Here is a 64,510-nt window from a genome sequence, read left to right on the forward strand (position 1 = left end):
ATAAAAAATCTTACTGATCAGAAACTTTTGAATGGTATAGAGAATATAATATAGTTACCTGTATGAAAAAATAACATGTTACATTCCATAACAAATAACAATGTAACATAGCTAATTTTTTTGAGTAATGCTATATTACAATATTATTTTTTAAAGCGGACCTATAATGGCCCTTTAACAAGATGTAATATAAGTCTCTGGTGTCACCAAAATGTGTCTGTGAAGTTTCAGCTCGAAATACCCCACAGATCATTTATTATTGCTTGTCAAATTTGCCCCTATTTGGGCGTGAGTAAAAATACAGCATTTTTGTGTGTCCCCCTTTAAATGCAAATGAGCTGCTGCTCCCAGCCTGCTTTCAATGAGAGGGCGGAGCTTTAACAGCTCGCACTTCGGTTACTCAACAACAACAAAGCTGAATAATCTCACGCAGCCAAAATGAGGATTGTCAGTAACGGTGTTTAGCCTTACATTGTTCAAACCGAGTCAGACACTGATGGAGAGACTCAAGAAGAAGTTAAAACTTTTAGAATGTATGGTTAGTGGATAAATTTATGTAGTTGCTGTGGAGTTGATTCAACTCATCGACTAGCATGTGCCATCATGTTAATCTTTTGTGCAAATCCAGTGTTAAATTGTCCCTTGTTTGTGAAGCAGTCCGGCGTAAAATGACAGCATGGTAAAAACACTCAACAACGACTTCCTCTTCTCTAAAGCAGCCCAACATGGCCTCACCCCCTTTGTTGCGTGTTCTCAGCGGCAGGGTTTATGTAAATTTTAGGGTTAGTGATGTCACTAACCCGCGAAGAAGCTTGTTGTAGTAGGGCTGGGCGATAAAACGATAACCATATGTATCGCGATAGACACGTGATCGATATCAATAAAAAATGTGTCCGATAAAACGTTACATATTTTTTATTCTTTGGAAGAAAACAGGTTGCGAAGCAAGTTTGGTTGCATTAACAAAGGCACTCGCTCTCTGGTAACCTAGCAACGTAGGGAGTGACACGCTAACAGCCAATCATGTAACAGTATCAAGTTTGGTTGTGCCATATCGTTGTCTCGTGCTGGTCTGTTGGTGCTGGATTCCTCTTCAGTAACCGGTACTGTAATCAGTAACCAAGACTGGTAATACCACTAAATTCTCAGGTTTCTCTATGTTTATATTTAACACTTTGCACTATTTTATTACACTTTATTAAGCATTTCTTACATTTTCTTTCATTTTGCACCTTAAATGTTAAGAGATAATTGTTAAGTGTTCATTGTGACTTTAGACTTGTTTACATTTTAATTATTTGAGTTTTCCATGGTTGTTGACATTTCTGTCTAAATAACTGAGGGGATTATGATCAGAGGAAGGTTAAGTTTAAAATAAAAATGTTTAAATGTAATCTATTTTTCTCCTGGTCCTTATTTTAAATGGGTCATAAAAAATATCAAAAATTATCGATATCGACCGATATGAAACACTGATATCGTGATACAGTTTTCAGCCATATCGCCCAGCCCTACGTTGTAGTCCCTACCAGCCATTTGTTCTAGCCCTTAAACATTGAATTCTTTAAAAGAAAATATCTCCGTTTGCTTTGAATTTTGAGCATCGTAACTTTGCAGATGTTTTTTATGCTCTAACAGCAACATTACACACTAACTAAAGTTTAAAATGTGAAATCATAGTCAACCACCCCTTTAAATATAACATTCCCCAACAACACTTATAATGGTGATTGTTTAGATACAGATGCTGTTACATTTGAATCAAAGACAAACATTACTTATAATACAAGAACAAACTACAATATTTATTTTAATATATCTTTATTACTAACTGGTGCAATTTGAAGATTTAACATAAAAAATCAAGTTCATCATAACATTTGCATATTATCTCATCAAATTAAACTATTAAAACTGGCCTTGGCCAGAATGTAAATAAAGATTATTATTCAAAAACTGGAATGAATATAAGAGCTTAGAAGGCCACTAGTGTGAAATCATTTCGTCTGAAACCAAAAAGAAGAGAGAACTAAAACATCTTTTGTTGGGTCTTTAAAAGGAAAATACACAACCGAATAGGTCCTAGTAAAATGAACAGATGCTTTACTGATACCACAGAGAGCAAAACGATTATGGATGGCCTAAAAAGCAAAATGATGGCAGGTTTGATTCATGATGGAGAGAACGTAATGAGCGGCAGAGAGGGACTGGTGCTCTAAAAGGCCAAGGCACAAACAATAAACAGCAGTGTCTCTGTGTATATCAGAATAGACAGCAGTCAATAGTCAGAAAGCAAAGAGATAGCAGTCATTGCAGTTGGGTAATAATAATAATAATGGGCAGCTGTATTTGGTTTGACATAATAGTTGACAGTTTTTAGTCTGAGATAAAATAAATAGAGATAAAAATGGGCCGTTTATTAGACTGATAAGTGAACTGAGAGGTTTAGTTTAGGATCCTAATGGGCAACAGTTTTGGACTGAGTTAACAGTGGACACCTGTACTTAGTGACTCGTTTAAAATATCGCAGTGTTTAGTTTTGAGATCACGAACATATGAGTTTATAGGTGCATTCACGAGAATTACGTGATTCTGACTTCTAAAAACCATTCACATCCCTGTAGAACTTGTAAACTCTGAATTTCTGAGAGCTCCTACTTGTACCACCTGACCTCTGCAGATTCACTTTGGCATTAATTGTGCTGCCATAGAAACGCATAATTCTGAGTCCAAGGACGTAAATAGCTCCGAGTAGAACGTCATGGTTGCAGAACCTGATTTTGCCAAGTACAACATGTTCCTGAATCAGCATCTTTGTTGATCCTGGAACAAAATTCCATTAAACCAATCAGATTTGAGGGACAAGTTTACAGTTTATGTCAAGTTTAGGCTTACAACCAGGGTTAGGTGCTTCAACAACATTTCCCTATGATTTTAGGGATAACTTATGGGTAGTGTTAGGTTTAGGGGTAGGGATATGGTTAGGACTAAATCATCAGACAGGTTGTTCCAGGATCAATAAAATATTTTGACAACAGAACTCAGCAGTCAAACTCAGCAAAATCAGGAAGTGTGTCACAGCACGTCATCTAATTACGGTAATTACGACATGATGTAAACACAGCATAATTTAAGTATTAATGCCAGTGTTTAGTCTGAGATGATTTAGTCACATGATCACAGGATTATAGGACAGTTAAAGGGATAGTTCACCCAAATATGAAAATTCTGTCATCATTTACCCAACCCTCATATCGATCAAAATTTGTACTTTCTTTCTTCTGCAGAGCACAAAAAAAGATATTTTGAAAAATGTCTGTGTTTTTTGTACAGAGCCCCACACATGACATGCAGGCAAAAATATATATTGCGGACATGAATTAAGAATTTGTTCTCTCATTTTAATTAAATTAAGAATTTGTTCCCACGACTTAAAAATTTGTTCCCTTGTTTCAGTTTACCTAAAACAAGGGAACAAATTATTACAACGTAGGCACGTAAAACAAGGGAAGAAGTTATATCGTGTGCACGATTTACTTAAAATGAGCGAACAAATTAGTAAAACATGCTGAAGTATTGAGGTTGTGAAGTCGTGGTAAAGAATCATTAATTCATGGCCATTATATACATATTTTTTTCCCCCTCATGTCATACAGTGCCCTCCGCAAATATTGGCACCCTTAGTAAATATGAGCAAAGGCGGCTGTTAAAATAAATCTGTATTGTTTATCCTTTTGATCTTTCATTCAAAAAATTCACAAAATTCTAACCTTTCATGGAAGTAAAACAATTGAAAGCGGGGGGAAACTCACATTATGAAATAAATGTTTTTCTCCAATACATGTTGGCCACAATTATTGGCACCCCTAGAAATTCTTATGAGTAAAATATCTCTGAAGTATATTCCCAGTCATATTGAAATTTTTTAGCACACACGGTGACTAGGAGCATGTGATTGTCCAGCCATGACAATCACAGGAGTATAAATATTTGTAAACACAAAGGCCAAATTCCCTTAATCATTCATCACAATGAGAAAAAACAAAGAATATAGTTCTGATGTGCAGCAAAAGATTGTTGAGCTTCACAAAACAGAAAGTGGCTGTAAGAAAATAGCTAAAGCATTGAAAATCCCCATTTCCACCATCAGGGCAGTAATTAAGAAGTTCCAATCAACTAAAGATGTTACAAATCTGCCTGGAAGAGGACGTGTGTCTAAATTATCCTAATGCGTGGTGAGGAGGAGAGTTTGAGTGGCCGAAGACTCTCCAAGGATCACAGCTGGAGAATTGCAGAAATTAGTTGAGTCTTGGGGTCAGAAAGCCTTAAAAAAATTACCAAACAGCACCTACATCCCCAAAATTTCTTTGGGAGGGTTTCAAGAAAAATCCTCTGCTCTCATCCAGAAACAATCTCCAACATATTCAGTTGTCAGACAAGACTGGAACTTCAAAAGGGACCGGCTTCTATGATCAGATGAAACTAAAAAAAGAGCTTTTTGGTAGCAAACCCACCAGATGGGTTTGGTGCACACATGGATAAAAAGTACCCCATGCCCACGGTTAAATATGCTGCTGGATCTTTAATGTTGTGGGCCTATTTGTTTTGCTAGAGGTCCTGGACATCTTGTTCAGATACATGGAATCATTGATTCTATCAAATACTAACAGATAAAAATCAAAACCTGACCGCTTCTGCTAGAAATCTTATAATGGGCCGTGGTGGTTGGATCTTCCATCAGGACAATGATCCAAAACAAACATCGAAATCAACACAAAAATGTGTAACTGAGCACAAAATGAAACTCCTGCCATGGCCGTCCCAGTCCCCTGACCTGAACCCTAAAGAAAATGAGTGGAGTGAACTGAAGAGAAGAAGCACCGACATGGAGCTGGGAATCTGAAGGATCTGGAGAGATTCTGTATGGAGAAATGGTCTCTGATCTCTTGGCAGGTGTTCTCCAAACTCATCAGGCATTATAGGTGAAGACTCAAAGCTGTTATCTTGGGAAAAGGACATTGCAATAACTGGGTGCCAATAATTGTGGCCAACGTGAACTAGAGAAAAACATTTATTTCATAATGAGCTTTTCCCCCATTTTCAATTGTTTTACTTAAATGAAAGGTTTGAATTTTGTGAATTTTTTTAAATGAAAGATCAAAAGGATAAACAATGCAGATTTATTTTCACAGCCACCTTTGCTCATAATTTTCAAGGGTGCCAATATTAGTGGAGGGCACTGTATATGGGGCTCCGTAGTTTCATTATATGGACAAAAACATTCTTCTTTTGGACAAAATATCTTCTTTTTTATCCACAGAAGAAAGAAAGTCACAGTTTCATTAGATGAACTATCCCTTTAAGCATCAAACATCATACTAAATCTCATATTACTGCCTTGACCTCATCATAACCCCAGGCTTTTAGCAGGCAGAAAAACACAGAGAAGGAAAGAATTGAGAAGACAAAGAACAAAGAGAAAATCCCATAAACAGTGGATAAATGAAAATAACATTAAGAGTAATTGTTAATTTCCATATTATGGCTTTTGTTCTCTGAATTCATAGTCTTGATTGTTACAGATTTACAGCTGCTACTTATATTTATGTACTAATTATATCTCAAATCCTAAATGCATGTGTTGCATTATTTCACATTTGTGCAATTCAAGGAGATTTACTGAGCATCAAGTCCCTTGAGTCAGAATTACTTGTTCAGGTGAATTAGATGGTGAATAAAACTATTCCAGACGATGCAGACAGAAATTATGACAACACTGACTGGAACAACACAACCAGCTGTTCGACTCTACACTTAATTCACACTGGACTTGACAAATGACCTGAACCTCAGATAAATCTGCTTTCAATTGATCTGAATCTAGATATACTGGAGTGATATTAAATTTAGACACTGTCAATTGTACAATAAATAAATTAAAAATAATTAGATATTAAAGGGAAGTAGATATGCATAACCCATAACCTGGGGCAGGGTTGTTATAGTTAAAACTAAAACCAAAAAATATTCATTTTACAAGAAAAACATTTGAACAGTGAATTTACGCAGGATCTGTTCAACGTGAAACATTTTGGAAGACCTAAGTATTTGTTTTGGAGTCAAACATTCAGTAAGTGTGACTATTAAAGGTACGGTAGGCAATTTCAGAGTGGCTAGCAATAGCAAGCTAGCTTTGAAAACATTAGATCCCACCCTCCCTTCAGAGCAACTCCAAAGCCACGCCTCATCCAAAACACATGAACGCACAGGTCGCACATAGCCAGAGCAGATTCAGCAAGTGTCCTAAGAGACGGTGTTAAATTACCTGTCTCAAAGCGCATAACATTACAATAATAATGAACGTAAAAGGCATTAATAGTGTCGCCATAGAAACACATAAATCCGCTCAGAGTAAAATGTCACGGGTTGCCGTCTCTAAATTACAGTTATGACATGGCATGAAAGCAGCATAAGCTTTTTTTTTTGGTTCAGGAGGAACTGTAAAGGGCGGCTGCTGTTTGTTTGTGGCGCTCAGCGACTGTCTGTCTACAGCTCAAATTTTTACAAATTTTTTGGTCCTTTGAGACTTCCACAGATGATATTTGTACATTTTTTTAAATATGTAGATCACTTCTATTATTGATTACTATCAGGATTTGAAGAATAACAAAAAGTTGTTTATGAAAAAAATTGCCTACCCTACCTTTAATTACTGTAATTTGATAGATAAGCTGATCAGTGTTAAAAAATAATTCTGCTGTCTAAGGGTAAAGTTTGCTAAGTTCCCACAGTCAACTGAGTGTCTATAAGCCCTGCCTTTCCCTGGAATGATTTGTGTAATGGATGTAGGTTTACCGTAAGAAAGCCGTGGTTACCATGGGAACATTGGTCCTGTGGTACAGTGCTGAAAATTCTTTGAGCTGGCAGTTTTATGTGCCGCTCACAGATGGGATGTGCTCATTGGTTGGATTAAGGCCAGACACTTGAGGAATTCCTAACTGAGGCTCTGCTTTTGGTCCTTAAACAGCTAGTGGCGACGTTCATTCTGCAGAAAATATGCAATATCCCAGAGTGCAGTTCATGCTGACCAGAGTAAAAAGGTTTGTACAATCTGCAAAGAGAACTAAAAACAAGCTCAAGATGTGCAGAGAAAGAAGCTTGCGTGATCTCTCCTCAAACCGAAGTATTCAAAATGAAAGCAAGTGCAAACCGGAGGAGACGTCGATACATTTAGCTGCTCCGTGGATGAATCATGCAGTCCATGCATATGAAAAGATGTGTAAATAGAAAAATAAATGTTTACAAAAATGGCATAGCATCTGTTGTGTTCTCCTCCCTTAAAGTTCCCAGTCAAATACAACCACACAGTCTCAATCTGCCAAGTGCAGTGTCTACCACTAGAGATAAAACGCATGCATTCCATGCAGTGCTCTTTGCTTTGCAGTAGGGCTGCACGATATTGGAAAAAAAAAACTGACATTGCAAAATGTACTTCTTCTGCTATATGCTGTTCACCAAATGACTTTAACACCCATATTTGGAAATAATTAATAATTCTAGAATAAGTGGGGTGATTTTGTTTCGGAGTGCAAAATAAAGGTTTAAAAAGCTGGAAAATGATTTTTTACTCCTGAAGATTTTTTTGTTTTTACTTTGACTTTTTCTTTTCTTTTTGCGAACCATCCATTTTTTAAACTTTGGGTGTTCACACTTTGGTTTACTCTATACAAGAACTAACACAAACCACTTTCAGTAAGTGAGGTTAAAAAAAATATCCCACTGTTTTGACCAGTATAATTCAGTATAAAATAATAATAATAGTGATTTTTGTTGTGATTAATATATTAAACAAAAAAGAAATCTATTTTAAAATTGTAACTGTACTGTAAAAGAAGAAATCGACTATTTAATAAAAATATTTTTTTTGTAACTGTAAAATTAAAGTCGGCATACAACGGAAAATGCGATAGACTTTTCTTCCCTATCGTGATGTATATCCCAGTGAAACAGCTTCTCAAACAAGAATAAATGTAGGGCGGGACTTGATTTTGTCCATCGGGAATTAATTGGATGGTTGTGGTTTGCTATTGCTGTGATGTCATGTGAGTGACAGGTTGTCCCACCCTCAGGCCAGTAAACACATCATCAGAGAAGAGATGTCGCTGCAAAAGGGAGGGGAACTTATTTTGACTAAAGATTATGAGTCACATGAAAAATGATGATGTGCACAGATAAATAACTTACAATAAATACTTCCAATATTCCACAATTTTGATATTATGGCGACTTTTTTTTTTGTCACTGTAAAATTACAATACTAATATTTATGTCTTGATTTCTTTATTTTTTAATGTAAACCATCAAGTTTTTATTTTTGATGGGCTGCTGGCAAACAGATGCACTACCAGTTTCAGAGTGGATCTCTGCAATTTGCACACAGGCAGCTCGTGGTCCCTTGAAGCACTGTATCATGGGCTGCACGCGTGTGGATGAGCGGTGCCACTCCAGAGCCGGTAGCACATTTATTTGTTTAATTAAATCGCAGTGTGTGTGATTTGACAATCACACTAAGCCATATTGCGATATCGATTTTATTTCAATATATCGTGCAGCCCTACTTTGCAGGGGTAAAGCGTGAAGTGGATACATATTTAGATATGACGAGTATTATGTGTTGTTTTGTGCTGTACAAAGTCTGTAGTCTTTATAAAGAGTGTGTGTGTGTGTCTTTAGGGTGGTGTTCCCCACGCTCCATCGGAGTGGAACCCGTCTCCAGTGGACGAGAGTGGAACAGGTCCGCTGGGGGTAAAGGGATCAGTGTCCGTATCCGTCTCGCCCTCCGCTAAATATCGGCGGTCGCGGCCCCAGCTCGACCCCGTCGTTAACCCCGAGGCCTTGCCCGTGACCTCCTCTCTCTCTGCGGAGATGCTGAATCCGCTGGGCGAACGTTCCAGCTCCTCGTGGGTGACCGACAACAGCGACAGCGGCGTGCCCACCCTGTGGCCTCCCGATTGGCTGACGTTGGAGGACGGGGAGTGGCTTGGCAGTGGGCTGATGGGCAGGACGGTTGGTCTCGGTGGGTGCGTGTTGGAGTGCGTGTAATATGGTGTATTGTGCAGCGGCGGGCCGTAGCTGCAGTACACGCGGTCGCCTGCGACGCTGACGGTCAACGTGGGGTCGCAGCGCTCCATGGTCATGTGGCCGGGGCCCGTGAAGTCATGTTGCATATGCATATCCACCAGAAAATCCAGTTTCTTCTCCATGTCTTCCACCTGTGAGGGTGATGCGACAAAGTTTAGCCAAACAATTAAGCCACACAACGAGCTGTCAGAGTGCATGAGTACCTGTCTCTCAACTCGCACAAATCTTCCCATCATGCTTTGGTCTTCAGGATCTGGCAGGCTTGCTTTGGCAAGATATGACTCATGTCTGAGAGAGAAAGACAGAGAGGGAAAGTAAATCTGAGTAAAAAGTTCAAATGAGAGTGGTTATATCTACTTAATTTGAATAAATCAAAATAAATAAATAAATTCTATTGGCAGAGTTCTTGACCTCAGAAATTCAGCATCAATATAGGCCATAATGCATAACATGGATTTATGTCACGTTTAACAACATGTGGCTGTAAGATTTACATGACTGGGGTTCATGAATCTTTAAATATCATGAATCTCAGAGAGAGAGAGAGAGAGAGAGTTTTAAATGTAATATTAATATCATTTAACTCTTATTTTCCTGCAATCCATGTTTTCACTTTTATATGGTAGGGGGCGCTATTACGCATCTTCTGAAAGAGTGCAGAATCTCCAGATCAAAACACAGGTGAAGAAGCAGGAACAAGCAAACGGTGCTCACTGCAGAGGCAAGTAATGTCCAGCTCCATCTCTATGGACCTAATGGGTGGAGTTGTATTTAGTAATAGGGTTATGGGTAGGGTAAGGGGCTGGTTGGACCATCTAGCTCCACCCATTGACTCTGCAGTGAGCACCCTAATGAAACAAGTGATAGAAGCATTGCTTACGCATATGTAAGCTACCGCGATCATCAAACATTAAACAGCATATAATCAAACCTGCCTAACGTTACTGAATGAAATGTCAAACCCACAAAGAGTTTTAGGAGGTGTTGATGGAAGCGATCTACTCGATCTATGTTTTGATCAGCGTTCCAAATCTGATCCTGATGTAGTCTTCGACAAAAACGTGATTTTCTCAGCTTTTTGCTCAAAATGTTGTTTTTAATGAAACTTACCCACATTTAAGTGTTGATAAAAAAGAATGCATGAAGCTAGAATAAAATGTTTTTTTTTGTTGTTGTTGTTTAAAAGCAGTGGCTCTGTTCTTTATTTTAATATATGGCATGTTCAGATATTCATACAACAAAATATTCTGGGGACCATGAAAGTTTTGTGAAAATGATCAAAAATGCTGGTGCTGGCTGCTAACTATTTTTTAAAAAACAAATATAAAAAAAATATACATGAAATATTCCTTGAAGGATGTTTTCAGGTGTGTTTTTACCTAGGTGACTGCTGAGAGGGGTACGGGAATGGTGCTTTCAGGGGTTTCTTGTGTTTTGGAGTAAGAGGCGGTCCAGGTGTCAGAATCAGATCTATTCTGAAGATTAAACAAAAAGAAAAAGTTTTTTTTTTTTTTTTTTTTTTTTTCACACAAAATAAAAATAATAATGACACAATAATAATGTGATAAATGACACAAGTGAACAATTTGAAATAAAAAAAACAACAATCATCATCATAAAGTAATGTAAATGTTTTACATAACATTTCTTTAAAAATATGAGTATGTTTTAATGTATGTGTGTGTGTGTGTGTGTGTGTGTGTGTGTGTGTGTGTGTGTGTGTGTTACCGTGTCTGTAGATATTTGATTCTGGTAAGCATGTCCAGATGTCCTGCAGAATACTGCTCAATCACGTCCTTTACATCATACGGTCTCAGAGTCTCCTTAAAACGCTTTTTACTCAACAGGAACATTATGATCCTTTAACACACACAAACACAAATGATTCCTCAGTTCAAATGAGAAAAAAAAAGTAAAATCCTAAAACCTTGAGTTTAGCAAGAGTAGTTGAAAGTTCTGTTAAAATAAGTTCTGAAATTCAAAGCTGAATTTCCAGCATCATTACTCCAGTCTTCAGTGTCACATGATCCTTCAGAAATCATTCTAATATGCTGATTTGGTGCTCAAGAAAAAAAACGTATTATCAATGTGGAAAAATATTTTTGTGAAAACAGTGATAGTTTTGTTTAAAAAAAAATGTGATATTTGTGTACCGCAGTGCTCTTATCACTAATTTGAGAGTTGGAATCATCTCCTCCAACAGTATGTCAGGTGGGAAGCCCTTCTCCTCAGGGGTGGGGTCAGGAAGACCACCTGTATCTACAACGAAACACCAAAATGAAGTCAGATTAATTGCACTGTGTGAGTTTCTACTATACTTACTCTATGTATTTAAGGGAGTATATCTATTAATATATTGTACATAATTTATGATTATATTGTGTATGCATATTAACTGTACATGTGTGTGTTTACATGCCCATTGGTACTGTTTTGTTTTCTAGATGTTTAGTACTTTAACCCAGTTGTTCCCAAACTTTTGTCCTCGATGCCCCACCTCCTTACTTACAAGACAATGGAGGATGCCCCCCCCCCAAAAAAAACAAACATACAAATTCACTCTCTGCCAGTAGGTGGCACTTATGGAACAGCAGAAATATAACGTTTCCTTGGTTACAGCTGTAAACAAAGCAGCGCTGTGCTGGTCGACCGGTATGTCCCTACTACTTGCAACCCTTCTCCAGGAACTCTAATGAGGAGAACACACTTTTAATGCATTTGTAGTGGTGGAGGCTGATGGGGCGTTCACACCAGACACGACTTGCGTGGATAAATCGCGCTATTCGCGCGTAAAAATTCACTTCACAACAGACGCGAATTCGCGTCATGAGAGGGGCTTCCAGTCTCGTTTCTGCACACTTCCTCTGAATAAACACATCAACTCGTCAGTGGGAAAGTAGTTGTCAAATACGGCGAATAAGCTCAATTTGCCGGCTTTAGCTAGCTTGTAGTCTCAATATGTATATATATAGCTCAAAATGAGTAAAGAGCGTTTTTTACAACTTACCAGATTGTCCAACCTCCTCACTCACTTTCTTCCAAGCATGATCCTTTTTATTCCTGTTTCTATAAAAGTATGAAGATGTATCGTACAGCTCCAGGTATCCATATACAGCGACGATGATTTTGACGATTCCATTGTTGTTTCGGATTTCTGCCTCCTCTAGCTACGTCGTAATCACGTCACTACTAAAGCAAGCTCCTGATTGGTTAATGCGTCGCAATTTTTCGCCAAAGTTCAGATTTTTCAACTCACGCGATTCGCGCGAATCATGTGTTACGCGCGTCAAACGTCCGAAACGTTCTATTCGCGCCGCGTCATTCGCGCAAATCGCGCCACAGGATGTCTATTTGCGTCTTTGCATTGACTTGACATGTAAATCACTCGCGCTTAACGCTTCATTCGCGTCTGGTGTGAACGCACCATGAGACGCCTCCACCGCTGATCTTTTCATATTTACTCAACTCTCACGACCGGTGTGAGCAAGATCGCATCTTTTGTGATGCAAAAATGTGATCAGTTTATGTGATCGGCAAGCTGAGAGACCACATATAGAATCAAAGGAAGTAATTATCAACTGGTTCCGATCAGTGGCCTACCATTTAGAGCATTCCTAGAAACTACCTATGTGGTTTGTGTGTGTGTCATACCTTCTGAGCTCTGTCTCAGGGCGTAGGCCTTCATTCTGAAAGCAGTTCTGAATCTTTCTCTGTTACTGAACCCTGCTGGTTTGCCCTCTTTTGAAGGACTCTCCTCAATCGCCTCCGCCGGGCCACAGTTCCCCGACACACTTTCAGGATTCGCAGCAGGCATCATCACACGGGCCCTTACCGTTGAGGGTCTCGGAGTCGACAGCCGCACGCGTTCCAACAAACTCAATTTCTGACTGATGAAGAGACAGAATAACAGATGAGTTGAATCTCAGAGCTCTGAACACGTTTTTTGATTATTCTTTATCATTTTGTAATTCTTATTGAATGTTCTCAAAAGACAAAACCGTCTCTTTCTCTGTTTGAAGTGGGAGAGGAATGGATGATAGCGTCATACAAAATAAAAAAAATATTTCCATTGACTTACAATTTTTAATGTAAAAATATTTCTAAAAACTTATTACAATATATCTACATATGGATACACTACCATTCACAAGTTTCACATCATTTTTTTAAAAGAAATAAGTACTTTTATTTTGTAAGGCTACATTAAATTAACAATAAAGATATTTATAATTTGACAAAAATTTCTATTTTAAATAAATACTGTTCTTTTGAACATTCTATTCATAAAAGAATCCTGAAATCTATCAATTTACTTAATATGATTTATAAGCTGTTTTCCACATAGGGACCAAAAATGGATCAAATGGACCAAAAGGATTTTGAATATTGCCATCTTTGTGGGGACGTAGGGTACACCTGAACCACACACACACATACACAAACTTTTCCTGCAGGAGAAACTAAACCCTTCCTAAGAAACAACGCAGGGCATTCTACTGTGAAGGGTCCCCAAGGATGGACACACAAACACACATACACACACACACACATACAGACTATGCACTGCGGCACACACAGCATCTCTTGAGTACAGTGAAAAGAAGAAGATTGAAGTGGTGAGAGGGACTGAAACATCTTGAAATGCTCCACAATTACAGCTGATTACCAACCAGTTACTGATACAACACTTTCCCACACACACACACAAAACACAATCTGGCTACAGTCGATTCAAACTGTCTGAGAGGGTTTTAATGATTGAAAAATGACTCTGTGTGTTTACAGTATGTGTGTGTGTTGTTGTAGACAGGAGCTCATCGGACATACAGGAAAGCAGTGAAAACTTGAGAACAGACAGGATGAGAATCAACGCATAGATTTCACGTGAACAAATGAATGGAGCAAAATATCATGAGCTACTTAACAGTGTGTACGATCCAGTTTCTCCATTTTGGACTTGTTTTAGTAGGTCATTGATAATGTCAGGCTGCAGGTTTCCCAGCTATTTGCTTTTGTGAGTGTGTGTGTGTGTGTGTGTGTGTGTGTGAGTATTTGTACCAGTGGGTCAGGTTTTGCTTACATTGCAGGGACAAAATGTCTGCTAAAGGATGTTAAGATCTAAAATCATCTACACACTAGATAAACTTGTAATGAAAATGCAAAACCGCAGAAAGGTTTGTGTGAAGGTTCAGTTTAACGGATATATAAAGAAGGGAATCATAAGAAATTCTGATTTCACTTAAAGGGTTAGTTCACCCAAAAATGAAAATTCTGTCATTAATTACTCACCCTCATGTCGTTCCACACCCATATGATGTTTGTTCGTCTTTGGAAAACAAATTAAGATATTTTTGATAAAATCCGATGGCTCCATGAGGTCTCCATTGCCAGCAAGATAATTAACACTTTCAGATGCCCAGAAAGCTGCTAAAGACATATTTCATGTGAGTACAGTGGTTCAACCATAACTTTATTCAACAACATCTAGTGATGGGCGATTTCAAAACACTGCATCATGAAGCTTCGAAGCTTTACAAACCTTTTGTTTCGAATCAGTGGTTCGTAGCGTGTATCAAACTGCCAAATTCACGTGAATTCAGTAAACGAGGCTTTGTTATGTCATAAGTGTTTCGAAATTTCAATGGTTCATCACTGGGGGTGTGACTTTGGCAGTTTGATACACAATCTGAACCACTGATTCGAAAAACAAAAGATTCGTAAAGCTTCAAAGTTTTATGAAGAAGTGTTTCGCCCATCACTAGATATTGTTGAATAAAGTTGTTATTTTGTTTTTTTGGCGCACAAAAAGTATTCTCGTCCCTTCATAACATTAAGGTTGAACCACTGTAGTCACATGAACTGTTTTTAAATATGTCTTTAGTAGCTTTCTGGGCATTTGAAAGTGTTAATTTGTTGTGGTTTTTAATTTTTGTAATTTTCTCTTCTTTTCTCCTCAGTGAGCCATCAGATTTTATCAAAAATATCTTAATTTGTTTTCCGAAGATGAACGAAGGTCTTACGGGTGTGGAACAACATGAGGGTGAATAATTAATGGCAGAATTTTCATTTTGGGGTGAACTAACCTTTTAACAAATCTATTATTGATTCTTGTACTGAATGCTTTCGAAAAAGCAGTGCTCCCAATCAATAATTAGTTTTAACTAAATAATACAATACTTTAGTACAGAGCCCCTAAAGGAACACTGTGATGGAAAAAAATGAGATGGGAGAAAAAATTATATTTCAATGATTTGGCATTTTTTCGCAGAACTTTTATGCATCCCCAATAAATTTTGCGTTCATCCGCAAAACTTTCTTTCTCTCAAAACTTTTGCAAAACTTTGTTTTCTCGCAAAGATTTTTATGATGGAAATGTTACGTGGTGAGAGGGTTTGCGAGACAGTGCTGAAGTTTTTTGGGGGAACGTAATACCTTAGCGAGACGACTTAAACCTTTGGTGAGCAAATGCAAAGTTTTTCTGAGCAACACAATACTTTTGCTAGAGAAGCTCTGAAATATAATTTTTCCTGCCATCTGATTTTTTCCCCATCGCCGTGTTTCTTTAGGGGCTCTTTATTTTAGTAGCATTTTAATGATTTTTTTTAAATACAAAAGTACCTTTTATTACAACAAAACTGTTTAGAATGTGTATATTTTAACTACATGTTGTCATATAAACAACCACTCAATAATTATGCTGATTTCAGTCTGATCTGTGAATCATTTTGACTGATTTGCTGAAAAGAATCAGTTCATAAGAGTCGTTTGTTCCCAAATTGGACTACTCTGCACTGTCGACAATGCAAAAGAAAGATGTGCTGTCTGTTTATTGTCTTTGTATTGTATTAAGACATTCAAGAACAATTGCCAAACCAAACATCAAGAAAAGGAGAAACCAGTTCTGAAGAAAAACCTTGATTCACAACCTTAGGTAGATAAAATATCTTTAGCTCAGTAATAATAGAAGTCCTTACCAAGGTAGCAAAGCAAATGTGTGGGTGGTCTGGTTTCTCCATTTGGACTTGTTTGGTAGGTCATTGGCAGTGATAATGTCAGGCTACAAGTTTCCCAGCCAACTTGTGTACGTGGATGTTTGCGTAGGTGTGTGTTTTGCACTTGTGTATTAGCAGTATTATTGTAATCTGATCTCTGATCTGGACTGAACATGGATTACAGGTCTCGGGTCAGACGACACAAACAAGCACAGCACTCAAAACCCTTCCTCTGTTTCTATCTGTAAATCTTCCGTCTTTTAATAAACAGACTGTCAGGACAGTGTCCAGGTCAAGGACAACTGATACTCATGATTATTATATACGCAGTCCATCTTTGTCACGCCTCGTCATGCTTAGACCGCTAATAACACTTCCCATCATTTTCCTTACAGTGACACGGACGTCACACATCCAGCCGTCCATTAAATTCTCCCACACACGCTCATAGTCCCTCTCCCTCGCTCTGCTTTGACACCATCATCTATCAGTGATCCATAATTCACTCTTTTCTAATGGACTCTGTAAGATCACATATAGAACTACTGTCCACATGTCCCCAAACTAAGAAACGAGCTCTCACAATCTCACACACACACAGAAACGCACTGCTGGTCATTACGCCTTTGGCACTGAATTAATGGAGGTGGTGGTTATTAGGAGTTATTTAAGGAAACACATTTCACAGATTCATTAATCTTACACTTCACAGAGATGCCGTAAATCTTTAAGACAGTGAGCGAGAGACAAAGGGAATGAGAAAGATTGAGAGAGAGACTTACCTAGCCATAACCTCAAGAGGGTCCTTCCTGCAGATGACGGGAACAACACAAACATTTAGTTTAACCAGATAACTCTTATGACAACAGCAACAAAACTCTTCTTTCACAACTAAACCAAATGACTGCTATAGTCCATTGAATATTCACCATATATATATATATATATATATATATATATGAAACTGTTATATATAACTGTGGTAATATTTGTGAATAATTATGAAATTATTTTAATGTTATAAAAATAACATGCAAAATAAAAAAATAACATGCAATAATAGTGCAAAATCTAATTTGGTTTGTTGCTAGTTATAAGTTACTAAAATTAAATCACAATGGCAAGTATCAATAAGGGAGCAGTTTAAATAATGCTAAATTAAGTTTAAATTTATTTATTTTTTAAAGATGAAGTGTGTAATTTTAGCATCAACGAATAGAAGTGTAAAAGTAATTACTAGTGATGCACCGAAATTTTGGCAACCAAAAACTATTTTGGTTGGAGTCGATTTCCAAGTCAATTACTTTATTTGAATTGATACCAAAAAAGATTTTTATAGTTCACCCAAAAAATGAAAATTTTACTCAAACTTACTCACCCTCAAGTTGTTCCAAACCTGTATGAGTTTGTTTCTTCTGGTTGAACACAAAAGAAGATATTTTTTAAAGAATATTTGGTAACCAGACAGTTGACTTCTATAGTATTTTTTTTTCTACTATGGTAGTCAATGGGTGCCGAAACCTGTCTGATTACCAACATTCTTTAAAAATCTTCATTTGTGTTCAACAGAAGAAACAAACTCATAAAGGTTTGGAACAACTTGAGGGTGAGTAAATGATGACAGAATTTTCATTTTTGTGTGAACTATCCCTTTAAATCTCAAGAAAGATCTTTTAGTCTATGCTGTTTTCTGTTGATGCTTGAACAAAACTTCACAAAACATTATTTGTAGCACATCCAATAATCACAGTGAGCTGAGTTCTTAATGAGAAAGAAAGTATCAGCTTTCAAATTCGGTCAACTTTATCATGAAATTCAAACAATAATTGTTTCTTTAATGTAGCTTGACAGGTCGCTGTATCCGCTTCAGTTCAAGCGGCACATGAACTGATCACCTTTTCTTTTTTACTACTCATTATAGCACAAAATAAACATGAATGAACATCAGAAGGTATGTTGAAAGAAATGGTACAACTTACTGAAATGGATCATGTCTCATGTATTCACTCAATCAGTGTTTCAACCGGGGGAAGACGTCAATAAAACAGCTTGCAAACAATATGTCACTTAATGTTACATTTACGTCAGGAAAGCCATTCAATGTCCATAGGTCATTAGATAGCTAGAAAAAATAATTTTGCTAAATATGTGCACTGTTACATATATTTATATTTTTACTTAATCTATTTAATGTATGTTTGAATAAATCTGTCACGAAAACAAGGTTTTTTTATATATTACAGCCACATTTAAATGTTTATATAACAACAAATTGGAGTAGACACATAAATCTGTTATTAAAAAACTGCCTTATGTGCAATTTAAATGTATTTAAATGTATTTTATTATTAAATACATTTCATGAATTAACTAATTACTAAATAAACTTACTTTTGGTTTTGGTTTTTGGCTAAAACTTTAATTTCTGTTTCAGGTAAAAAAATTAATTTCAGAGCATCACTAGTAATTATATAAAAATAATGACTTCCATTGGACGGACAAACAGACAGTCTTACCAGTGTTATTTTAGTATTATATTTATACTATTATATTTTTAATTAATATTTTTTCACTTTTTATTTTAGTATTTTCATTTTTCATTTAAAATTTAGTTTAATTTTTAGTAATTCAGTTTTTTTTTTTTTTTGTCATTTTATTAGCTTTTTTTTTTTATTTATTTATTTATTTTTTTTTATAAATATAACTATTTAGGTTTAATTTATTTTTATATCAGTTTTAACTCAGTTTTAGTTTTTCATTATTTCCAGTTATACCCAAGTTTTTAATCTAACATTTATATTTTATTCCAGCTTTACTTCAATGACCCCGTTAGCCCCTGCTGGTAGATATAGTAACTACAACATCTGGCTGCAAAAAGCATCTTTCCCCAGTGATGGCCATTTAAAAATATTCTGTCTGAAAACTTTTTTGTCTGTGTATTCTGACAGAATGTTTTTGCAAGCAACACATAAATTACAAATATTTTAATTAATTAAAGTAGATATTTTACTAGTATCCTCTTAAAAGAGTGAAATGGACATATATTTGTCCCTGTCTGGCTCCGGATAGTCGCTAGTAAATGATTTGAGACAATGTTAACTATCAAACAAGCACCAGATTTCACTGATTTATATTTTTTTTTACTGAAATTTAATTTCACATTATAAGAGATTTTAATATGCTCAAATAGGGCTTATTTATTACCAGTAATTTTTTTTTTTTATCACATCTGCTGTTCAGGAAAGTGGGTTTTTTTTTCGTTATGATGGAATAGTAAATTGTCCACACACAAGTGTGAGTACCTCACTGTAACCTCTAGTAGACCTCTAGATGATGCTGTCTCTGCATGCAGACAAACACACAAATGAATATAAACAAAATAAATGAACATTCAAGAGATGCACAGAAATCATGAGAATAACATAAGTGAAAATGACTATCACTGAAATCATAAAAACCCAGGCATAACATGAAACCATGATGATGACAAACATAAAGGTAATCAAACTAAAATAATACATAAATACTGAGAGATTCAAATTATTTTTTTTTTTTGTGAGACACATATTGTATGTGTATGATACCTGAAGCATGGCAAAGAGATCACAGTCTCATAGAATCTCCATGTGGCGATAAGATCGTCTCTGACGGGGTTGGTGGAGTAGTATCTCCATGCAGCCTGAAACCAATATTGAATAACGTCAAGCAAATGTGCTGAGGAATAAGCTTAAAAGCGGTAAATTTACTGCTGATGCAAGTTTATATTCAAGGGTGGTTGGCATGTTTCTGCTTACCTGTATTAGTGAAGCTGCAGGATGTCTGCGTTTCTCAAAGTGTTTCTGCCTGTGCTGTTCCTGAACTTTCAGAGCCAGTCCAGAACCAAGAATACCCTACAAACATAACCAGATATACTATCATACTGAACCAAGAAACTGTTTCAGTGTTTTACAAAAACACAAACCGAATGATGTTGGGTTCCTACAGCACAAAACATACAGTAAGAGAAGTGTAGTCCATTTAATTCCAAAACAAATGACTCTTATGAGTCGGTTCTTTTTAGTGAATCAAACACACACAGCTTACAACTTACAATTTTAGCTTGCATTTCTTGTGTGTTACCAATCAGTTACTGATTGGTTGTTCACTTGGCAATGCATAGTTAAAGATACACAATACCATGTCCTAGCCAGATAAAATGTATCTTTTCCATGTTAATCAGTGTTTTTGTACTCCAGCCGAGACGGCGATATGCGACGATTCTATTTTAGAAACGGTTTCTATTTTTCTGTGACGTCACGGCTGGAACAACAACACAAAGTATGACAATGATAATCTCAGGTACTGTTTACATGCTTTATTTAATTTTAAAAGCATCTAATGTGAGGCCATTTTGTGGGCCATTTATAGCTGTACTGAAAGCAACAATGGACAATTTACCTCAGATCTTAAAAATAAACAAAATGAAACAAGATTGCTTAAACTGTCAACTCAATGTAAACAATCAAGTGTATTCTATGGCAAAGATTGTTTCAGTAACTCAGTATGTATTTTAATAATGTTAAAATGGTGTAATATTTACGAATAACTTATCCATTTTGTTTTCTTATCCATTTCCATTCATGCTTGCAGAGAGAGCCCGCCCACACGCTCTTCTGATTGGCTGTTATTTTTGATTGATTTTGTTGCATCTCGTAGTCGCGTCTAGTGTGGTCAGACAAATTGCTTGTAGCTGGAATCGTATCGCTTCGTGTCTTGTTAGGACACAGTGTAATGAGTTTTGTCAGTAATTTTTTTTATAAAATGAAAGAATAAATTAAATATAACCACATTTTTTGTTCGTTTAATATTGCAGTATATAGGCCAATTCATAGATTACATTTATGCCATAATTAAACACACATTTTCCAAAAATGATGTTTTATTAACAAAGTTCGGAAGGAGCAGGTTCAGATAGTTAACCTAATTAGCACAAGTGGAGAGTATTCAGTTAATCAACTCAACCAATGACAAGAGGTATATATACAGCAGACTTACCTCTGTTCGTTTGACAGTTTATCAGCATCCCTCCTCCACCGCATCTCCTCACTTCTAGTTCTATCTATTCTTACCACAATCGGGGGGGAGTACTTTGGGTTTGGGCCAAAATTCCAAGCTCAGAGCCCATGCGAACAGCATGCCAAATACACAAAACTTTACTCTATTTAATTATATGTAAATGTGAACCCGTGAAATTGTTTCAAGTTGAATTACTCTCAAAATGAAAGGAATTGTTAAGGAACTGGGATCGTTAAGAGGAATGGGAACCAGAAAAGTATTATAGTCTAAAGATCTGGTCACATTTACCGTTACCGTTTTGTGTTGAGGGTAAGAAGTTTCCCATTCACGTGACCAACAGAAAGCTGCTAGCTTGGTTTAAAAGTGACTTCTGTGTGAGCAGCGCTTCATACATCTCTACGCTACTGCACGTGAAATTTCGAGATGAGATGCACCTTAACAGTTATATTGTAATAGTGTAAATGTTGAGCTGTACTCACGGCTGGAAGAGCAAAGAACGACACACCAATAAGAGCGAAGGTCCCGGCCAAAAGACGCCCTGCCCATGTCTTTGGGGTCTTGTCACCATATCCAATGGTTGTCAAGGTGATCTGACACAGGAGTGAAATCATATGTCATCAAGTGTGATTAAGGCTAGAACGACTAAGAGGCTATCAAAGTACTTGAGTTATAAAACCATTAAAAAGGTAGTATTAATGGAGCTGCTGTTAACGTCAGGAAAAGAGCTGCTATAAAACCATCACAAACAGTAATACTAATGGAACTGATGTAAAATCCTCACGAATGGTGGTGTTAATGGAGATGCTGTAAAAGGTATTGCCTTACATTTAAAAAATCACTTTTGACCTTGTTCCTATTAAATCGACTTTCGCTTCTCAATATGGAGGAAAGCTTTTACACATGTTTACCATAGCAGTTCAGATCACAGAATAGGTGCATAAAAATGTCAAGAGTGAGCATGTTTTTTTATACAAATTATATTTTTGCATATTTGTGGAGCTGTTCTTTTCAGCAGTTTTCATACATTCAACCGAGAAGTCATGCAGGTTTCGTACAAACTTTAAAGTGGCCATCATTGGCATTGTATGACTTTTAAAATTGACTTTTAGAGCTGCGTTATAAGAATTTCTTTGGATTTCAGTTCATTTTAATATTACTTACTACAGTGCTGGGTAGTAACTGATTACATGTAATTTAGATTACATGATCAGATTTCAAAAATTAAGTACTTGTAATTAGATTATATTACATTTTAAATACTCGTAATCAGACTACAGTTACTTTTCTATTGATTACATTTCTTTTTTTTTTTTTTTTTTTTTACATTTTCCTTCCTAAAAAAAAGCCTACTTCTTAAATATATTCAGAAGGTCTTCCAGGTTTGTGGAATTGCACTGGTCATGTGACCTTCATTGAAAACTGAGACACTTTCTTCGTAAGTTGAATACGGAAAGTGGTCTGGCGGAAGCTAGATATTTTACTTTATAACTTGTTAAATATTGATATTTTTTTTACACAAACGCATCACTTCACTTCAGAAGGACTTTATTAACCCCCTGGAGCCATGTGGAGTACGTTTATAATGGATGGATGCACTTTCTTTAGCTTCATACTCATTGGTCCCGTTCACTGCCATTATAAAGCTTGGATGCGTCAGGATATTTATTAATATATCTCCGATTGTGTTCATCAGAAAGAAGAAAGTCATATATACCTAGGATGGCTTGAGGGTGAGTAAATCTTGATGTAATTTTCATTTTAAAGTGAACTAATCCTTTAAGTCTACTTGTAACCCTTTATTGAGGAAAAACAAATTATTTGATACATTTTCATTGTGCCCCTCAATTTATTTATGCGCTTCTAAATTTTTTAAATTATTAGCACATGTGGAAAAAAAAGTAAGTGTCAAGCCCTGTTACAATTCATATTCTGCATTCTGTTTGTTACCAGAAATTGAAATTAATTTGAGAGGCATTCTCAATTCAATTCAAAGAAAGTTATGAATGCATGTGAGTGTCGTGTGTAATTCTCACCAGTCCCCACCAGAGGGCATCTGCATAGGTGTCAAAGTCCTGTGGGGCTGGTGTTGGGGAGGCACCATCAGTGTCTATTAGCTCCGCAGTGACGTCATCCTTCTCAACCAGGTACACCAGGAAGGAAGCCAGGATCAATGACAGGAAGCCGATGTACCACGCTGTGATCAGCTCCTGACCACACACACCAGCCAGGAAACACACACAGTTGTATTGTCTGCAGTACTGAGATCAAACTTCACCAGACACTAATATGTGATTGTTTGTGCTTACGTATATACTTTGTATGTGTGTGTGTATCGCAGACCATAGCAGTTTCGAGAGATGAGTGTGTGTGTGTACTTTGGATTGTGTGTATATTGCCGACCCCATTGGTTTACATGAACATGCTTGACATAATTTAAACAAGCAGGAAATGCTCTTAGACGTTGATTAAGGGGTACGTCCTGTTTGCGTACATCACATCAAGTGCGCGTATACCTTGCTGTGTGTGTATATTGCAGATCCCAGCAGTTTCCAGGTGCCTCCACGGCGGTCCATTCGTAGCATCCGAAGGATCTGCAGGAAGCGCAGACTGCGCAGCGACGTGGCCAACACATTTCCCTGGTTACGTACGGCAACCACCGGCACCGAAGCGATCAGCACAAAGATATCTGAGAACATAGAGAGTATCCATAGTGCACAGGGGGGATAAACAAGTCTCTTATGCTCACCAAGGCTGCATTTATTTGATTAAAAATACAGTAAAATCAGTAATACTGTCAAATATTATTACAATTTAAAATAAATGCTTTCTATTTTAATATATTTCAAAATGTAATTTATTTCTGTGATGGCGAAGCTGAATTTTCAGCATCATTACTCCAGTATTCAGTGTCACATGATCCTTTAGAAATCATTGTAATATGATGACATTTCTTATTATCATATTTGAAACAGAAATCTTTTGTAACATTATAAATGCCTGTACAATCATTTAAATCATTTAAAGGCACAATATATAATTTTCGCCGCTAGAGATCGCTTATTCAAAACAAAATTGTAGCTTGATGACGCCTTGATTTCGCTGAATCATGGGAGGTGTTACCTTCACGTCTACATCTGGTGGAAAAGAATCCGACGGGACTCAGGCAGAAATCATATTCATGAATGAGCTAATGTATTAAGGACTAATTAAATCAAGAAAACAAGGCTTAAATAATAAGACTTACTGTGTTGAGCTAAATAACAATGATTATTTTTCTGTCGATGAATGTATGCAAACAGTTGCTCACCTGTCTAATAAAACACATAATATATTAAAGCATCTTTGGTGTTTCCATGGTTTCTACAAAATAAAACAAAATAATAACGCAGATATGATGTTATTGATAGGCGACGCACGGACATGGTCCGTGTCCTGGTTAAAATTGCTTATTTCTCTGGATTTAAACATTCTTGGAAACATCTGGGATAATATAAGTACACAAGTAAACAAAATATATAACACTGTTCAAGTGGTTTTTGGATATTTTAATAAAAAAAATCTTACATATTGTGCCTTTAATGTGTCCTTGCTCAATGAAAGTATTCATTTATTAAAAAAAAAAAAAGTATTGACCCCAAAATGATAGTGTATGTGCATATGTGTGTGTTTCAGTGTTTGTGTCAGTATGTTTTACTCACCCAGGACACACAGTGGTTTGCGGGCGAATTTGAGCCGTCCTCTCCAGCCCTTATATCGACAGCAGCAGCCGGCGGCCCATATCCTCAATGCAAACTCACCCCCAAAAATAAAGATTGTAAATGTCTCCTACAGGTTAGAGAAACATTCTGTCATTTTCCTCTCAACCATTCAATCTCACACACTCAAGCTGGACTGACTATGCACAAATAACACACACTCACCAGAATCACCAGCCAGTGAGCCGAATCTTTCTCGTGCTCTTTGAATGTTGTTAAAATCGACAGAATCAGACATCCCAAAACAATCAGAAACCTAGAGATAAAGAAACAGATTGTGAGCGTGACCTTTGACCAAAGGTTTAATTAAATTCATGTTACTTCCTCACCCAAACACTCTCTTTATTTAGTCACTATCAATAAAATGGTTGAAAAGCACAAATAATTACATAAACATAGCTATTGAAAAAAAAAAAAAAAACTGGGATGAGGATCTTTTGTAGTTGCTATGGATACCTAAGCTGAGTCATGATAAAATCTTTTTTTTTTTTTTTTCCCAGAAAGACCAGCTACCTTTAGATATAAACAATCATGATATCATTTTACCAGCAGAGGGGGCTGGTGAATGTACTGCACTGCATTAGAAGAGAGACAGAGACAGAGAGATGTATTGGATATGTCCACCACACACACTTGCACAACAATCCTATTACCAGATGCTGAGCTGGTAAGATTTACAAGCTTAATTTTTACGACAGGTAATCAGAAACCTGGTGCTACTGTATACTGTATAGGATGCTCATTAAATTTCCTTCCTGAATTTCAAGCCAAACAGTGACGCATGCTTTGCTTGCTGACCTGGGTATATTTCATTATGAGTCTTAGGCCCAAATGTGAGTATTTAAATAGAATCTTAAAATTCTGTCATCATTTACTCACCCTCATGTCCTTAGAAACCCATAATATGTTGTTTAATGCTCCAAAAAGGATAAAAATGTTGCATAATAAATGTGGCATAGTAGAGTTAGAGTGAAGGCAGAGCTGGTCCTGACCTCCCTGGGGCCTTAAGCAAAATTCTGATAAGAGGCCCTCCAACCTAATCTGTGAGCCATGTACAGTAAACCATTTGCCATTGCCACAAAGTCACACCTGACACCCCAGAGCTCCCACTACAATCCTCCCTCCTTTAAACAAAATGGTTTGTTCCATCTGTCAGTCAAAGAATAAGCAGAACAATACAGAACTGAATGTGGTATAAACAAACAATATTCATATATTTTCTATAGAATCTTAAGTTGAACATTAACATTAACATAAATGTTGTAACTAAACCTTGACATTGTCTTGTTTTAAAATTATGTGCACCTATGATGAGGAGTGCCATCACGCCTGTATATTGTACTGGTCCCCATAGATGTTGCTGCTGGAAAGCACGCTTTTCATTTCGTGCACACGTGGTTATCTTTTACGAGCTGCAGTTTATAAACACCGTTTCCCTCAGGCGTTTATCAAACGTAATAAACAGTTGTATTTAACTCTCACATTTGTCAGACACAATGTCACAGAACACAGCCCTGGAAGTGGATGGCAAGCAGGCAAGACACAGACAGACCAAGGGATGCACTGCCCAGCTAGGTTAGCAAGACAGACAGACTAGAGAGAGATGCACATTAACTTAACTTTAATGTTATTTGCTGACTTCAAACTTCAAAAGGAGAGAACACAAGTTTACATGATTGCTGTTCCTGCAATTTACTCTCATGGTGTTTTTTTCCTCTTTTCGTGACCAGAAGGATAGTTCCGCCTCATATTGTCATCGAACATTGACATGCACTTTGACATGAGAGGGAGGCGAGGTCTTGCGGAATTTGGAGGGCCTAACGCAACTTGCATAGTGAGCGTATAGGGCCGCACGGGGACCATTTTTAGCAAATAACATCTTAAAGTCAGCATGAAATAAAAATACATCCTACTGATCCTCTTACTGTAAATGATTCATCCATGCATATTTTTTTTAAACTTTCTGACATCAATTTTCTTGATCTTCCAGTGAAATTATTTATATACAGTATCTATGACACTTTGCTACAATGTAAAGTAGTGAGTGTACAGCTTGTATAACAGTGTAAATTTGCTGTCCCCTCAAAATAACTCAACACACAGCCATTAATGTCTAAACCGCTGGCCACAAAAGTGAGTACACTCCTAAGTGAAAATGTCCAAATTGGGCCCAATTAGCCATTTTCTCTCCCCGGTGTCATGTGACTCGTTAGCGTTACAAGGTCTCAGGTGTGAATGGGGAGCAGGTGTGTTAAATTTGGTGTTATCGCTCTCATTCTTTCATACTGGTCACTGGAAGTTCAACATGGCACCTCATGGCAAAGAACTCTCTGAGGATCTGAAAAAAAGAATTGTTGCTCTACATAAAGATGGTGTAGGCTATAAGAAGATTGCCAAGACCCTGAAACTGAGCTGCAGCATGGTGGCCAAGACCATACAGCGGTTTAACAGGACAGGTTCCACTCAGAACAGGCCTTGCCATGGTCAACCAAAGAAGTTGAGTGAATGTGCTCAGCGTCATGTCCAGAGGTTGTGTTTGGGAAATAGACGTATGAGTGGGCCGCAGGACAGTATTCCAACATGATAACAACCCCAAACACACCTCCAAGACGACCACTGCCTTGCTAAAGAAGCTGAGGTTAAAGGTGATGGACTAGCCAAGCATGTCTCCAGACCTAAACCCTATTGAGCATCTGTGGGGCATCCTCAAACGGAAGATGGAGGAGCGCAAGGTCTCTAACATCCACCAGCTCCGTGATGTCGTCATGGAGGAGTGGAAGAGGACTCCAGTGGCAACCTGTGAAGCTCTGGTGAACTCCATGCCCAAGAGGGTTAAGGCAGTGCTGGAAAATAATGGTGGCCACACAAAATATTGACATTTTGGGCCCAATTTGGACATTTTCACTTAGGGGTGTACTCACTTTAGTGGCCAGTGGTTTAGACATTAATGGCTGTGTGTTGAGTTATTTTGAGGGGACAGCAAATTTACACTGGTATACAAGCTGTACACTCTCTACTTTACATTGTAGCAAAGTGTCATTTCTTCAGTGTTGTCACACGAAAAGTTATAAAATATTTACAAAAATGTGAGGGGTGTACTCACTTCTGTGAAATACTGTATATATATATATATATATATATATATATATACACACACACACACAGTATACAATAAAGTATACAGGACTTCTCCGTCATTCTCCAGTCTACTTACAATCAACAGCAAGTTTGCATTCACATCTGTCGTCATTCAATCAACAACCAGTGGATTGAACCTAGACCCCACACTACATTCTATTATTTTTCAATAATCCATGTCACTCAGATATATGTCACAATATGGAACAAAAGATCACTACCAGGGTTATTATAATTAACTAAAATGAAAATCAATGTTAACTGAAATAAATTCAACATATTTTATTTCAGCAAGTTGCAACATTTATCATTTTCATTTAATTTAATTTGATGTATTAAAATAAATAAACCTGATGTAATAAAATTAAAATGAATATGGAAAATGCATAAATATAAACTAGTTTTGTACAGTTTAGTATCTCAATGACACTAAAAAGGCACTAGTCACACTTTAACACACTTTAGTCACACTAGTCATACTTCTGAAACATTGTGACTTTAAATCTTTAGAAATGCACAGAGTTGTATGGGCCATACAACATTTATAGAGTGCTGCAGGGGTGACGTCAAAACCTGGAAGACTAAAGGCCCGTTCACACCAAGAACTATAACTATAAAGACAATTGTAACAATGACAACATTAGCGTCCACACCAGAGGATGATAATATTCTGTTTATTCCAAGTACGCACTGCAGTTAAAGGGATATTTCATGCAAAAATGAGAATTATCCCATAATTTACTCACTCTCAAGCCATTCTAGGTGTATATGACTTTCTTCTTTCAGTCAAACATAATCGGAGTTATTTTAAAAAATGTTCTGCCTCTTCCAAGCTTTATAATGGGAGTGAATATTAACCGATATTTTGAAGTCCAAAAAAGCACATCCATACATCATAAAAGTAATCCATACGGCTCCAGGGTGTTAATAAATGCTTTCTGAAGCAAAGTGATGTGTTTTTGTAAGAAAAATATCCATATTTATAACTTTACAAACTAAAACCACTGTATGGTTTCCAGTAACAGCCGTACAAGAGTCTAGTTCCGGTGGAAGAGTGACCTCTGACCCAACGCATGACGTATTGACAAATGCGGAAGTGCAGAAGATAGAGCAAAACAAAACACCGGTCACGAAATAGAAGTCTAAAATGAGAATTTTTAAAGAGAAATGTCAAAGGAGCTTGAATTTGTTGCCCAGCCTTATTTGTTTGAACAGCGAGAGTTGTCTACCCTCACCTAACGTTCAAGTATCATCAACTTATGTTTACCACAGAACTTATGTGGCAAATTAGTCTTCCAGGGTTTGACTTCATCCCTGCAGCACTCTATAACAAGTGGTACTCACTGCAGAGTCTATGATGGCCAGCTCCTCCTCTCTGGACGTCCAGTGGGGTTGAGGGATCGAACTCTCCACCTCTCTGGATGTCAAATGGGGTGGAGAGATAGTGTTGTGGGTAGGGTTAGGGTAGGATTAGGGTGTGGATGTACATTCTCTCCTCCTCGCTGGAGACATCTACCAGGGGGAGCTAACGTAAGCTCCACCCATTTGCTCTGCAGCGAGCACCTTCTCCTCTATAACGCTTAGATGGTGACATTATTTTCATTTTTTGAGTAAACTAATCCTTCGGAAACTATTTAGTGCCAAACACTTAAACACAGAAACACAAGCATTTGGTTTATTTAATATATTTGTGTTCGTATTTATTTGTGTATGCAAGTGATTGAGCGAATTATGTGTGTGATTAAGTCTCAGATTCCTTTTTATGCAGTCTTGTGCTGATACGTCTGGGAATCTAGATGTATTGTGTGGCATCCAGCAGAGCACACATGCAGACTCACATATTTCCTTTATCGTCCTCACTCTATTTGTCAGTTGACCTGTTGGCAGTTACTATGGTTTCACATTTGTAGGTTATATCTGTGCTGTTTCCATGGTTACACATATTCATCATACACACACACATACACGGCCATACACACTGGTACATGCTCAGCATCTGGTCTCCAGTGAAAGCTTTTAGCATCATCACACTAATAACCTCTAATGGTCATACCTCTCTCTGTCTCAGTTGAAGTATGTAGGATTTTCTTAAAGAGAAATGCTTCCTTTAACACAAAACAATGGAATGCCATGACTCTGAGAGAGCCCATTCTGAACAATTAAAATCTAAAATATAATTATGTTGTTAATGAATGGGGTAATAAGAAAGGAATCTGCTTTTACAACCCTGCTGATTTGAAAAAAAAAACTAACTAAAAACTAAATTAATATTCATTAGGGCTGCGACAATACATCGATGCATCGCAAATCGAGAAATGATTCTGGATCGATTCTAAGATTTACAGAATGCATCACAATTCTCTCTCGAATCGATTCTGAGCTTAGTTTTTAACAGCAGATGGCACTGTGTGCTTTAGAAACGGCCGTACTCTGCTTGCTTCCAATTCCTTACACACACCACTTGAACTATAAAATAATCATTCATAAAGTTCGAAAAGGTTGAAGCGAATTACAAGAGTGTTTGCAGTGGCTGTTTACATTAATCTTGCCTCATAAAAGCATTCTGAGGTGCAAGTACATTCTCAGACTCAGCCGAACGCACGAGCGCTCTTCTTCATGAGCATTTGAGTGTGCGGTAAAAACTAGCTTAGAGCGCCATCTGCTGTTAAAAACTAAGCTCAGAATCGATTTGAGAGAGAATCACGATGCATTCGGAAAATCTTAGCATCGATCAGCGAATCAAGATGCATTGATTTATTGTCGCAACCCTAATATTAATAAAACTAACTTAATAAATATGTAATAAATAATAATAAATAATATTAATATTATGTTTTTTATATATATATATATATATATATATACTGCTCAAAAAAATTAAAGGAACACTCTGAAAACACAGATCTTAATGACGAAAAATATCATGCTGGATATCTATACTGATATGGACTGGGTAATGTGTTAGGAACGAAAGGATGCCACATCGTTTGATGGAAATGAAAATTATCAACCTACAGAGGACTGAATTCAAAGACACCCCAAAAATCAAAGTGAAAAAATGATGCAGCAGGTTAGTCCATTCTGCTGAAATTTCATTGCAGCTACTCAAAATGGTACTCAGTAGTTTGTATGGCCCTCACATGCTTGTGTATGTATGCCTGACAACATCGGGGCATGCTCCTAATGAGACGACGGATGTGTCCTGGGGTATTTCCTGAGCTTCCACTGAGCTTCTGGACAGTCTGAGGTGCAACCTGGCGGCGTCGGATGGACCGAAACATAATGTCCCTGAGGTGTTCTATTGGATTTAGGTCAGGCGAGCGTGGGGGCCATTCAATAGTATCAATTCCTTCATCCTCCAGGAACTGCCTGCATACTCTCGCCACATGAGGCCGGGCATTGTCATGCACCAGGAGGAACCCAGGACCCACTGCACCAGCGTAGGGTCTGACAATGGGTTCAAGGATTCATCCCAATATTATTATTAATATTTCTCCGATTGTTTTCATCAGAAAGAAGAGAGTCATATAGACCTAGGATGGCTTGAGAGTGAGTAAAGCTTGGGCTAATTTTCATATAAAAGTGAAATAATCCTTTAAGGACCTTCTACGGCCCTGTCCAGCTCTCCAAGAGTAACTGCCTGTCTCCTGGAATCTCCTCCATGCACTTGAGACTGTGCTGAGAGACACAGCAAACATTCTGGCAACTGCACGTATTGATGTGGAGGATTTGGACTGCCTGTGCAACCTCTGTAGGATCCAGGTATTGCCTCATGCTACCAATAGTGATACTGACCCTAACCAAATGCAAAACTACTGAAAAAATCAAGATGCAAAGCAAGACTTGCATCTCCCACATAAGCACCACAGCTCAACGTCTGAAGGCCACAGCTGATAATTAAATAAACAGATGCTAGGTGACGCTATTTTACAAATCTGCTAGCTAATTTCAAGTAGTAGAGGGTGAGTGTCAGGGTCGGTTGCAAACAAGGAGAGGATGCAGGATCTAATTTGCAGCAGCAAAGGTTTATTCACAATACTATAATACGAAACACAGGAGCAGGAACAGAACAACCAACTCAACAGACGAGGACAGACAAATGAGTGCAGGAGGAGTGAGTCTTTACAGGGAGTGCTGATGAGGATGTGCAGGTGAAGGGAATCCATGATGAATGAGATGACGAGATGACTGGTTGCAGGTGTGGATCAGAAGGGATTATGGGAAGTGGAGTCCGGGGAAGGTGAGACAGACGGTGACTGTGACAGTGAGTAAATGATGACACTGTTTTCATTTTTGGGTGAACTAATTCTTTAAGGCATTTCGGCTAAAATAATTCCTGAAAAAATAAAAATAAAATAAAAATTTAATTGTTAGACATTTCAATGTCTCTTTTCCACCCGCTCTTTGCCCATTAAAATTATAATCATAAATTATTATTTGCCATGTCTTTAAAACTTCTATAGTGTTAAATGAGCAACACATCTAATATTGTGTAATCAAATGTTTGTGAGGTCTATAATATCAAAGCCTGAAAAATGGTATGCAAGACGGTGTCTTATTTCATAATCAAATCAGATGACTGCATTCTAGCAACAAGATACAAGTGTCTGATCGCACAATAGGCATCATCGGCGTGTAACTGTTGACAGTCATGAGTCAGTGAATTAATTTGTCTGACGTCAGAACATTTTGCAGCTTAGTTTCAATAAAAGCTCTTTTTGGATTGATGAGGAAGTTTTGAGTAAAAGTTACAATATGTTTCCACAGTATATCAAACTCTTTATCTAACAGAATCAAGGAAAATTGGATTGTTCGTAAAATGACCCCTTCAATGCTGTTTACGAAGAACTACAGAATTGTTAAAGATGTTTGTTGAATATAGAGGTTGGTGAGGGAGAGCAATCCACACCAATCAATAGTGATTCAGTTGGTAAGAGGAAACAGTAAAATCTGGGACCATTTATAGTTCACTAAATGGAGACAACTGTGCAGTTTTTAACTAACACCATATAAGACCATCGGCATGCAGAGGCAAGGATATTAATTATATGAGTATGCATTTTGTATGTGGTAAATATGATCAGTGTTACTACTATTAAGTAGCCTACCATTGTTAAAAATACATTGCACAACATCATTTTGTTAGGTTTGTCAGGTTTAAACCACACCCATATTTGCATATAACTGAATCCATATGAATAAAAATAATTTTGTCATCCGTACAGATTATGGCTTCACTGCACAACACTATTCTACAGTAAGCAATTCGATAGGAATTCTCGTTGCAGTCTCTTCATGGCCTTTTCGACTTTGTTCCATGATGAATTTTGTAACATCGACAATGATATTGAACTGAATTGAATCGACACTGAACTGACTCAAAGTGAATAATGACACTATTGTCTTCTTTGAGCTGAACTCATTTCAGAATTGATGAAGTTTACACAGTTATTGAACTGAAAAGAATCAACACTGAACTGACTGAACTGAATAACACACTATTGCCTTTTTCAGAGCTGATTTACAGCAGAATTTGATTTTGTCTTATATTTGATAAAGTTTGCATCATTGATAGTTGTTTTCCTGTTTATTACTGTGAAGCTGCTTTAAAACAATCTGTATCGTATAAAGCACTATAAAAATAAAGGTGACTTATAAAGTTCAAGAGAACAGACAAAGTGCAGAAACAAATTGTACAAAACCAGTAATACTGTGTGTCTTTGAAAGATAGAGTCTGTCATGGAAGTTTCCCTATGCCTGTGTTCTGTCTTGGTAATGCTGCCTGAGTAGTGTGTGTGTGTGTGTGTGTGTGTGTGTGTGTGTGTGTGCGCGCGTGTGTGTGTGTGTGTGTACATGTGTGTCTGTGAGAATGTGTGTGTGTAACTTGGCTGTTTGTCTGATCGATGTTGAGGGCATATTGGCTGTAATGGGAGCATCAATTTATGAGGTGAGTCATAACAGGACACATCAACCTTTATAATAAAGCACACACATACACATACAGCCCTGCAGTTCTGCCCCAGAGCATGCTGGGTGCTACAGTGAACTATTCTGTAGTACTTGTGAGGAAAAGAAAAGGAGCCAGAGAGAGAGACATGTAGCCCCATTAGAGGTTATTAGTGAGGTGGATGTTAAAAGCGCAGTATTTCTCTGCTGATTTCAGGGAACAGAAGATTACAGCTCTCACTGGAGACCTGAGCATAAAGAAGGAAGCATGTGCAGGAAGGTGCATGTGTTGACAAGTGGTTCACAACCCAAAAATGGGTTGCAGGTCTGTTCCGTAAAAAGCAGGGGAAATGCTAAAAAAATAAATAAAAATAATATAAAATCAGCACCAAATCCAGGCTTTAAACGATCAATAAACATGTTCTTATTTTTTCATGGAATATTGCAGTATTTATTATAAATGATTTATTCGTTCACATCATAATCTTTAATCAAAATAACCTCCCCTCCCTCTTGCAGTGACATCTCTTCTCTGATTATGAGATTACTGGCATGAGGGCGGGACAACCTATCACTCACATAACATCACAGCAATAGCAAACAACAACCATCCAACTATCCAATCAATTCTTGATGGACAAAATCAAGTCTCGCCCTGCATTTTTTCTTGTTTCGAGAAGCCGTTTCACTGGGATATATGTCACAATAGGGAAGAAAAGACTATTGCAATGCTTGTATCATTTATTTTATGCCGACTTTAAATAACAAAAAGAAATCTATGCTAAGTCCTCACAAGTATAGTGTAAGATTGTGTGGCTGCTTTTAAAGGGTTCATGACATGAGAAATCAAATTTGCTTTGATCTTTTGACATAAAATAGGTCTTTGTACCATTAAAACATCCTGCAAATTTCATAGCTTACAACATCCTCCTCATTATAAACAAAGAATTTATTTAATCAAGCTCCAAAAACAGCTCGTTCTCTGATATTGGGTGACCTGTGATGTCACACCACCAAATATATTTGCATATGACCGCCTCCATGGCAAGACATCGACGAATAGTTACGTAATACATCACACCATAGGACTACGCCCACTGGCATTCAGTTGCTTAACGGCTGACATTCGCCAACACTGGATGTGAGTGTCACGTCAAAAGCAACTAGAACCCATTATAATCACTGATGCTGTCTACACTGGATACAGTATACAGTTTAAACAGCTCATTTGTGTCTCTGTACAGACTTCAGAAGGATCCCAACGTTGGAAAGAAGTGGATGGTTTATTTTAATGGCGTCCCGGATCGAGTTGAAGGATTATATGTTTGTTCGGAGCATTTTGTTTTGTCAGCAAGGCACAGTATAATTGAGAGTTTGCAAAGAAACTTGTTGAAAGATGGAGCAACCAACTGTATTGGAGCTGACAGCAGCTGCGCCACAAATCATAAATGATTTCATAATGCTTTGTCTGTAAATAGTTGTTTTTCCACATATATATTTGTTTTTGTTTTTTTTTTGGGGGGGGGGGGGGGGGGGGGGGGCACTTTATTAACATTATAAGTGAACCTCAAGGGACATATTAAAATAATAAAAAAATGTCAATGACCCCTTTAAAATGCTACAAACATTAATGCAGTATTTATGCTGTAGGGTTATTAGTGATATTTAGACAAACACAAAAAAACAAAATGTGTCTTGTGACTCAGAGATGATTCATCAAACACATTCACATACGAATGAACCCCCTTCATTATTTAGAGAACTAAATGGTTGCAGTTTTTAAAACAAAATGTTGTTGTACACAAATAATCTGAATAAAAACAGTATTTTAATGATTATTTAGTTCTTTGAAAAGTGAAAATAGTTAACATATAGTCATATCGACCTTATGAAAAAGTAAATGCCCTAATATTAAACCAAATATCTGGTTGGATAACAATTTGCTGCAATTACTTAACACCACCGGTTTGTTAAAAGCTTTGTTGGTTTCTGTTGAAGAATCTCAGCTCATTCTTCTTTGAAGAAATCTCTTTTAACCCTGACAAACTAGGTCTTCGAGAATGAACTGCTCTTTTCACGTCCTGCCACATCCTCTCTATAGGATTCGACTCAGAACTTTAACTAGGCCACTCTAAAACTTTCATTTTGTTTCTTTTCAGCCATTCAGATTTGAGTTCTGAACACTGAACTAAGCTAATGTTTAAGATGCCTGCAGTTGTGCTGGGATCTTCTGAGACTTCCCGGATGAGGTGTTGTTGTACTCTTCAAGAAATTTTGCCCGGTCAACCACTTCTGGGAATATTCTCCACTACTCTATTTAAAAGTAATGGCTTGCACTGTGGTTCAACTGAGTCTAGGAAATTGACTTTGTAACCCTTTCCAAACTGATATATCTCAACTTTTCTTTAATTGTGGCATTGTAAACATGTAAAAGCTTTGTAGTGAATACTTGTCTCTAAAAAAGGTTCAATATATGTCAATTTAAATTCAACAGGACTGGTTGCAGTAAAGTATGCCTGTGATAGACCATTCCTAAATCCAACTAAGATTTTTCCCTTCTTGATTTCAAGACCAATTACTTTTTAGCACGGGCAGTATGGGTATTCTGTGAATTTTTCTAGTAAACAAATAAAATGATGTAAAAACTGTGTACCGTTCAAAAGTTTGGGATCAGTACGAACAAAAGTGAAGTTAAAGTCTACACTTTTGAACTTTCTATTCATCAAAGTATCCTGTAAAAATGTGGCAGTGTTTCCATTGTTTTATATAAAATAAATATTTATTTAATTTATATTATCAACAAAGGTACTTGTTACTTTTTAAGTCACCAGAATCACTAAAGCACATACCAAACCTTAGAGTTATACATTTACTTGTATATAAGGTGCCATGTAAGTCTAAGCCACACACAGTCTTCCTGGGTAGGCATAATCTGTTTGTTCACGTTTAGCTGTGGCTCTAATTTGGGACAGTTGCTGAGCAACAGAAGCTGAGGAGCACATCCCTGTGTCATGCATAGAAAATAAAACACATGCACTCACACCACACTATCACACACATACACAAGCATGCACCCTCAAACGCACTTTGACACTTGCTCACTTATTTTTGTTTGCTGCTGGTTGCACAGCAACTGCTTAAATTAGAAGTGTGTGTAAGCGTGTGTCGGTGCTGTGAGGGGAGCGAGTGGTGTAAGTATGCTGGAAGTATGTATGTTCATTGGCAGACAGTTGAGCAGCCCTCCTCCGCTGCACAAGGAGATGTTACCGTGGTAACATGTCACATGACTATGTGCTTGAGGAGGCAGTAAAGCGGCCATAGCAAATAGCGAGAGAGGAAAAAGACAGAGATACACTGAAAGACGCTATTTTTATATCAAACTAAATCAATTTTCTAGTCTATAAAACACATGTCAGTGCTTCTGTTTGATTTGGGAAAACGCATTAACAACAGCTGTTTTTAAAAGTGGACAGATTGGTCTACTACCTTCTTCAAGACCAACTCTTCAGTGAACATTTGATTCATAACTATTAACACACTTGGTATGCTAAAACTAAACTATAAAAAATGCTAAATGTAAATAATAAAATGAAACTAACCATATAATGTGCACAGTTAGCATAGCAATAGGCCAATATGGAGAAGTTAGCCTTGAAAACAAAGAACAAAAGTATGCAAGGTAAAATAAATTACAACGTAATCTACATTAAATTTGTGTTCACTTGTAGCGACGATAAACATGGTTTGTGCAGTGAATTATTGGCTGCCAAGAGTATAAACCAATGGTCAATTTCCTATTCAGCCTATGTTGTGTTAATAATCGTCCAAATTGTTGGGCCTATGCATTTTATTAACGTGCCCCTATTATGATTTTTTGGATATTACCTTTCATGTAGTGTGTAATATAGCTGTTTGTGAATCAAAAAGTCTGCAATGTTTCAAAGATCAAAGTGCTCGATTAATGGAGTTATTGTCTCCAAAAGAAAGAATAGAATGTGAAATGCCTGAAATGAGTTGTCAGTTATTCCAGTCTCACTTCCTGCCAGAAGTGTAAAGATTACCTGAAAACCATACTTGAGTTAAAGTACAGATACCTTACAGTGAAAATGACTCCATTACAAGTTACCAGTTCCAATAGGACTTAAGTAATAGTCTTTAAGTATCTGATTTTAACAGTACTGGAGTATTTTACTCATACTGAATGTAGGCTCAACGATGCACTAGTCCGCAAAACACCTAAGAGACATGCCAGTGAAAAACAAGAAACAGTCAATTTGTGAAGAAAGCTATCATATTTATTTTCTAAAATCAAAATAAAACTGAACACCTCAAAATTCCAATAAATCAAGGTCGACACAACAACCTCTTAAACTGCTACAAACACTCAAGTGTCAGTTAAGCTCAAGTGCTCAAAAGGTCCAATATCCAAGTAAACCAATATCCTTCAAAAAGGTCTTGTCAATATAACAGATAAATAAAATCATGTTAAATAAATTTAACTAGTCAAAGTCTACTTGCACTGGACATGCTGGCTTCATCCTCATAATGCAGCCATGTCATCATCTTGTACATGAAACACATGCGATTCAGCAACTACCTGCTAATGCACTCGCATTCACGTAAAGTAGCCTCGTTGACAAGTTTGGGTAGGTAAGGGCAAAACGCACAAGGTATAGTACCTTCAATGCCCTGTAGATGGTGATAGTGCTTCTTTTGTAGCAGAAAAAAAACTGCTTCAGAAAAATGTAGGTGCCATGCAAAATGTAACAAGTAATTGCATTTCACATTGCAAATGTATTGGAGTAAGGAGTGCATATATTTATTCAAAATGTAGTCAAGTAGAGAGTAAAAGTTGCTAATATCTTTGATACTCAGTAAAAGTACAAAGTAGCCAGAAAGATATTTAAGCACAGTAACTAATTACATTTAGTCAAATACTTTACATCACTGCTTCCTGGACAAACCTACGTTGGTTTTTAACAAATTTGCATAGAGCTTGCCTATGGTCTTCATTGGCTGCCCACGAACAACGTCTAATTTGACCCGCCCTCAAACACTGAGTTTGGTTTTTGTTGTCAACATGTTGTAGACGCTGTTTTCTGTGCTGCGAAACTTTGCATGCACTTCCAAAGGATGAGGACTGGTGTTCAGTAAAACCGTTACTGTTCGCACTGTGTATACAAGTGCTGAGGAAGCCTCCAGAGCTGAAATTCATGGTAATGAATGGTATGGTAACGGGAGTTTCGTTTCTGACATAGGCTGTAATCTGTAGACCAATCACAACAGACTGGGCCATCTGACCAATCAGAAAAGAGCAGGCACGGTTTTATAGAGACCAAATCCTTTATCAAACTGTTTCAGACACTGTGAGAAAAAAAGTAATACTGCAGTATTTATTATGAGAGGGTGGCATGGTCTGAGCCAGGAGTCCTTTCTGTGTAGAGTTTGCACGTTCTCCCCGTATCAGTGTGGATTTCCTCCGGTTTCCCCCACAATCCAAAGACATGCAGGTTAGGTGGATCGTAGATGTGAATGTGTGTGTGTGAGTCCCAAGCCATGAAATGGGGAGGGTTGGGGAAAGACCTGGCAACTGTCCCGGAAAAAACATTGCCAACAAAATTCATGGACAGTCTCTTGTGTATGGTGAGATAGAATCACCAAAAGTTGGATACGACTGAAATGGAAATATAGATATATTATGAGAAAATTAAAGTGTTTTTTGACCATGGATGCATGTAATCATGTAAATAAAATTAGGAGCATTTAAAATACCATAATGAGGCACTATAAAGGGTTAGTTCATTTAGGGTAATTAGGGTAAGGCATCATTTACTCAACCTGGTTGTTTTTATGTGTATGCCCTTCTTTCTTTTTTGGACCACAAAAGGAGAATTTTAAAAAAATGTTTGGGCTCGCGCTCGTCCAAATAATGGCAGTGAATAGCATCCAGCATATATTCTGGGGTATACGATAAGGTTTGGTGAAAAACAAGCTGAAAATGACTGTATTATTGAATAAAAACCCTGACCTGGGCCGTTGGTCCCCTCTCCTCAGCTGCACGTTTGTGTGAATCTATTAGCACCGCAGTTCACCATATGCTTTCTTCTCTGAGGTGAATATATCCGTTGTGTTCATCGCAACAAAAAGTTATCACAATCACGTCTGTCGACTGTCATTCTGACTGTCATCAGACAAACAGAGTTCCATTCCAGAGATATTCTACTGAAAAACTTTCCACTTTTATTGAAAAAAGTGCGTGGATACTTTTTTTGGGATTTATAAGCTTCGTATTTTGAACACAAAAGACCAACGGCTAAGGTCAGGATTTTAGTTGAATAATACATTACATTTTGGTTAATTTTCAACAAATCGTATAAATTTTTTAAAATTTCTCCTTTTGTGGTCCGAAAAAAAAAAAAAAACAGCATACAGCATTAGTACAACACCAGGGTGAGTAAATGATTACTTATTTTCATTTTTAGCATGAACTATCCCTATAAAGGGTTAGTTCACCCAAAAATGAAATTTCTGTCAAGTCATGTATCAAGTACCCTCAAGTCACCCTTATGTCGTTCCAAACCCGTAAGACCTTCGTTCATCTTGGGAACTCAAATGAAGATATTTTTGATGAAATCCAAGAGGTTTTTTTATCCTCAATAGAAAGCAACGAAATTACCACATTCAAGATCCAGAAAAGTAGTAAAAACATTGTTAAAGTAGAAAGCTACTAAAGATGTATTTAAAACAGTGAACGTGACTACAGTGGTTCAACCTTAATGTTATGAAGTGGCGAGAATACTTTCTGTGCGCAAAAACAAAACAAAAATAATGACTTTATTCAACAAATTTGTCTCTCCCCTGTCAGTCTTGTACGCAGTTGATGCAGTAAACGCAGTTCAGTGCTTCCGTGTTTACGTCTGAATGCCGACTCAGTATTGGCCGGCTCCTGCGTCATCATCACATGCATGCGTCATGCTGTTCACGTGAACAGGCGTCGACCAACACTGAGACTGCGTTCTGATGTAGAACCTGGAAGCATTGCAAAGTAAATAGCGTAGGAGAATGATAGGGTAGAGACGAATTTGTTGAATAAAGTCATTTGTTTTTGCAAACAAAAAGTATTCTCGTCACTTCATAACATCAAGGTTGAACCACTGTAGTCACGTTGACTATTTTAATGATGCCTTTACTACTTTTCTAGACCTTGAATGATGGTAATTTCGTTGCTTTCTATTAAGGATAAAAAAACCTCTTGGATTTCATCAAAAATATCTTCATTTGTGTCCTGAAGATGAACGAAGGTCTTACGGGTTTGGACCGACATGTGGGTGAGCAATTAATGACAGAAATCTCATTTTTGGGTGAACTAACCCTTTAATGAATAATATTCATAAACATAAATAATATTTAGAAACTTAATGAACTAATGTTTGATTTAAAGGACATTTTTGTACTTGTCTAGTTTTGCCACTTAAGTCAAATTTAGAATCTGTGTCCTGAAACAAAACTAGAATAAGATTAAAATATGATTTGGCAGAGCTTTTAGCTTTAATATATGGACGAAACGAACAGATCTAATACAGAACAGATCTAATAAAGAGCTCCAAACAGGAAGGAAGCCCTTGATGGCTTTACATCAAGCCACTCACTTTTTACCATATTCACTACATAACCAGTACTTTACAGCAACAGAACATCTTTAGAAAGGTGATGCCGCATAAAACTTAGAGCCAGAAAGTGGAATGACTCATGAACGATCACTGCTGTGCTTCTGAGCAAGACACCAGGGAGATTGTCCCTGTATTAAGTGTACTGTAAGCTGCTTTGGATAAAAAGGGCTGCTGAATGACCACTTCTTTCACATGACAAGCAGCATATTAGACTTATTGCAAGTCATTCTGACAGAGTAGGCAAAGATTTCGATCATGAGGGAATCGGACCTGGTTGCTTGTCCAGTACATTTGGGGACTGTTTTACCCAGACAGACCTGACTCAGGCAGATGTGTGTCTGTGTGTGTGTGTTGACGGCAGAGCTGGTGCTCATGGCCTCATTAAACTCAGCAAGATCAATCAGTGGTAGATCATTTTATGCTTCAAATGCTTCAAACTAATTCTGTATTCAGCAGGTTACATTCACCTGTACAGAGAACTTTATTGATGCGTCTTTAGGAGTTTGCTTTCTGCATGAATTAAATGTTAACAGACACCAGCAATGGGCAAACTTCAACATTTAAAGTCCCCCTGCAGTCAATAATTTTATAGATTAATACTTAAAATTTAATGTTTTTTCCTGGGAAAATAATTTATCCATGCCTTAAAATAGCTTGAATGTTACTCTACACCCTTGCTTCGTTTAGTTTACGCGGACTCATGAATATGCAAATTGTCCCCGCCTCCACTCAATCACACCGACTCAGACTAACTGATCCACTTGATCAACTTTACTGTAGTAAACACTACACAATGCTTGAACCAGTAACTGATTCAGAACAAGAAGAGAAAGAGCGAATTGTACAAGGTTGTCTACAAGTCAATGTATAAGAATGGTAATGCGTTTTATGCATCGTTCTCTACAATGTCAGATATGATTAGACTATGTTATCAAACAGCTAATAATGTGTTTATAATGTTACACAACTATGTTCCCGTTCGCCATCTCAGAGTCAGACAGCTACCTTCTATAAATCAGCATCCTTAGAAACGCTCTGAACACCATAAAAAGTCAGTAGAGAAAAGCCCCGCTCTGCACTTTGATGGGATTGGTTACATGTTTGTGATGTTAGGATACAGGGGTGGTTTTAAACCACGTTTTGAGACTCTCTTTGGTAAGACTCTCTTTTTAAGGAGAAAATATTCAGCAATGGTGTTGACTAAAGAATTTGCACACTGAATTTGTCTTAAAGCATATTAAAAACACCACATTGACATATAAAAAAAATTAAAAACTTTTCACCACAGGGGATCTTTAAAGGGACGCTCAGATTTCGACAACATGAGGGTGAGTAAATGATGATTTTCATTTTTGGGTGAACTATCCTTGAACTGGTTACCTTTAAGCCATGATCTGAAATTTGAATTGAATTGGCCACACCCACAGCATGTTGAATTGGAATGAAAGGAAGACGAATTTACTGAATTGCAATTCAAAGAAATTCAACACAATCACACAACAGAGGAATTCCATTAGTTTGACACAACAACAAAATGATTAATAACATAACAATAACAATAATAACTTCACAGAAGTTCTTTTTAAGGTTTCCAACATTTACTAAAATTATTATTAAACAGTATAAGATCACACATAATATTCCATCAAATTTCAGATACTCATAATTAATATAATCTCTAGTTTCTGAAAATACCCCATATGTTGTGTGTATGATAAAATATTAAAGGTGGGGTAAGCCATATTTCAAAAACACTGTTTGGAAGTTAGTCATACCGACACCAACAACAAACTTGTAGCCAATCAGCATTAGGGGGCAAATCACGGTCGAGAAGACAGAACGAGCATGAGGGAGATTTGAAGAAAGAAAGAAAGACTGCAGAAAGAGAGATGAAACACAAAACAAAAGAGCTCAAAAGAATATCACTGGAATGAAGTTTTATGACTGGGCAAGCGCTTTAGGACCCACGTTAATATTAGAAAAGCTTTCCAGCGCTGGAGAGAGCTAAGCGGGAAGGCCTGAAAACAGACGCGGAAGATGCTTTGATTCCGCTTCACATGTGAGTAACACTGGGTTTGTGTGACATTGATTGTCTGGAGCTGCTGTGCTGTTGGCGACTAACAACGAACTCTTGTTTGTATTTACTCTTGTGTACTGTACGTTCATTTTTTGCGCTTCCTTGTCATTCGTTCATCATCTGCGCTTTATTTTTCATGAAGCATTATTTTGTTGCGCATCAGCTGTGATAAACAGACATCCACTCTCGCATTACGTGTGTAACAGAGGCCAGCTAGCACTGACGAACGCTAGAGAATGCGGTGTTTAGCACCATTGTTAGTGCACTCGCCTCGCCTGCCAGCAGCGATCGATCAGGGTTCGAGACCAACTCGAAGCAGGGTGGTTAGGATTGGAGGGTGAGTTTTGGAGGCGGAGCAATAAAGAGAGGGAGGGGTTTGTTTGGGTTGATTTCAAATGTCAACAATGTCCAACAGCATTTTTGAAATATGGCTTACCCCACCTTCAAAGGGATAGTTCACCCAAAAAAGATCATTTACTCACCCTCATGTCCTTCAAACCTGTATGACTTTCTTTCTTCTCTGGACACAAAGACAATATTTTGAAAAATGAAACACAATGAAAATCAATAGGTTCCAATGTTGTTTTGACACAACTGACTTTCAAAATATCCACAGTCCACAGAAGAAAGAAATTCAGACAGGTTTGAAACAACATGTGGGTGAGTAAATGATGTCCTTAAATGTATAATTAATATTGAAAAGTAAATATATATTTTAAAAAATATAGGAATTTCATTTCATTTTAATTGTACTTCAATTCTAATTCAACTTCTGGTACTGCACTATAAATGCTATCTAATCATTTTGAAATAAAAATTAATATTACACACAACAAATTTGGCTAAAGACTTTATCAGCAAAGTGCCATTTTATTGCCATCTAATTCTTGGCCTTTTCTATTGGGAATGTCTGACTAAGAAAAACAGACTATAGACAAAACATGACATGAGAATTGGAATATCTGAGTGGAGCAACACATAAAAAATGCTGCTCGATTCAGGCAACAGTTACTCCACACCACTGACAGACTGTGGTGAGGATCTGTCTTGCTTCTCCATTATAAACCAAATTACATAAGAAGCAAAAATTCAATTTTACAACTGGAGTCTATTCTGTTGTTGCAAAGAATTATGGTTATGTGTGCCTTTTTGCTGCATTCTCGTCATTTTTATTTATAGGTACAGAAGAGAGGAAGCCGTTAAATGATGGGAAGAAAAGCAGGGAAAGTGAATGAGAAATTTTACAAGTTAGATTTAAACTCGTACGAGCACCATGGCTCATGTGTTGCCGACCTGCTCCAGCACCTTTAATTCAGTTTGTCAAGCAAGTTTGCTAAGCAAAAAGAGAGAAAACATTACTTTGTTGGCACATATTCAAACACACACACATACAGAGGGATTTCCTACTCTGACAGCATGCCATTTCCATTCTCACTCAGCAACACAACAACCTGCCGTGATAAAATGATCTGTGAATTACAGAACCACAGAGAGAGCACACACACCGCACGTGCACTCACACAAACATATTTACGCCTCCACATTGCAAGTGCGTGTGTTAGAGAAAGAGACAGAGTACATTGGCCTAGAGCTGAACATACATGACATAAATGGATTTTCTCTTACTCTGAAAAAACAAATCCTTTAACCTTTTATCTGACTGAGAAGGTCACACTCACACCCACACACACACTTGCAGAGGAGGCCAACTAGAGGTGAGGAATCACTATGTGGCCGTAGAATGCTGGGTAATGCAGTTTAGGGAGAAAGAGGCTTCGCACCTACTGAAAATGTATGAGGTGATACTGCATTTGCCGTTAGTGTTTCCAGTTTTAAGCCACTACAAAACTGCTGCTTATATAAAATGAGATTAATTATATGTAACTCACTCACCTGTTGCAAATAAAAGTAAACAATTTTCCTTTGAATTGAGCTCATTATGCTTAGCTGATCTGAAGCCAGAACACACTAGCAACCAACCAGCTAGAATAGCCAAGAAATGTCTAGTAACCAGCCAAAAGACCCTAGCAATGCCCAGCAACTAATAGAACACCCTTGTAACCAGCTATATGTCCTTATCAACACCTAGAAATCAGCCAAAAGACACTAGCAATGTCTAGAAACTAACTAGAACACCGTAGTAGCAACAAGCTAGAAGATCCTAGAAATGTCTAGTAAGTTTTGGAGAAGGCAAGAATCTCCAGTTTTAAGTGATTGGTTGGATTTACTTTCTAAAGTACACTCTATGGAGAGGATAACATATGAAATTAAGAGCAAAAGTATACATTTGAAAAGATTTGGACACCTTTAAAATAAAAGTATATGTCATAAAAAATAAAGGAATGCATATTTTATTTACCTTTTTTGTATAATTCTGCCTCCCTTTTAATATACTTATTATTATTAATATTATTTATTTATTTATTTTTGTTTTTTACTTATTTAATATTACTATTAATTGATGTTTAAATAATACTATTTGAATTACTTATTAGGAATTAGGTGTCATTATAAGATTTTGAAATGAATATCTGAATGTCTAATTTTTTTATTTATGTGTATATTTCTTGATTTTTTTATATATATATATATATACATATATGTAAAAGTGCTTAATTATGTATGTATTGGCTATGTTTGTAAAAAAAAATATTATGTCTTTAAAGGAGATGTTTATTGGTATAATTGTATTAAATACGCTTGAATTGAAAGACATAATAAAGTATAAAAAATAGAAATGTCTAGTAACCAGTTAAAGTCTGTGTAAAGTAAATTCTGAGAATTGTTTCTAAACACATTATAAATGTTACAAATGTATTTCTGAAACACATTACAAAGACTGTGAACTATGTAGTACTGAATTGTGGAGTTCGACTGTAACACAGTTCATTTTGTGAAAAGCCATCTTGATGAAGAGCTGACAATCACCCCCAACACGCACCTCTGCAGTGATAATTTTACACTGGATAGTTTCATCAAAGACAACTGGGATTCACAGCTGTTATTGGTGAATGGGGCCAGCCTCTGCCTTCATTCTCCTGTCCCGCCGACAACTGATGATATGTGGCCGGACTGACTATCTCCAGTCCTGGCCTTCATCCTCCCGTCTCGCGCCGCCGACATCTGGTGCCACAGTCGGGAGTATGTGCCCACCAATGAGTGTAAGTTGCCTTGTGTGCTTACTTTATAATTAGTATGTAGTCCACAGTAACTCTACTAAATTTTACAACCATCCAACGTGATTCTTTTGTTTATATGCATCAGAATGTTGCATCATTCGACAAGTAAGTTGAAAGAGACGGCGTCTTTCTTGCGAGTAGGTGTGGTTTCAGTGCCGACAGCGGACACGCCCCCAGCGTTTGAGAGTAGAGAATACTGCTTATTTTTTCAAGATTTTGATAACTTATTTTCGTTCACACAGTTTTTTTTAATCATTCAAATTTGACTGGGTGGTTAATACATTTTTCTGTGGTGTGACAAACTCAGAACACATATTTTAATGTTGCTTTACTTAGACTTTAAGAGATCTAAGCAGCAACAGTGTTGGGGAAAGTTACTTTTAAAAGTAATGCATTACAATATTGCATTACTCCCTAAAAATGTAAGTAATTGCATTACTTATGACGAAGAAAGTTCAACACTCTTACTTCAGCAATAAAAAAACAAAAACAAAAATGAAACACAAATGTGGTTTCACTAAAGTCATTTTTGCTTATTAGTATGGTTGAATTGGAACATTGAAGTTTGGCAGCAATGACATTGTTTGTTAAAGTGAGATTAAATAAATAAAGTATATTTAACATATTTAATTATTGTGGGTTTGTGTAATATTCATAGTTTGCATTTCAGTGTTTTTATTCATTCTGAGGAATACTGAATCTGTTTTTGTGTGAGTGAGATGAGTAAAGGCCTGCTCACATTCAGTCTAGAACTAAAATAACCATTAGGACTGGTCGATATGACCAAAATCTTATATCACGATATGAATAATTTTATATCACGATAACGACATATATCGCGATATAGTTATTTTTGCTTTAAATAATATTTTTATGATATCAACATTTTCCATTTCATTGAAATGTCATAATTATCATCAATTTCAATATAATTTAAAAAATTAATACTAGCCTAAAAAACTCTAAAGCTTACTGAAGACAAATAAACTGTGATAAAGAAAGAGCAAAGAAAACAAACTACAATAGAACAAAGAGACGAAATAGACCTACATGAAAAAACTTCAAGCACTAGAAAATGTATAAAGTAGTCAATGGTATAAAAAACAATGCATAGTCTTTACTGTGTAAATTAAATATACATTTATTCTTATTAAAGTTACAAAAGCAAGCAGTGAGAGATTTTCTCTTTTTTTTGTTGTTTGATTAGCATTAATAATGACAGCAGGTAAATTTGGATGCTGCCCCTTTAAGACTGACTGCACCGATCCATTAACTGGAGCCTTGTCTTTCTCAACTCTACCTTCACTCAAGACACAAATGTCTCTGTTTACTTGCAAATACGTGGTCGCTTTGGCACATAGGTATGTGTATTTAACCGTTCAAGCCCAATTAGGTGTCAAAAAGCACTCAGTTCATTCCTCACGCACTCTGAGCAGCGGCTTCATGTCGTGCGTCTCTCAGACGGCGCTGAGAAACTGTCTCTCAGAGAGCACGTGCATATGCTGAAATTAGTTGTCTTTTGCTGGTAATTGCACTTAAATGGTTTAAAACCACTTGTTTTTAAACCGCAATGCTTAAAAAATCATGCAAATTATAATCTTTCGTGACCGCGCAGCATAGCAATCTCACGTGAGCGTAACCTTGACAGAGACGATAGTCCAAAATCTCTACCAGTTGACAAATTTCAACCAGCTAATCGTGTCTACCAGTATATCGCCCACCTCTACTTATTGTGCTTAATACACTTTAACATCGAGCACGTCTCTAATTCGCGATCGCCTTCTGAGAGAGGCAAGTTTCATGCGCGCACTTTGGAAGTGTGCCAGTCAGCACGAGCGCTGCACCGAGTTCCTTTTCAGGATATATTGCGCTTATAACTCTTTTAACATCAAGCACGGACCACTCTTTATATTCTCATTCATGCATTTCATCACTCTGAAGTGTCAATAGTGAAATATATTTACATACTACGATATACACGATATAGCAAAATCTCTAACGATAGACATTTTATTTCGTGGTAACGATATATATCGTCATATCGCACAGCTCTAATAACCATCATGTTTACACAGCGCACACAACAACTCGGCACTTACTCTTGATTTCACTCAACATGGGGACAGGAGAGGTGTCAGTCAATAAATGGGAAAACAAAGTACCAAAAGTAAAAAAAAGTAACTACTTATCTAAAGAAGTAACACAGATATTTTCTTGTAAATTTAAAAGTAATGCGTTACTTTACTAGTTACTTGAAAAAAAGTAATCTGATTACGTAACTCACGTTACTTGTAATGCTTTACCCCCAACACTGCTTGGCAATCTATCTATTACAAATAAAACTTTATAAAATGGATAGTTCCGGCCCTTGATTCTGATTGGTTGAGCCGTGTTCGTAGCCACTGTAATTTACTCTACAAACATACACCTGTGACCTCATTACATCATTATTACTGCGCCACTGTGTCTGTGTGTTGCTGCGGTTCCATGTGTATTTCACGAAAAGTAACTGTTGTTTATTATTTATAAAAAAAAAAAGTTATAAATACAACACGGCTATGACCGCTTCACCCATCGGTTCTGTGTATCACTGTACAACAACCTTAGCAACCACTCTTAGCAACGTAAACATATGTTGTCTATATTCACAATAAAAAATCAGTTTGAATTTACGCTGCAATCTTGTCCTTTTAACAGTTAATGGGTTTTTCCCATGCCCTGCTGACACTGACAGCGCTAGTCAAAGCATTTGTCATTTGCGTCTTGTTCCGTGTTCACAGCAAGTTTCAATATAAAAGTCTTTGCGACTGAGTGGCTTGCTCATAAAGACAATCTTTGCCGCCATCTAGAGGCGTAATAATGTAACTTCTGTTGCGGTTCACAGTCAGGGACAAATTTTTCCAGCGGAAGGAAGGCTTTTAGTGATTTTACTTCATGAAAGTTGCATTGATACATATTTTTTGGCTTTAATATTTGTATTTTGTGGTAACCATTTTATAAAAGCAATAAGCCCCGTGAAGCTGAGCTTTACAGTGAATATATAACAGCTAAGGGCTTATTACTTTAATGTAATCTGATATTTATGCATTTTAAAAAGATATCTACTTTTTAAAGGTGGAGCTTAACTATTCTTGTAAATTATGAGCAGTTTAGGAAGTCTCACTTGTACAATAAAATACTCTTTTAAAAATTTACTTAGCTACACAACAAACTACTAACAAAAAGTAGCTAACTACATTGAAGCTATTTAAGGGGACAAGATCTTTAAAAAAACATAAATATCAGATTACATACTTTTATTTATAAATACAAACATAAAACAAGAAAAAAACTCAAGTTCTGTATCTAAGTGGAATTGTGGCAAATATTTTTTAAATAAATACATTTTATTTAATTCATTATTTTGAAAACAAAAAACATGTTTAATAAGATGACACATTTAGACCTAAGGATTTGTTATATTAATAATAATGTGGACACTATTCCTTCAGGCATACATTTGTTCTAATTATGGAGAACGGCTGGATCAATGGAGAGAATGGATTAGGTGGGATCACCTCCGTGTGGAATAGAGGTGGACAGTTCTGTTTGCTGTTGAAAGCTATGAATCAACATTAATCAGCAGTGAAACTGGAAAGACAGTGAGCTCCTCTCTGAACCAGTCCCAACCTCCCCCACATGCTCCCTCTCTCTCTATGGGTTGAAGGTCACAAGTCATCCCCACCAGGTGAGTGCAAACCCTGGCCATCGTCCTAGATGTCCAGCTGACCTTCAGTTCTCATTGCATTGCGACAACCACCCGTCCTGTAGCCTCACTTGAAGATTACCTTCTGCTAAACTGGTTTACTGCAACTCACTCCTCACTGGCCCTCTTGAATCCATCCAACACGTTATTTTATTAGTCATTCAGCCGACACTTTCTTACCCAAAGCAACTTACAGTATATTTATGACAGGAACAGCCTACCCAGAGCAACCTGCGGTTAAGTGCTTTGCTCAAGGGCAAAAGTTTGATGGAGGATCCCAGTAGCTCTCCACTTCATGAATCACAGCATCAACCTTCAGATTACTAGCACAGATCTTCAACCATTAAGCTGCTACTGCCACCCCATTCTAAAATGCTGCTGCTTGTCATATTCATCCTTCATAAATTCTCACATTATGTATTTGCTGAACTCCCTGCGTTAGTGTGATTTAGCTGCCAGTATCAAATTCCACTTAGAGTTTCTAGCCAAGAGTGCAGCCAGCGGCCTTGGCCCGTGTTACCCACAAGCTATGACCGGACCGTACTACGCAGCCCGGCTGCAGAAGCACAAGTTTTTAATATCATATATCCAAGGTAACATAAGAGCGTGGTTTAATTTAATCATCATTGCCCTGACCTAAGTCTGCTTCAGCCATTATTCATACATGACCTGACACCTTTCCAAAACTCATTTAATGAAGCACATGGAAAGTTTAATTAAGCAAGCGACTCTTCATAACACTAACGTCACTGTCTTAATCTTCGGAGTAAATCAGCTTCAACCTGACATCTTATACAAGATAATTCTCTAAAAGAAGCATGTGTGTTCAAGAGAAGTAGGACATTCTTTTCTGAGATATAGATCAAAGAATTTCTGCGTTCTGAGAAATGCTTTGCAATTCCCTGTTGTACATGGTGGTCACAAATCGATAGCCAAAGGCAAAGTGAGAACTCAATGCTGAAAATCACATCCTGTCAAATTTTAAAGAGCAAGTATAATGGATGTATGAAACCTTAACCCTCTCTTTTTTTTTACTGAGCTAAGCAGCACCGTTGATCCCATACCACCATTACTATATCAATCTATTGACACGGCACTTACAAACCTTATTCTGTTCTCTACACTATTCTACTTTATTCTGTTCTATTCTCTATTCTCCCACCCCCAAATTGTTTATTTCCTATATAAGTTTAAATCCAGGGCCCTGTTTCCACCTGGTATTAAGTTGATCGGGTCACAAGTGGACGAGGGAGACACATACCCATTTACACCTGGTGTTTTAATCCGTCTCTTTTGTCCACTTTCGATCATTTCTGTCCTGATTTCTTTGAGGGGAATGTCCATGGGCGGGTAAATGTATGGATTTTTTTCAGATCTTTTGATCTAATGGACAAAATAAGCTAGCGCAATTTACATATGAACACGACCGGAGAAGAAAAAAAACATACAGAGAGCATAAGCTTTCATTTCTGCCCTGAGAGCCGCAAGACCACGCCGAATGCTGTGAGTGTGTGTTAGAAATCAGGAATGGTGAGAGATCATTGTGCTTGGTATGTTTTTCATCTTCAAACCAGACTTTGGTCTCCAGCCAACAAAGTTTAAATCCCATATGGCTAGCGCGCTATGCGGCAAAGTTTTTCCTTTGTGTTTTTTGCGTACCGACAACAAATTTTTCAAAACGATTCCGGTTCACACGGATCTGCAAAAACAACTAAAAACGCTGTATTATGCATGCCAGGCCAGTAGTTGGCAACGTCACTTTGTAAAGAAACACTAGCCAAGATTCAGTAAAGACATAAATTTTCATGTATTTGCATTAAATTTCCTCTCTTTATTTGGGTTCATTTATCAGTTATAATAAATCTCATTATAGGCAGTTTCTCTTTGCCTTCATGGGGCTGCATTTTCCGTAAAGCTGCTGCTAGAACAATGAAAAGGGCTGTACAAACAAATTAGATTTAACTGAATTGTTGTAATTTATAATTAACTGGGCTGTTCCCTCTGTGTGGGGGTATTTCTGGATGTGAAATGCATCGGGTCCACTTTTTAAGATCTTTCGATCTAATGGACGAAACAAGCTTGCACAATTTACATATGAATGCGACCGGAGAAGACAGAAAAACATACAGAGAACATCAGCTTTCGTTTCTGCTCTGACAGCCGCAAGACCACGCCGAACGTTGTGAGTGTGTGTTAGAAATCAGGAATGGCGAGAGAGCATTGTGCTTGGTATGTTTTTCATCTTCAAACCAAACTTTGGTCTCCAGCCAACAAGGTTTAAATCCCATCTGGCTAGCGCGCTTCCCATAAAGTTTATGCGTTTGTTCAGTATTCTAAAAGCAGGCGATCTTTAGGGGCTGTTCAAACACATTCAACCACTTTTTTTCATAAAACCACGTTTCTCCTTTGCGTTTTTGTCTACAGACAAAAAATTTGCCAGAACGATTCCCATTCAAACGGATCCGCAAAAACAACTAAAAGCAATGTATTATGCATGCCAGGCCAGTAGGTGGCGGTGTCACTTTGTAAAGAAACACTACATGCCTGTAGACTGAACACATTATATGCTTTCACACAACGTCACCATTTTCACAAATTTGTGTTTTTGCCGTTTACAATATAAAATATAGCAATATAAAAAACTTGCACTTTGAAACCTGTTTTCAAACGTTTGCATTTTCAGGCCCGCAAAACGGCACTGTCATGTAAATGAACGGCCAAAACACATAAAAAGTTTCCCATTTTTGGTTGAAAATGGTGTTGTGTAAACGGCCCCTTACAGATGTCACACACAGAAGTAAAAAGTGTGCTGGTCTGATATATTTTTCTCATATCAGCCTATAGTACACAAGCACCACATTGCTATGGGAACAACTGAGGTAATTAACTACAGGAAGTTACCAATAGTTGGCTCACCCATCCTGCAATACAGCTAATTACGTCTCTAGAGGTGCAGCCTGAGATATAAATGTTTAATTATCTAAAACATAAAATATATATAAAAATTAATAGGGCTGGGTATTGAACAAATTCCAAAATTCGATTCGATTTTGATTCACAAGCTTGCAATTCGATTCGATTTCGATTAAATTCAATTTGATTCAATATTGATTATTTTGGATATATATAAGGAACAGTAGCTACATGCCAAATTTTCTCAAGGAAAAAAAAATCTCTCAACTAATGCTGTAAACTATACATGGGAATCAGTTCTACATTACTATAATATTGAAGGTTAAAATTAACTGATTTGTATACAAACACTTAAATTAGTGGAAGTTATCCTTAAATCAGTAAAAGTTTTTATAATAATGAAGTTAAAATACTAACTTTACAATTATGTAATTATATTTCTACTCCAACTCGTTGCTGTTATAAAAACTTGACGGACTTATTCAAACATGCATTAAATATTGAAGAACATCAATTATAACGAATGTGTAATATGGTGCATATATTGAGCAAAATGCTATTCTCTAGAGTTCAGTTTTATAGCTGACTAACGAGTTATGGTCACTGAATATGGTTTTTCTGAGGTAAATGTGACGTTACGTGACTTTGCTCGCGTTTGAATCACTGATTGAGCTATTACAAGAGACAGGATACAGATTTCGGTAAGATGTACTGTATCTTTCAACATACCTTTGGGTGTTCATTCATGTTTATTTCGCGCTGTAACTGGTATTAAAGCAGAGGGGATGATCAGTTCACGCGCGCTTCGCGTTGCCGCCTATCTTGATCTGAGGCTACAGCCATCTGTCACGCCACATTAAACAGCGCCAAAACGGTTATTTTTTGAATTTCGTAATAAAATGGACAGAATTTGAAATCTGAGACTTTGTTTCATATCAAAAGTAACTTATTTAAGCTTATTGCCATTTATTGGATGGGAAGAGCGCTACTATGTTCTATTCATTCATCAACTGAAAACAGACTAGACTAATCGATTCTTGGGATTTAAGAATCGATATCGGTTCGTAAATGAGAATCGATTAAAATCGAGAAATCGATATTTTTACCCAGCCCTAAAAATTAACTATATACTATAAATATATACTATGCAAAGAGTTTTTTAAATCTATCAATTAAAAATTCTGAGAAATTTCAATAATTATACTATATGCTATACTATATAGTATACTTATGTACTATATTTAAAAAATAAATAAATAAATAAATAAATAATATATATATATATGTGTGTGTGTGTGTGCATAAGTATACTATATAAGTATACTACATAACATAGTAATTATTTATATTTCTCTGAATCTTTAAAAGAGTGAACCGTATTCACATTACTTTTGTTTTATTTTATTATTCCTGCAGAGGTTTTTATATTGCTCTGCAGGGATCAACAAAAGCATCAGCTGAACAACAAAAAAAAGGAAGGCCCCACCCTATTTTTAACAACTTAATTTAATCCCTTCCTCTAGATACACTGCTATGGTAGGGTGGGGGCAAGTTGAATTATTAATTGCAAACTGTTCCCAAATACACACCTCACACTCACACACTCGCGTGCCACAACACTTTTCAGCATATAAAGCATTTTTAATCAATTATTCACATTAATATGGTGTGGACTAACCTCACATGAGGGCCTGGTTAAAAGCCCTGATACAATCTAAGAAACCACAGACACACTGGAGAAAATCTGTGCTGAGTTGCAGATTCTTTATGATCCACATCCTGCATAAGGCATTAAGAGCAGTGGACAGAAAATGGGACAGAGGTTTAGTGTCAAGCTTGGGGCTTCAAAGGAAGTTGTTCATCTGCACTCTAATGCCTGACAAAGAACAATTTCCACTTAAGCAACATTAACATTCTTGCCTCTTTAAGATAAGGGTCACTTATGTGTTGTCTGTGCTATCACTTCTGTATAATCGCTCAACCAATACTGATATCAGGACCACGGACAGCTCCACAGACCAGGGGCACTTTGTCAAGGCTGGAGCTCTTTACTTCAGTGTCACAACAGCACACAGTGTCCTTATCTCAGCGCCACAATGATCACAGGCAGTATCTCTGGCTCTACGGTGAACGTATGGCGCTGTTATACTACCACAAACGGCTTCTAGACAGCTATAAGTGCTTTGATTTCTGGTCACTCAGCTCTGGTGGTAGCAGCTGGAGGTCGTGCTCTGCCTCAGCACCATGGAGAGCTCCAGCACAAATGGGCACACATTATAAACTTCAAAGTGCTCACTGCAAAAGCACAAAACTCAGAGTGTGATAAAAACACTGCGCTCCTGCTCATTAAACTGCAAGCTATCATTCTCTACATAGCCACAAGTCACCTTTATTTATATAGCACGTCAGACAATACATTGTTTCAAAGCAGCTTTACAGTGATAAACAGGAAAATGATACAATGATGATCAAAAGACAATAGTAAACAGTCATTGTTAAGTTGAAATCAGACAACACCACTGTAAATATATTTATGACTAGGGTCATAACCATCATAAACATCAAGGAGAACCTCAATATTCAGATTAATGTTGAATCAGTATGTTTTTTTTTCAATGACTGACTCTTAAAGGATTAGTTCTCTTCTGAATGAAAATTTCCTAATAATTTACTCACCCCCGTGTCATCCAAGATGTTCATGTCATTCTTTCTTCAGTCGAAAAGCAATTAAGGTTTTTGAGGAAAATATTCCAAGATTCTTCTCCATATAGTAGACTTCAATGGGGTTCACCGGGTGGAAGGTCCAAATTGCAGTTTCAGTGCAGCTTCAAAGAGCTCTACAGGCGAGGAATAAGGGTCTTATCTAGCGAAACGATCGGTCATTGTCTAAAAAAGATAAAAATTTATATACTTTTTAACCACAAATGCTCGTCTTGCACTAGCTCTGCGATCCACACGCATGACATAATCATGTTACAAAGGTCATGCGTGATGTAGGCGGAAGTACCGATCAAGTGTCTACAAAGCGAACATGCAAAGATTAAGGTTGCATTCCAGTTCGTTTTTTTATGCTCTTCCCTCGCTAACTTCCCTCAGTCTCGTTGACTCAGATGTACGTCATTGCTTACGTTGCACGAGTACCCACTACTGGCAAAACCCATGCAATGGGTTGAATTGGAACGTCCTAAGCCCTTGATCACTTGGAATCTGCTATGGAGTTTATTAATTAAAATTTTTTCCCTTATATGAAACTGTTTAATGCAGCATTCTATATGCATATAGGTGTTTCGGTTGTTTTAAATATAAAAAAAAAAAAAATTAATATATCATAGAGTTGTTTGTGGTGGGGTAAATTAAATATAAACTCGGCCAAAATCGAGGGAGCGAGGGTCTGTCCATATAAACTTTCCTCGTCCACTTCACGAAGTGGAACGCACAAAATGGCGTCAGGGATTCCCCCGAGGGAAAGTGCTTAGGGAAGTTTGCGAGTGCGTGTCTAAAAGTGGAGTGGAACGCAGCCTAAGCCAAATGGCCTTTACCAAAAAAAGGTAAAACAACGATATCGGACAATTTTGAAGTTGGAGGAGAAAATTAGATGAAGTTTTTCACCCTACTGCGGTACTTCCGCCTACGTCATGCATGACCTTTCAACGTAATGCTTGGCGCATCGCAGAGCAGTGCAAGACGAGCATTTGTGGTTAAAAAGTATATATATATATTTTATTTTATTTATTTATTTTTTTAAATTACCCAATCGTTTCTTTAGATAAGACCCTTATTCCTCGTCTGGTATCATAAAGAGCCCTTTGTAGCTGCACTGAAACCGGTGAACCCCACTGAAGTCCACTATATGGAGAAAAATACTGGAATGTTTTCCTCAAAATCCTTAAGTTCTTTTCGACTGAAGAAAGAAAGACATGAACATCTTGGATGACATGGGGGTGAGTAAATTATCAGGAAATTTTAATTCAGAAGTGAACTAATCCTTTAAACTTTTAAATTTGCTCCCCTAATCTTGAGCATTTGGTTACATCTTTGTACACATCAATTCCAGCCAAGATTCAGTAAAGGCATAAATGAGATTTTTATGTATTTAAATTTCCTCTCTTTGTTTGGGTTCATTTATCAGTTATAATAAATCTCATTATAGGCAGTTTCTCTTTGCCTGCATTGTCTGTAAAGCTGCTGCTAGAACAATGAAAAGGGCTGTACAAACAAATTGGATTTAACTGAATTGTTGTAATTTATAATTAACTGGGCTGTTCCCTCTGTGTGTGGGCTCTTCTGGGTGTGAAATGCATCGGGTCCAACTTACACAAACGCGTGGTAAAGCAGCGCCCATCCTCGTGGTCTCTCGAGCGCGTCGTAGATGAGGTTCTGGATCCGTCGCTTCCTGATATTATTCCTCTTCACGGGACGCGTGTAGCCCAGGGGCGTCTTGGCGAGCAGACCGATGTTCTGCGAGCCCCGTTTGAAGTCCGGTTCCCTGCCCGAACCGACGAGAAGCAGCGCGCCGTCCCGTTCCTGCCCCGCACACTGTTCCAGGTCTCCGGCCAGCGCGCTCTTCCGCTCGCGCGAGTCCTCAGCACTGTTAGTGGCATTTCTGGACCTGATCCCCATGTTCACTGCTCTCGAGCCTCGGCGCCGCGCGTGTGGAAGTCCGGGATGGGGCGCATGCCATGATCCGGACAGGGAAAGCACGAGCTCCTTAGTCGTCGTGGGTCATTTAAGGACCTCGTTCAGGGAGGGAGGCGCGAGGATGGGCTGTGGATTGAAAAAACATTCAAGTCTCTCAAACGCACACACGCTCTCATACATGACGTTCGGTTGCCTGAACGGTTGTCGAATGGGAATTCTTCTGCAGATGTGAAAGGAACAGCATACTAACATACACTGACAGTGTTTCCCGCACTACAATTCACCAATGCAACACCACGACTGAACATAGGAGTGTACACCGATTCCCGAACCGGTTCTTCTAAGTGATTCAAAAACACACAGCTCGATCAGTGTGATCCGATTCCCGAAGGAATGACTCTTACGAGGCGATTATTTTTAGTGAATAAGATATAGGCTACTTATAAATCAGAACGGTTGCTGAAATAATCTGATTCACATTCTGAACATGTTAACATATGTCATATGAAACTGGAAATGAAAACATGTATTTACAAATAAACAATATTATTTGTGTAATCGATGGTACTTCATTAAAAATAATTAAGTAATGAATGAATAGCATTTTTGTTTATTTTATTGCAGCATAACGCTATTGAACGACAAAACGTCTGTGAAAAGTCATTAAAAAGTAGGTGTATAGCCTATATATTAAATTTATTTAGGAATTGTTATATTTTCTGTTAAAATTTAAAATGACTTCATCATTTGAAACTACTGATGGCTCCAAGCAATACGATTTCACTTTTTCCTAATATATTTTCCACTATAATACTAAAAGAATAGCTAATGGAACGGTAAATGATTCGAAATCGGAACTGGAATCGTTTGAGTCATTACGACTCCCTTATCTGATCACAAATGCCTGGTTAAATGGAAAATCTGCGGTTATAGCTAAATGTCGACTGGCTCAACAGCGCTGACAAAGAGCATCTGGTTCATCCGCAACAACGCCGTGCAACAATTGCATCCCCTCAGCTTACACCGGGATGAGCAACACACAACGTTGTCTGAAAGCATAAATATAACGGCGGTTCTGCTGTCAAATGTACACACAGAGTTGCCTTACCGTATTCTCCGCGCGGCCGCATGATTGCTGATCCGAATTGATCTAGTGTGCTGCCGTTGCTTGTTGAGAAGATGAGGGAGGAGGCTCAGACGGTGGCGCGAGACAGAGAGCTTGTGGCCACGTGACACACTACTGACATAGCATCTCTGAGCCTCGTCAAAGCATTATTGTGGATGCCATCGCAACCCAAAACCACGAAAAGGCTGCTGGAGATGCTTTCAAATGAATCACACAGCAGAAGATTGCATACCTTCTTTCTCTCGGGTGGACTGCCGGTAATCTTAAAGGATTAGTTCACTTTCAAATGAAAATTACCCCAAGCTTTACTCACCCTAAAGCCATCCTAGGAGTATATGACTTTCTTCTTTCTGATGAACACAATCGTAGAAATATTAATAAATATCCTGACGCATCTGAGCTTTATAATGGCAGTATGTTACCAAGTGAACTAATCCTTTAACCTAAACAGTGTCACAAAGTGCACATCAAAGAATCAGACTCGACTTTCTACAGCAGTGGTTCTTTAAAGGGTTAGTTCACCCAAAAATGAAATGTCATTTATTACTCACCCTTATGCCGTTCCACATCCGTAAAACCTTCGGAACACAAATTAAGATATTTTTGTTGAAATCCGATGGCTCAGTGAGGCCTCCATAGCCAGCAATGACATTTCCTCTCTCAAGATCCATTAATGTACTAAAAACATATTTAAATCAGTTCATGTGAGTACAGTGGTTCAATATTAATATTATAAAGCGACGAGAATATTTTTGGTGCGCCAAAAAAAAACAAAATAACGACTTATATAGTGATGGCCGATTTCAAAACACTGCTTCAGGAAGCTTCGGAGCGTTATGAATCAGCGTGAAACAAAACAAAAATAACGATTTTATTCAACAATTTGTACCGTTGTCGTACGTAGTAAACTTTCCTTGTTTATGTCCGAATGCCGGCTCATTATTAGCCGGATCCAGTGTCAGCAGCACATGCATGCGTCGTGCTGCTCACGTGTTCAGCTTCGGCCAATACTGAGTTGGCGTTCGGACGTAAACAAGGAAGCCTACACTGAGTTCACTACGTATGAAAACGGTTCAAATTGTTGAATAAAGTCATTATTTTTGTTTTGTTTTTGCGCATAAAATGTATTCTTGTCGCTTCATAACATTAAGGTTGAACCACTGTAGTCACATTGACTATTTTAATGATGTTTTTTACTACTTTTCTGGACCTCAAAAGGTGCAATGATGTTGCTGCCTATGTGTGGATCAGATACCCTCGGATTTCATCAAAAATATCGTAATTTGTGTTCTGAAGATGAACGAAGGTCTTACAGGTGTGGAACGCCATGAGGGTGAGTACTTAATGACAGAAATTTCCTTTTTGGGTGAACTTTTACGATATACAATAAATATAATGCCAATACAGTGTTAAAATGAGAAAAAGAAATAATAAATGAGCATTTGTGTAGATGTGTTGCTGCACATGTACTTGTAGCTTGTCCTCAATAATTGAGAGATACTTTTAAGACCACTGTTTATTTTGATACAGACATCAGTACTTTCATTTAGATAATCATTATGCCATTATAGATGATAATTAATTATTATAAATAGCAAAAAGAAAAAAAAAGGCAAAGAAATTGTAATTATTTTTATGTACTTGATGAGATGGACCATGATGACTAAAGCAAGGCAGTCCACTGAAGGCAAATTGAAGAACCCAAGTGCAGTTTATTAAACAAGATACGTGAACAATCCATGAAATAAACACAAAATTAACAAAACACTTGACAGAGCTAAACATGACAGGATCACATGAGGGGACAGGTTATTACATGACATGACCAGGAACCAAGACTGTGAGAATAACAAAATAAAAGACCTGAAAACAAGAACATGAGCAAAACTACAAAAAAGACATGAAAACAAACGTGAACCAAAACCAAACGTGACATAACCCGTGACCCCCCACCACCCACCCACACCTCTAAGTGCGCCTCCACACGCCCTAACAAAACATAACCCAAAGCACAAAAAGTTCAGGAGGGTGGTGGAGAGGAGGTGGTCCGAAGGGAAGTGAGGAGGGCCAGGCCTGTGAAGCAGTGGCGTGCACGGGGGGCTTGAGCCCCTGCCCCTTTGTTCGTGAAAGTGCCCTTTGCAGGCCCCCGCGTTCCCATTTCTCCTGACCCCCGGAACGCGATTTTTTCCAAGGTGGAACCCTCCCCCCACAACCAAACTCCTCCCGCCGGAACGCAATTTTGCCCCTGCCTCCACGGAGGTCTGAAATAATAAAAACTATGAGCTATAAACTGACAAAACCTCAGTGCAAGAACTGCACATAAGCCTATAGTCAGCAGACAGTTGCAGTGACATGTACTGTATCTCTCCCTCTCTTCTTTTATACTCTCTTTGCTTTGTTGTGTAAATTCCTCCTTACACCCAGCATCTCATGTTCCAGAAGCCCCTCTCTAATTTCTGCTCAATGTATCTCATACTGACAGACTGGAATATATATATATATATATATATATATACATATATATATATATATATATATATATATATATATATATATTCTCCATCCCTAGACTAAAATGGGGACGTACACACGTACACACACACACACACACACACACACACTCACATATATTGTTATGTCCCCATTTTAGTCTATGGATGGAGGAACATGTAACAGGATAAAATGGTGTGATGTGCGGAGGCAGCAAAGTTCAGTTCCCAACCCCAGTGCTTTTACAATGACCAAAAACATATCAAAATATCAAAAACAACAAACATAAACCCTCTAACTAGTAGGATGATAAACTAAGCTACAAAAGAAAAGAAATCAAAAGTATAATAAAAATACACTAACTCCCTCTAGCTGTTTTCCTCATGGGACTAAAAAATGTCCCCATAAGGTCACTCATAAGGTTTTACTATCCTTGTGGGGACAAAATACGTCTATATTTTATTGTTGTTGTTGTTTTATTATTATTATTTTTTTTTTTTTATTTTTTTTTTTACAGAAGTAACATATCAATGATGGTGCCAAATAAGAACACATTTTTAGTTTGGTGTCAGAGAATTTGAAGCTTATACTATATGGGGTTGTGGAGGTACAAAAGACAAAACAGGTTGGGAAACACTGCAATAAAGCACTCTAATCTGAAACTGAAACCGAGAATCCCACAGTGAAGCAGTTCTCAGGATTTCATTTATCATTAATGAGATTTACACTCTCGCTGAGAATAAAGTTTCTTAGGTTTCAAATCTCACACATCAGAGCAGATGAGAATATTCTGCAAACACAGGGGTTTTACAGTATGCATGCTGTCTTATCAAAACTCAAAAGTTGATTGTTTTCCTTGTGCATTGTGAATTTCATTTATATTATTATATTATTTAGGGGAGGATTTTTTTACCTCTTTGTTTGTAGGTGTTTTTTAGACTCTCTACTGCAGTGGGAGTATCTGACCGCTCTCTGCTGAATTCAGATGCACATTACAGGGCTAGTCAAGATGGCTGCTGAACTACTTCTCTCTCACAGACACACACACATGGGGTTTCCATCTTTTATGGGGACTTTCCATAAATATGATTTATATACTGTACAAACTGTATATTCTCCTAACGCTAAACCTACCCCTAAACACAACCCTCACAACAACAACAAAAAAAAGTATGATTTATAAGCTCTTTTTCTCATGGGGAGCAAAAAATGTCCTCAAAAATTTCTGTTATTACTATCCTTGTGAGGACATTTTGTCCCCATGATGTAGGGTTTACCAGGACCACACACACACACACACACACACACACACACACACACAGACAGGAGCTCTAAAATGATCCCATCTGTCCACAAAGGTGTAAATTCACATTGTTAAACTCAAAAACTGAAAGGCTCTTTTTAAATACACTGCTTTATGGGACACTCTAAAGTGACCCCAGTGCTGCGGTGCATCATGGGAACATACCTGTAAATCAAAGCACAATCATGAATCTCTTTATCTTTGCCTTTCTCTACTCTGCTTATCCAGTCATCCATGTCAATTCAAATCCAGTCCCAATTCTCTTTTGGGATTAAGCAGTTGAAGTAGATGCAGGCTTTCTTAATTCCTCTTTCTATGAACACAACCTAAGATTACAGCTATAAATTCTTATAATTTATAAGCCATAAATTTAAGTGCTTATGATTTCAAGCAGCTAGGAGAGATGCCGTTAACCTTAGAGCATCACAGAGCGGCCATAGTTCAGCTCAGAGAGCCTGTGCCACCACGCTCTGACATACACATCCCTCGGGAGAGCAGGATCCTATGGCTACAGAAAGAAATGGAGGGGAGAGAGAGAGAAACAGCAAAGCGAGGATGACAAAGACAAACCAATCAATAAAAGTGAAGTAACATCAAAAATGACCTGACTGTAGAGTTAGGCTTTTGGAAAGTCAGAGCAGGCGGCATCTTCTCCTTGTCAGAGATTGGAGGAACAGCAGAGCCAGGGGAGCTGAAGAGATGGGGGGAGAGAAAGAAAAGAGAGCATCTTTGTCAGGGTGACAGGGGGTGAATAATTCAGTCTATGTCCAGCTGCTGGGTTAAATCATCATGTTTTATTCATTCACAACAGTTTCAGAAACCTAAAATTCTTATTGGATACATTAGGACAATAAGTCACACATCTGAAAAGAATGAACGGTCACACTTTACAATAAGGTTCATTAGTTAAACATTAGTTAATGTATTAACTAACATGAACTAACCATGAGCAATACATTTGTTACTGTATTTACTAATCTTTGTTAATGTTAGTTAATGAAAACAGTTGTTCATAGTTTGTTCATGTTAGTTCACAGTGCATTAACTAATGTTAACAAGATTTTAATAATGTATTAGTAAATGTTGAAATTAACATTAACAAAGATTAATAAACGCTGTATATGTGCAGTTTATTATTAGTTCATGTTAACTAATGTAGTTAACTAATGTTAACTAATGAACCTTATTGTAAAGTGTTACCGAATTAACTTTTGATTGGCAATTCCTAATGTAAAAAAAGCATATGCAGTTGTAATGATGGGTCAACAGAATGGGGATCCATTTGCAGCTTTTATTAAGAATAGTATATACACAGGTAAGGGCAGAGGCAGAGACGTAAACG

The 64,510-nt window shown here is 37.4% G+C and overlaps 1 protein-coding gene across 1 annotated transcript; it reads right to left on the bottom strand.

The window, feature by feature from the left end:
- Positions 1-1,804: 1,804 nt before the first annotated feature.
- kcnq3 (potassium voltage-gated channel, KQT-like subfamily, member 3) lies at positions 1,805-59,507 on the bottom strand. The gene is made up of 16 exons (XM_051862106.1): positions 59,358-59,507; positions 57,927-58,375; positions 25,109-25,199; positions 24,887-25,013; positions 23,702-23,874; positions 23,222-23,395; positions 21,668-21,778; positions 19,928-20,023; positions 19,718-19,812; positions 16,916-16,942; positions 12,793-13,028; positions 11,295-11,400; positions 10,870-11,001; positions 10,521-10,616; positions 9,345-9,429; positions 1,805-9,272 (listed from the first exon to the last, which is right to left on the bottom strand). Exons 2-16 carry the CDS (start codon positions 58,229-58,231, stop codon positions 8,730-8,732), a joined length of 2,397 nt encoding a protein of 798 aa, XP_051718066.1. The 5' UTR covers positions 58,232-58,375; positions 59,358-59,507; the 3' UTR covers positions 1,805-8,729.
- Between the last annotated feature and the right edge of the window lie 5,003 nt (positions 59,508-64,510).

Source organism: Ctenopharyngodon idella, chromosome 2, assembly GCF_019924925.1.
Source record: "Ctenopharyngodon idella isolate HZGC_01 chromosome 2, HZGC01, whole genome shotgun sequence".
In the NCBI taxonomy this organism is placed as follows: Eukaryota; Metazoa; Chordata; class Actinopteri; order Cypriniformes; family Xenocyprididae; genus Ctenopharyngodon; species Ctenopharyngodon idella.

Coding starts and splice junctions, on each gene's coding strand:
- kcnq3 (XM_051862106.1), bottom strand. CDS start 58,231: ATGGGGATCAGGTCCAGAAATGCCACTAACAGTGCTGAGGACTCGCGC. Junction 13,029..16,915: donor CCTCTTGAGGTTATGGCTAG/GTAAGTCTCTCT, acceptor TCTCTTCATCAG/TCAGAAATTGAGTTTGTTGG. Junction 9,273..9,344: donor TTGTGCGAGTTGAGAGACAG/GTACTCATGCAC, acceptor TCACCCTCACAG/GTGGAAGACATGGAGAAGAA.